This window comes from Hylobates moloch, unplaced genomic scaffold (assembly GCF_009828535.3).
Source record: "Hylobates moloch isolate HMO894 unplaced genomic scaffold, HMol_V3 SCAFFOLD_13, whole genome shotgun sequence".
Lineage (NCBI taxonomy): Eukaryota > Metazoa > Chordata > Mammalia > Primates > Hylobatidae > Hylobates > Hylobates moloch.
The window spans coordinates 65,921,924-65,994,012 of NW_026652288.1; the positions used below are offsets into that span (position 1 = coordinate 65,921,924).

A 72,089-nucleotide genomic window follows, 5' to 3' on the forward strand; every position below is an offset into this window, starting at 1 on the left:
CCCTGTGGAGTTGGCAGCGTGCCTGTTTTATGGACAAGGACGTTGAGGCCAATGAATTCACAAAGGTAGCGGTAATTAGGAGTGTCTGAATTTGAGCCTAGATATGGCTTGAAAGCCTGAGTTCTTTTATTTTTTGAGGGGAAGTCTTGCTCTGTCTCCCAGGCTGGAGTACAGTGGCATGTTCTTGGCTCACTGCAACCTCCGCCTCCTGGGTTCAAGCAATTCTCCTGCCTCAGTGTCCTGGGTAGCTGGGATTACAGGTGCCTGCCACCACGCCCAGCTAATTTTTGTATTTTTAGTAGAGACGGGGTTTCGCCATGTTGGCCAGGCTAGTCTCAAACTCCTGACCTCATGTGATCCGCCCACCTCTGCCTCCCAAAGTGTTGGGATTATAGGCGTGAACCACCGTGCCCAGCCAGCCTGAGATCTTAATCACTGAGCTAGTGTTTCCCAGTGTAGATATTGCAGGTCATCATTTGAATTTTTGTCAATTCTGTGTATTTCCTGTTTATCATTTACTTAACATTTTTCTCGAAATTGTCTTTTTTGGTACTTTAAACAAGTTTACTTGAAAAGGAAACTGTATCACTACCATAAATGGAGAGCTAGAATCACCTACTGTAAATAGAAAGTATCATAAATATAAACACAAAGGAATTCTTGGTCTCCAGCATGGCCGACTCTGAATTCTAGAGCAGAATGATTTTGAAGTAACTCCATTCCTTTTAATTGCTTCATTACCTTGAGAGGCCTCTCTCTCCTCTATCTGTCTGGGCTCTAAGATATGTAAAATTGGATTTGATCAGATTGTAGCCAGAGGTGTGCTGGTAAATGTTTAACAACTGGTGCTCCAGAAATTAAATGTTGGCTTTTTTTTTTTTTTGACACATGCAAGTGTCAGATAAATCTTACTGATACAAAGGAATTATAGCACCCAATGTACAAATAATAAGAAATTATACAGTATTCTAAACTGTAAATTCCATATAGCTTATTGATTCCCTCAGAATGTTTTCATTGCTTTTTGCTGAACCCTTGTATCTGAACCTTGTATTTTGCTGAACCCTTGGCATATATTGTATGCCAACCTGTGGTTGATATTGACAAACAAGTAGTTATGACATAAATGCTGATTGATACCAGTAAGATTAAAATGAAGAAACCTTAACTTTCAGATGTTTGTCAAAATTTCACTAGTTCATCGGTGTCATCAATGATGTGAGTGACTTCTTTGTTGATTTGGGCAATAGTTTTTGACTGCTAGAAAAATATTTCTTTAACTTTTTTTTCTATTTGCAATGTAATGGTTCCAGGTATGACATAATTGTAAGTTAAAGCTCTATTATTAACATTTTCTTCATCATTTTCTTAAGTCTAGACAACAACTAATAAATCAAGCCCCAATTTGTTGCTTTTGTCACTTTCTAAGTACTAAATACTGCTACTGTTAAATATATACTGTTAAATATAATACTGTTAAATATAACTTATTTAATTATAAATCTAGAATTTAATTTTTAATAATAGCTGTGTTTGTCAACTGGCTCTCAAGATTCCTAAACATTTGACTGCTGCAAGTTGGTATGTGCCAGCTCCTGTGTGCCACTGATTATGGCCCTTATCTTGAAACCAGGCAAGCTGCATATGTTCCCCTTGTGGAGTCACCATCCAGAATAATTTCTGCTCTTTTCAGATGTAAACACGCCTCTGTGCTCTGCTCCAATAAAATAGCAAAGTTTTTCTCTCCTCGCACTTTCTCACCTCGGCTCCTACTTTCCTTCCCCGGACTCCGCTCCCTGGATATTCCTTGAACACACGAGACATGCACACCTCAGGGCCTTTGCACTTGTTATTTCCCCTGCCTAGAATGTTTTTCCTCCAGTTAGCTGCATGTTTCATTCCCTCACCTCCGTCAAGCATTTGCTCAAATATCACTCTGTTTATAACTGCGATCCCTCCTCTCCCCTATTCCCCTACTGATCACCCCTTCTCCCTGCTTTATTTTGCTCCATAGCATTGACTATCTTCAATGTATTATACTGTATAAAATCTTCACATATATTTTGTTTATTGCCTTCTTCTCTCCATGAGAATGTAAGCAACACAAAGTCTAGAGGTTTTTTGCTTGTTTGTTTTATTTTGTTTTGAAGACAGCATCTCACTCTGTCACCCAGGCTGGAGTTGCAGTGGTGAAATCTCAGCTCATTGCAACCTCCACCTCCCGGGTTCAAGCAATTCTTGTGCCTCAGCCTCCTGAGTAGCTGGGACTACAGGCTTGCACCACCACACTCAGCTAATTTATTTTGTAGTTTTAGTTGAGACTGGGTTTCACCATGTTGGCCAGGCTGGTCTCAAACTCCCGGCTTCAAGTGACCTGCCAGCCTCGGCCTCCCAGAATGCTATGATTATAGGTATGAGCCACCACGCCCAGCCAGGGGCTAGAGTTTTTGTATGTTTTGCTGGATCCTTTGTGTATGGAACAGTACCTGGCATGGTGTAGGGAAGCAGTATGTATATATGTGTATTGGATAAATGAATGAATATATAATATGTAATATATAATAGAAACATTCTTACATTGCCTCTGATGAAATGCTTATGTCTCTTTTAATCTATAGATTCTCCTTCTATCTCTTTTGCTTTCTTGAAATTATTTATTGAAGAACCCAGGTTCCCCATAGCAGAGTTTCCTATAGTCTTATTGCAGCCCAAGAATATAATCTGCTCAGATTCAGATTTGATTTTCCTTTTTACAAGACTGCTTCAAACCAACCAGGGAACTATTGGGGAAAAAACCCTGACTGCTTCATAGTTGATGGTGGTGATGTGCACATCTACAACACAAAGGACAGTGAGTGTCTGTCTGTCATGTAAATTTATATATGTATATATACATACACACACACACACACACACACACACATGCATGAGGCAGAGATCCAACTTCATTCTTTTGCATGTGAATATCCAGTTGTCCCATTTGTTGAAACAATTATTCTTTCTCCATTGAATTATCTTAGCACTCTTGTCTAAAAAAGGGAAGATTTTAAATTAGATTTGTGTGACCAGATTTGCTTCTTTTGTAACTTATTTTGGTGGAAACATTGAGAATTCTAGTCAACATCTATTCAGCTCCAAGGTGGAAAATCCATTCAAACTGGCTCAAGTTTGAATAACGGGGGCTCCTACTGCCTAGACTGTGGTCTTGAATCATTGTTTCACACTAAAGAAATCAACGTTCCTTGAAGACATCGTTGATTACATGTTGAGGGCAGGGAAAGAACAAGATGAGCCTGGAACATCAAAGGCTATTTGTGGTCATGTCAAAAGCACTCAGGAACCAAGCTGAATATGCATTTGTCAGGCCAAGATGGAATGATATGAATATCAACAAGGATAATAATGGCAATGAATTGAAATACATAAAAAAGTTAAAATCCATGAATTCATAATGATATTCTTTTTTGAGAGAGACATATGATTTTTAGTTTTTGAGACAGAGTCTCGCTCTGTCATCCAGGCTGGAGTGCAGTGGTGTGATCTCGGCTCACTGCAACCTCTGTCTCTCAGGTTCAAATGATTCTCCTGCCTCAGCCTCCCAAGTAGCTGGGACTACAGGCATGCACCACCACACCTGGCTAATTTTTGTGTTTTTAGTGGAGACAAGGTTTCACCATTTGGGCCAGGCTGGTCTCGAACTCCTGACCTCAGATGATCTGCCCGCCTTGGCCTCCCAAAGTGCTGGGATTACAGGCGTGAGCCACCATGCCCGGCCTGCCTGATACATTTTTAAAATGTTACTTCATTGGTCTTATTTTTGGAGGATGCTAAAAAACTACCTCATTGTTTTGAAAACTGATAAAGGAAAATAATCAGGCATTTATGTTATCTTTCCCTTGTAAAATGTACCTTAGGGTAAACAAATAGTTGAAAAGAGGAAGTTTGTCACTATAGAAGTTTTCCAGTTCATAAAGAAGGAATGATAGATTTGAAAGATCATTCTGTAATTCCTAATAAGTGAATATGAGCCATCAATTGCTGATAATATCACTAAAAAAGACAAAGAGACAGAGTTAGAGGAAGAGAGCAACAGGCATTGTCCTTTGTGTTATAGACACACACATCACTACCGTCACCTATGAAGCAGTCTTCTTTTCTCCCCCGCCCCCCAACAGTTCCCTGGTTGGTTTGAAGCAGTCTTGTAAAAAGAAAAATCAAATCTGAATCTGATCAAATGATATTCTGGGGTTGCAATGAGACTGTAGGAAACTCTGCTATAGGAACCCTGGGTTCTTCAATAAATAACTTTAAGAAAGGAAAAGAGTGCCGGGCGTGGTGGCTCAAGCTTGTAATCCCAGCACTTTGGGAGGCCGAGGCGGGCGGATCACGAGGTCAGGATATCGAGACCACGGTGAAACCCCGTCTCTACTAAAAATACAAAAAAAATTAGCCGGGCGTGGTGGCGGGTGCCTGTAGTCCCAGCTACTCCGAGAGGCTGAGGCAGGAGAATGGCGTGAATGCGGGAGGCAGAGCTTGCAGTGAGCCGAGATTGCGCCACTGCACTCCAGCCTGGGCGACAGAGCGAGACTCTGTCTCAAAAAAAAAAAAAAAAGAAAGGAAAAGAGATGGAGGGAGAATCTGTAGATTAAAAGAGACATAAGCATTTTATCAGTAGCAATGTAAGGATCTTATATATGTATCCCAGTCCAAACAGAATGTATATCAACCAGAGAAATGTGACCTCTGACTGGATATTTGATTATATTAAAATTTATAATTTTTATAGATGTAAAAACAGTATTGTGAGTATGTTTCAAAGTCCTAATCTGTAGATACTCTGTACTGAAACATATATAGATGAAATGATATGATGCCTGGGATTTGATTCAAAGAAATCCACATGTGGATATAGGTGAGGGTATAGATGCAGCACAGCTGGCCAAGAGTTGATAATGGTTGAAGTTGGTGATAACACATCAAATTCATTACATTATTCTCCTTCTTTCTGAAAATTTACTTAATAAAATGTTTTTTTAAAAGTTATACATCTTGGCTGGGTGCAGTGGTTCACGCCTGTAATCTCAGCAATTTGGGAGGCTGAGGCGGGTGGATTGCTTGAAGTCAGGAGTTCAAGACCACCCTGGCCAACATGGTGAAACCCTGTATTTACTAAAAATACAAAAATTAGCTGGGCATGGTGGCAGGTGCCTGTAATTCCAGCTACTTGGAGGCTGAGGCAGGAGAATCGCTTGAACACGGGAGGCGGAGGTTGCAATGAGCTAAGATGGCACCACTGTACCCCAGCCTGGGCAACAGAGAGAGACTCCGTCTCAAAAAAAAACAAAACAAAAGGTTATACATCTTGACAGCAATAATCATAAAATTAAGCAAAATTAGAAGGAGGGAGAAACTGTGTGTGTTACTTTCTTCAATTTTGATGGTGGGAGTGAATAAATACGGTTTAAAATTGGAAAAAAAAGTGATAAGAAGAATTAATTGTGAAGGCACAGCAGGCTGTCTCCAAGATGCCTCAAAGCAGGAAATGGAGTGTTTCTGGGCTCCCTGGGGAGGGATTAGGACCTGGGAGGGTGGGCGGCAGTGGCTGCTCCCTCCACCCCTTGGGGCCTCTTGCTATCAAGGCTTTTCCTTTGCTAGTGTGCTGACTTTCCAGGGCTATGTGACTCTGGTGCACACCACTGACTGTCTTTGACTCTCTCAAGAGAATCTAACTGGTGGCTGCTCAGCCAATGAACTGCTGGCCTGGGTAAGGTCTTATCAGCTGTGGCCTGCATTACGAGTTTGTGGGTGTGTGAATTAGTGGGGGGTTTGCATGGGATGTTCCAGGAACTATGGCAGGGCAAATTCTCTAGAATAAGTAGTTTTTATTGTGGGCAGGGTTCATCCTGAAATTTAGCTAGTATGAGGATGGGTTAAAGGATAGATTAGAATTAGGGACCAGGCACGACACTGCTGAACTCTGATATTCACTCGGCACCTTCTACGTGTCTGACCTTGTGTGGGTGTCAGGAACGCGGGGACAAAGGAAGTGGGAGAGAAGAATAGCCCTGAGAAGTGGATGGGAGGTGGACAAGGCTGGACTTAGGCATTGAGTGGATTGGTCTTGATCCAGGAGAGGCTGATCTCTTGGCACATCCTCCTAACTACCTCAGCCTTGCAAAAACCTACCCAACACCCAAGGCCCAATGCACGTGCTGCTTTCTCCCGGAAGCCTTTTCCAATCCTCCTTTGAACTCCATAGCAATTTGTACGTCCTTGTCTTAACTTGCTTTGCAAACATAGTTGATGTAGTTGTGGTTGCATATTTCATGCTACTGTAAGTTGCCTCTTTGATGCTTTCAGACTTCTGCTAGACTGTAAAGTCCATATCGGAGTCACTTTTGCAGGCAGCAGGGCTGTTGGAAGGGCTACATTCCTGAGTGTAAATCCCATTTTCACTGCTTACAAGCTGTGTGACTTTGGGCAAGTTACTTAGCCTCTCTGAGCCCCCACCTTCTTCTTTGTTAATGGGAGTGATAATAGCCACCTCAAGGTGTTTTGTTTTGAAAGTTAAACCATATCAAGGATATAAAGTACAGGACCAAGCACAGGGCAGTTGATTGGTGTGTATTGAATTGAGGAGGAATAACTCGGATCTTGAGGGATGAGCAGCATTAGCATAGCGGGTGAGATAAGGGAAAGGGAACGGCATGCTCCAAGCTGTTCTCTCCAGTCCCTCCAGGGGAGGGGGCAGCACGTGGGGCCACACTCTGGACAGGGCAGCTACTCCTCACATTGTCAGCAGAAGCCACTGCAATTCTAGGACTCAGGCAGCCACACTCTTGTCCAGTGTAATGGAAACTGCCTTCTGAGCTGCATGCACCCTTACTTGATATCAATGTACCAGGGACTCGGATCTGTAACTAGAACAGCACTTACAGCTTGTCTCTCAGGGAAATGGTGTTGGATGGTCCTCAGGAATATTTCATCCAGGTTTTCATGGAACCTAGAAAACACCACAGCTTGCTGAGGTGTAAACCTCTCAGACGCCTGGGATGTTCTAGACTGAGCTGCAGCCAGTACCTTTCTCCTGTTCAGGGCTGGATATGCACAGACTCGCTCACTAGGGCCTTCTAAACATAATTTGCTTCAACCCTTGCTTGTTGGCACAATTTTTTTCCCACCTCTCTCTATTTCAATAGTGGCTGCTTCCTGACCATCTCTACTGCATAAGTAAGTAATCTGCCCTGGAAACTTGTCTTTCTGATTACTTTGCCCCTGCTGTGATTGCCTCCTTCTCCACATCATCCATTTCGCTCTCTCTTCTGGATCCTTCCCATTGGCACAGTGCCATGATCTAGTGGCTCCAATTTTTAAAACACAAAATAAAAATCTTTCATTGATCCCACTATTCTCCTGCAGCAACTGCGTCATTTCTCTTCGTCTTCTCTGCGGAACTTCTTAAAAGCCTTGTCTATAGCTCCTTGTCTATAGCTCTATAGCTATAGCTCCTGCCTCCTCTCCTCACCCATGCCCTGTTCTCTCCCTCACCTGCTCTCCTCTGGGCTTCTGTCTTCCCCACTCCATGAGACTGCCCTTGACACCTCGCCACAACCTCAATTGTCTTCTCAGCAGCTGACTCCTCTGTTGTACTTGAGCTGAATTTTTTTCCTGGGGTTCTGTGATGCCATACTCTCTAGGAGTTCCCCTCATCTTGATAGCCACTTCTTCTATCCACCCTCATTTCCAGGCTCTGGTTCCTCATGTGACCTCTAAAAGGTTGGCAGTCCCAGGAGATAGGCCTGAGTCCCACCCTCTTTTCTGTCTGTATGCACCTCCCTCCATCGCCCAAACCCCCAGGTCTTCTCACTTCCACCCCACAGCTTAAACACCATACATATAGTGATGGTGCACACATTTCGGTATTTCCATCCTGGCCTTTCCTCAGAGCTCCAAGCTCATACAAACAACTGTCTGGTTGATGTCTTCAGCCATGTGTCTCTCTAGATTTCTGCCCTATGCTGGCTCCTTCACTAGTCTCTGCCCCAATACATGGAACTTCTTACCCATTTACTCAGGATGAGAGCCTAGGAGTGATCATCCTTGATTTTCTCTTTTCCTTATTCCTATAATCATCACCCCTCTCCCACCCATCCAACTTTTTAGCAACTCCTGTTAACTCTACCTTGAAAACATAGCCCAAATCTGCCCATTTCTGTTAATCTCTACCTTTGCTCACTCTGTCCAAGCCATAATTATCTTTCACTGGGTGAAATGCAATAGCTTCCAAAATGCTTCCATTCCTGCCCTTTACAATCATTGTTTTTGTTGTTTTGTTTTGTTTTAATCGAACACCTACAACTTGTTTTAAAAACCCGAATCCCATCATCCATGCTCCTTGAAACTTTCCAGTGGCCTCCCATTGTACCTGGAAAGAAAGCCAGACCCCTAGCTGGCCTCACAGGGCAAGGCTGTAGCTCCTTACCTGCCTCACCTCAAAGCATTTTTCCTGCTGGTTCTGCCTCAGGCCTCTGCACTTGCTGTTCCTTTCTTGCTGCAATGCTTCCCTCCAGGTGGTTTTTACATTCACTTGCATTCCTCAGCCTTCCCTGGTTATTCAATCTACAGTATTGGCAGGTCACTTCACTTGTCTCAGTGGCTGTATGAGAAATACAAGAGAAAATAAGGCAGTGAGGTTGGACTGGGTCAGAGGTTCTCAACCCTGACTGTGTGCTGGTCCCTTCTGGGAAGCTTTAAAAGGCACACAGAAGCTCAGCCTTACTGCTAAGAATTCTAACTCAGGTCCTGGCATTCTTTAAAGTTCCCCACATGATTCTAAAGGACGTGTGGGGTGATAACCTTTGATCTGACCAGTGCTTCTCAGACTTGAACATGCATCCACATCATCTGCATACTATGTTAAAATGCAGATTCTGGTCAGGAGATCTGGGGTGGAGCCTGAGATGCTGCATTTCTAACAAGTTCCCAGGTGATGCTGATGCCACTGGTGCATGGACCACACTTTAACTAGTGAGGGTCTGAACGATTTCTAGGTCTCCTTCCCCTTCTAGCATGCCATGACAGTGGGGAAGGCAGTTCCAAAGCACAGGTGGTATGTTCTGTTCACCAAGCATCCTGCACCCCTCCATCTTGTTTATCTTTGTCTGTTACAAATAAGCAATATTTCTGCTGGTGGTCAAAATATGTGAAAGCCAAACAAGAATAATGATGGATCACGTGATATGGTGAAGGGGCACGGACTCCACAATGGGTTCATATTCCAATTCTGTTTCTCACCAGCTGTGTGAGTGTAGGCAAATTACTTGATCTCTCTGAGCCTTCATTTCCTCAACTCCGAAATGGGGATAATAAACACTTCTTATTTTATTGAGAGGATTAAATGGGTTAATACAGACAAAGCACTTTGCTCACGATAGGTACCTAATGGATGGCAACTGCTGTGATCTTGGTGGACTTTGCAAATTGATCTAATCTTGTAATCCAGTTGCTGCAGGTCACAGGAACCTTGATCTGTGCTTGCTGCAAGGATCATCAAACATAGAGCGGAGTCAGCCTTTGATCTGAATGTCAGGTGACTCCATGACATAAGAAATTTCAAGGCACAGAAACTTCAAACCAGCCTTAGTGACCTTGCCTGGAGGATGACAGGGGCAGAGAAACCCTTTGTTTCTTCCCTTCTCTGGATTGTTAGATTATCTCCCCATCTCTGTTCCCTGCCTACTTGCGTAATTTCCCCAGGGACTTTTGGTACAAAAACAGAAAACCTTAACTCTTAAAGTGTTGACTTCAATGCTGCTCTCACACTAGCTTGTTAGTAGTTATTTATTCATTCAGATATTAATTGGGTGCCTAGGTGCCAGGGACTTCATTGTCTCTATTACCCTGCAGGTTGTCAAGGGGAGGCAGGCACTGGACAACAACAAAAAATATATATAATCACAATTGTGGTGCCATGAAGGAAAAGAACAGGGTGCACTGCAAGATAATACTGCAGAGCTGTGATGCCAATGATTTTTGTGTCAAAAGAGCCTCTGGTTGCCTATGTGTGGAATAGATTGGAGCAGGCAGGAAGAAGGAGGACAAACAGGAGCCCTAACAGTGGTCCTGGCCCAGATGGTGGCAATGGAAATGGGGAATCAAGACTGGGAGCCACTTCCCTTAGTCATGGTAAAATGTTGGCTTGTACTTTAAGCTGTTTTGTAATTTTTTCCCTTTTACTCAGTACAGGAGACACCATGTCATCATCACAGAAAATTCTAATCAGCAGTGTGGTTTGGGGCCAGTGCGTTTCCCTCTGTAGGTCTTACTTGTTTATTCTGTAAAATGGTAGTGGTGGTGGGTGTTGGTGTCAATGGGATCAAAGTTCTTTCTGCTTGTCATTTGAAGACTCCAAGACACATTAACGGTATTCACAAATAAGAGATTTTAAGCTTCAAATTAGTAGAAGGTTTAACAATACAGGGAATTAGATTTCTCCCTTTAAGCACTCTTGCCTCCCTTTCACAGGTCAGTGAAATTATAATCATACTTTCAAGCATAGCCTGCATGAATCAGGAAGGTTCAAGGCCACAGGCCTCTCAAGCCAGAGCCACAAAGCAAAACTGGTCTCTCTACCCTGGCACCACCCCTAGCTCTAAACCATGGGAATCTGAGAGGTAGCTGGAGCATGACTCACCTGCCAACGCTGATAGACAGACACATGTTGGGCCACAGTGATACCAGAACCACCTCGTACAAAGGCTGGCAGGAATGATTTACATACCTCAACCTAACATTGAATAGCTTGACTGTCTCACAGAAATTAGTACTAAAGTAAAAACAATTAGAAAATAAACCTTCAAATGTTGCAGATTAGGAAACTTAAGACCAGAGAGGTCAACTGACCAAGTTAAGGTCACATTGCTAGCTACTTGGCAAGCCCCAAGAACCTGAATAAAGTTAGATACAAGGAGAATTTCTTGAGGAAAATTACTTTGGGTGGTATTGTAAGGGACTTGCTTGATGCTGCTAAAAGAGACACTCGGCCATTAGTTTGGATGTGTCAGTTGAGTCCGAGGTTCAGTTGGCAGAGTTCCAAGATGGTTGATGCTTAGGTGCCTCTTCTCTGAAGTATCCCATAATCCCCTGGACAGTTCCCTCTAAGAACTCCACTGTCTCAATCCTTTAAGTCTTCCAGATTCAGGGAAACCAAGACCAGTTCCTCCTTACAAGAACACTGGGAACCCCTAATCTCAAGGTTGGTTGGTTTTTTTAAAAAAATTAAAAACATAGAACAATGCAATTAATAATATAACATATACCCAGGTTCTAGGCACCCAGAATTAATGACTGTTAACATTTTCTCCCAAGGTATTTTGAGAACCCTTTTTTCTTTAGAATGACTCATGCGTCATAAGACACAGGCTTAATCTACCATCATTTAATTGCCAGATTATCAAATTAGAATATTGAACTAGGACAGGAAAGATAAAATATTCTCATTTTATTTTTTAAAATATGGTACTTAAGTGGACCACGTGATGAGTTTTGACAAATGCCTATCATTGCTTTTCTTTTTTTTTCTCACTTTTTTTTTTAAAGCAACAAGCCAAGGAACATACTCATCATGTTTTAAATTGCATTTGCAATTGGAACTGCATAAAAAGGCATTTTAATTTACATAATCTTTTTTTGCTATTTTCACTTCCTGTTAAAACAGGGAATAACCTGGGGATTTTTATTTTCTGGTAGAAAATGCACACAGTTTCAAGAAAGTCAACAGTAAAGGTTAAGTTTGCAGATTTCCAGTGACAGAGATGAAAGGGAACTACGTAACTCTGGAAAGTAAAAGTTCAGAGTTGCATTGCCTACAACTTTTTTATTTGTTAAGTTCTAGGAGCAAGTTTGAATGGGGCATCAAGAAGCCTGAATTATAGAACCAGTGCTGCCACTAATGCACTGTGTGGCTGCTGGCCCGTCACTTTACTTTTTTGGGCTAAAACTTTTTGTGCTTTTGGAATAACTTGTGTCCACTTTCTCCTTCTTTATGTCTTTTGTTCATAGGTTTGCCTTTTATGCACTGTTAACCAATCAGTCCTGATTCCTCTATCACACGTAACAAGAGGGTAAGCCGTGGACCTGAAGTGATGCTGACAAGTTTGGCTAGTGTATGCACACTCCACCTTGCGTGGGTGCCGTGAGGGCCCTGGAGGCCATATCTAGACTGGCTCTGGTCCTGAGGGTCAGAGTTCACCTGCTTCTGGATCCTAGTTTCACCTTCACAGGTCCCTCTGTATATTGACTTGAAATGTGACTTTCTTAGTGATAAGAGTTGTGGTTTTCATTCATTCACCACAAATGTTGTAAACCCCTACTCTTGTGTAGGGCACTGTTTTTCACAATTTTAGCAATTCTTTAAATGTCAGAGCCCGGTGCTGGCTAAAAACTCAACACTCTATCTCACTTATAAAACAAAATCAACTCCAAAGCCATCACCTCCATTTGGTAGTATGCTAATGAAATTGGGACACTGAGGGCCGGGTGTGGTGGCTCACGCCTTAATCCCAGCACTTTGGGAGGCTGAGGCAAGTGGATCACTTGAGGTCAGGAGTTCAAGACCAGTCTGGCCTCATCTTTACTAAAAATACAAAGATTAGCTGGGTGTGGTGGCATAGGCCTCTAGTCCCAGTTACTCGGTAGGCTGAGGCAGGAGAATTGCTTGAACCCAGAGGCAGAGATTGCAGTGAGTGCCATTGCACTCCAGCCTCTGTCTCACACACACACAAAATGAAAATAAAATAAAAAAAGAAAGAAATTGGGACACTTAGGTAAGCAGCCTTCAATCCTTGCTGAGCATTTGGCCCTAGTCCTCTGAATTCTTTTGAGAGTATAGGGTTGGGACTGAGGGAGTGGGTGACCTTGGATCAACCCCAGCACTCTGGATGTCAGCACTGGCCAAGCGTCTTCCTTCTGACTCTGTAAAGCAGGAGCAATCCTCTTCTTGCACGGGTACTGGCACTGTCAGACAGAAACGACAGCCCTGGAAGGAGACCTGCAGCACTGACAGTCAGTGGTTCAGACACATGAGCCCGGACCCCAGTGCTGTCATGGACCCGTGCCATGACCTTGGCCCAATGACTGTTTCCACAGTGGAAACAGTGAAAGTTCCAACCCCAGATGTAGTGATGAAGGTTCACTGCACTTGCACACAGTAGATGCTCAATAAATACCCATTATTCAATTAGGGAAATGAAGCACGATATCCATTTTTGGAAAATATTTATTAAAAAACTAGTGAATGTGGCAGAAAAACAAAACCAACACACAGCTTTAAATAGCAAGCATATGACACACCAGTTATAAAGCTTTTCCAACTCTACTGACCTAGTCTTTCACACCAGCTACTGTTGAGGAGGGCTTCCGAGGGAAGCCATGTGTAAACGGGTCATCTGTACTAGTGGTGAGCAAAACTAATTACATGAGAACTATCAATGGCCATATGACTTGCTTTCCTAGGCAATCCACCCAAAACATAGGTGAGTGACCAAATCTCAGGCGTGCGTTCATGTGGATCTATAGTTCTAGTTTTAATTTGAGGGTTGGGCGAAGTTAGGGGATGAAACAGTAGAAAGACAAACAAACAGTATCGGCAGAGGGCAACCTTAAAGCACCTTTAAAATCTGGACCCTTTCCCACAATTTAACCCAGTAATTCTCAAACACTACTGTTGAAAAGAATCACCTGATGAGACTGTTAAATTGGCAGGCTCCCTAAATCTGCAATTTTAAGATAAGCACTCCGGGTGATTCGGTGTCTATTAGCCAGTCATCCAATTTGAGAAACACTGTTTAAAATGCATTAAAACAATTCCTACCTCCCACAAACAAAAGTAAAGGAATCTGCTGACAGTCACTGTGCTTTTGTCAAATGTCAAGGGCCCAATATGGGAAGGCAGGCAGGAAGGGGCCTCCCATTCCTAACACACTGATCTATAGAAGCCCTGTGCAACAGCCTGTCAAGTGTTGTTTAGGGAGTAAATACAATTTAATAAGAGTTGTTTTAGATCACAGAACAGCATCCAAATTACCAACAGGCCAACCCCATTCATCCCAGGTTAATGAACTTTGTTGGGTCGAAGCCAGATGGGAAACTGCTGTTCAAACAAAACACGGGTAATTGTGGGTCCTGGCTTGTGAAGACATATGGAATAAAACATCTATAAAAACCTTTATTAAACTTAGAGCACTATGCTCAAATAATTTTGATGGTTTACGAAAGTCACATCATGGACAACATGTAGAAATAGTCACATTGATTCCAAGGTTCCCATTATCTGCAAAAAGATGTGCTATGGCTGTGTCAAAAACAAGGCAGTCGCTGTTCATGATGGCCGCAGCCACACCATCATGAATCGAACGGGGCGTGGCCTCCCAGGTCAATCTCCGCCGGTTCCCGTTCAACTCCAGTCTGTAGGCAAAGTTCTCGGCTTGCTTGCGGGTGCCAATGAGCAGGACAATGGCAAAAAACTGCTGGTGGCCTTCGTACTTCTCTTGTTTCTCCAGCACCAGCATGAAGTGATGGCCAAAACATGACTGCATCATCACCCAGTCGACAGCCCCTGGCAAGTTAATGTCTGTAGCTAGAAAGACGATGTCTTCTCCCTGAAGGGTGGTAATGCTCTTGTGGGCGTGCATGAGATGGGACATCACAGCTTCCAGGGACCCCTGCCACTTGCAGGAAGCACCAGGACAAGGGCAGGAGTAGGGACGGTATTCACAGATGTCTTCATGTTCTGGTTTCTCCGTATGGTGCAGGGTCAGGGAACAGCCCGTGGTGGCATACTGCAAAGAAAGAAATGCATTGAGTCATTGGGCCTTCTCAAAACTTCTATTGCTTCAACCCTCTATGAGCACTTAACTACTCCATTTTCCTGGGCTTAAACTGTGTTCTTAACTACTTTTGCTCAAAGCAAGTGAAATATTCAAGACTAAAAGTCTCAGTCTCTATTCATCATCAATGCTGTCATGCATAAAATCAAGGGTATTTCCTGAACCAGAAATATGCTGTTTTCCATGCCCCCTGTTCTGCTGTCAAAGGGATGAGAACTAAAGTTCTCTTACTATGCACATCTCGAAATTGTTGAGCAAGCCCTGTAAAAGCTGGTCTTCCCCATATTTTCTGTGAAGCTGTTTTTTAAAGAATTCAATTGCTTGGGGATAGGGATGGGGTTGGGCAAGGAATATTATTTTATCCCCAGATTAATTTTCACATATGGACAATATTAACAACAGTATAATTCTGTTATCCCCCTCCACTGCTTCCTGGCTCAAACTGGTGACTGGCAGGCAGGCCGTGGGGAAGGCTGCCCTTTGGTTCCTTGCTCTTTGCTGCTGGCATCACCAGGCTAGGGCAGTGGAGGCCTGGAGACCCCTTCGTACTGCTAGAAATATTATCCCACTGCATCCTTTTGACCTTCCCTCTGGGGGGCTTTGCCCATATTTTTTGGGTGGAAGGAAATCACATCCAAGAGCTACTTAACTAACTTGGAAGACTGCCAGTCAGTCTGGTTCTGGCCAGTGGAGGTTAAAATGAAAAGGGCCTAACCCTCCTCTCAAAGCTTGCTGACCCCCAACACTTCCTCAGATTCAAGAGCACATCATTTCATGGCCAGGTATGTCAGGTCCTCACAACAGGCCCGGGAGGAAGCAGAACTAGACAAGTTTGCTGACATGATCAGTCTGCCCCTCAGACACTGCCTTAATAGGGTAGGGGAACAAAACCTTTTTCTCCCTTGCACTTGGGATGACATTCCTAATGGATAAATCATACCTGCTGTGGCAAAAGACCACACCAGGAGGAAATGAACTTCTACTCCAGACTCTGACAAGGTGGCAGTGTTAATTCCTAGATACCAGATGGAGAATCAGCCCACAAGTAGACACCTGCCCTGAGTACTAAGCTGTTGTTCTATAAAGAATTAAGAAACCTGAATCACCTTTTCGGGTGAAACTAGGTTTCGGCCTTAGACTCCTGGAGCACAGAATGGCAGGGGAACTGTCTGGCTTACCACACTTGGATTCCCCTGCTCCACTGAGACATGAAGGCACCAAATAAGGGCAAGGCCAGGTCATTTTTCTAAGATGCTATGTCCAGTTGCTAAAAAAAAAAAAAACCCACCACCGCTGTTTTTGCTTCTCTCTACCCCGCTTTATGGAATAATCCCCCTTTTAAATTTGAAGTCGGTCAAATTCTAACCTTTATAGATGAATTTATCACTAGCAACAAGCAGATATATGCACTATGTGCCTTGTCCATACAAGACGCTAAGTTACAGTCACTCAGAGGATTCTGAAGCAAAGATGACAGCCTCCACTCTCAGGGGGATTAGTCTCCCCTAATCAGAAAGGAGAGTGGCTTAAAGAAAGAAATGTAGCTCATCCTCCAACCCCCACTTCCCCATACCTAAGTGGATTATAATATCCAACAGAAATTGGCAGAAATCTTTCAGTTACTTATTTGCCCATAGGAATTGTTTGTTCATCTTTTAAAACTCCGAACTAATTTCTAAAGCCTGGGTGTAAAAAAACTCACTCAGGAGAAACAAATTTATTTATCCATGTGTATTTATACTTTGTGTTCCCTACTTTGTAAGGCCTGAAAAACAAATCCCTATTAACTGTGTTTTAAATCTAGGGTGTGGCTAGGAATACAGAGCCTCCTAATGTTCTTCTGTGAGTGATGGGTGAGACATTTCTGTCCAGTTAAAAAAAAAAAAACACACAAACACAATAAAAATAGCAAGAACTAGCCCAGAGCCTGGCAGAGTCTCGAAACAAGCTCTCAATATCTGAAGATGTTTCAAAACAAACTGTTCCCCATAGCCACCCAGGAATAATCCCAGGAATGAGATGAACTTTGGCCAGTGGCACCCAGAAAGGTACCAGCTGCACCTCTGCCCAAAGCCCCAAACCACTCCTCATTCATGACGAACTCCACATTTACAGCAAATATTTATCATTTGGCAATCATTTTATAACTTTCCCCCACTCAAGTAGGAGTATTTATACTCTGAATTATTTGGTTTACCTTACAAATCACATATTCAACACTTCTTTCCACCCAAATATACAGAACAGGGAACCTCCCCAAACTGCACAAATAGAAAAGGCATTACTTTGCATTTGTGTGGACAACGATCTCATGTTTTTTCATAAGGATCCTGCTACATCCTCTATTAACTTAAATAAATAGTTTTAAAGCCTTAGGTGCTTACTCTGCTTTTACTGAACAAGCAGAACTTTCATGGCAATCTATTCCTTCTCTTTCCATCATGGGTAAGGTTCATGTCTTCATAACCACTGGTGCCACTTTTATGATGACTAAAGTCTAAACTTTAACCCCCTACACACACACACACACACACACACATTTCATACTTCAAGCGGTCTTGGCATTGTTCTGGAATGGCATGTCAGAGCACCATGGGTGTTTTGTCACTTTCATCAGGGGCTCTCATCCAGGGATCCGAGGGAGGGCTTTAGGAGTTTGTGAATTCCCCAAGACTGTATGTAAAACTGTCTAGGTGCTTCTGAGTAGCAAAGCCAAGTCTCATTGGCCCCTGGCCTTGGGCGTGTGTTTTCTTTTCTTTTCTTTCTTTCTTTTTTAGACGGAGTCTTGCTCTTATCACCCAGGCTGGAGTGCCATGGCGCAATCTCGGCTCACTACAAGCTCTGCCTCCCGCGATCATGCCATTCTCCTGCCTCAGCCTCCCGAGTAGCTGGGACTACAGGTGCCTGCCACCACGCCCGGCTAATTTTTTGTATTTTCAGTAGAGACGGGGTTTCACCATGTTAGCCAGGATGGTCTCGATCTCCTGACCTCGTGATCCGCCCGCCTCGGCCTCCCAAAGTGCTGGGATTGCAGGGCTTGGGTCACCATGCCCAGCCTGGGCTTGCGTTTTCTTGAAGAGCTCCAAGGGTTTCTAAGGGTTTCCAGGGCTGAGAACCTCTATCCTACAGCACACAGAAGGAATCAGCTGTGGATCCTGCCCTTGTGGTGTTTCCAGTTGAGAAAGACCATATAATAAATTTAACAACTGTGTAAAGGAAGACCAGGAGGGCAACAGCTGATTTCAAGGTGGGACAGGGTGAGGAGGACATGGTAAGGAAAGCCTTATTGTAGACAAGTGGATTGTGGATGGAGTTGTTCCATCTGGTTCTAGCACAGGGTGAGTGGAGGAAACAGTGGGGATAAAACCTCAAGGAGGCCAGGCGCGCTGCTCACACCTGTAATCCCAGCACTTGGGTAGGCTGAGGCAGGTGGATCACTTGAGGTCAGGAGTTCAAGACGAGCCTGACCAATATGGTGAAACCCTGTCACTACCAAAAAATATAAAAAATTAGCCAGGTGTGGTGGCATGCACCTGTAATCCCAGCTGCTAGGAAGGCTGAGGCAGGAGAATAACTTGAACCCAGGAGGCGGAGGTTGCAGTGAGCTGAGATCGTGCCACTGCATTGCAGCCTGGGTGACAGACTGAGACTCCGTCTCAAAAAACAAACAAACAAACAACCTAAAGGAGAAGGCAGGTCAGGGACTTTCCTGACAATGGAGTTTATTTTGAGTTTCTCGACAGTGGTGCTATTGACATTTTGGATCTGATAATTGGTTGTTGTGGGGGCTGTGCTGTGCACCGTAGGATGTTTAGCAGCATCCCTGGTCTCTATTCATTAGATGGCAATAGCAACCACCCCCTGCCCCTCAGTTGTGACAACCAGAAATGTCTCCAAGTCTCCAGGCATGGCCAAATGTCACCTAGGGGGCAAAATGGCCCCAGTTGAGAACCACTGACTCTGATGAGACCCACTCATTCCAATTCTCAAGAATGACAAAACCTGGCTTCCAGGCAGCCACAATCACAGTTGCAAGGAGCGGCCCATGCCAGCAAGCAGGTCCGGTGGGTCACTGCCCCACCCAATGAGCACTACCAGGGCAACTCAGGAATGCCAGCCCTGCCGCACAATCAGAACATGATCGCTAGCCAAGCATGGAGTTAGACCAGGGAGTCCATTCTACCCGTTTTATTCACTAGAAGCTGGATGCTCCCAGAGTGTGGCTGACTGGTCAGGGCCCTGTGGTCATTCGTGGCTTCACAAGGAGCAGAGCCCTGCATTCACAGGCTGCCCCTCCAGGGTTCTTTCATAGCACACAACAGCTCAGGAGTCAAAGAATATTTTGGGAAAAATAAACAAATAATTTACGTCTGCCTTCACCCCTGGCCACCAACCCAACACACATAAAACCCAGAGTCCACAGATACACTGCTTTTGGAAGCAGGTTCTAATATTAACTTCTTTGGTTTGCAAGGAGAGAAAAACAGCCCTGAAAGTGCCACTCCCTGAGGAATAAGGCAGCAGCCATCTCAAATCAGTAATCAGCCATTAGGCCCTCCCAGCCTTCTCTGGGATCTGGCAAGAAAGTCCTGAGGTTTCACTTCATACTCCAGCTAGGGCTTGCCTCACAAAATGTGAAAAGGTCAAGGACTTGTGTGTTTAAGCTGAGGAGGGCTTTCCTTTAGATGTCTGGTTCTTAGCTGTACCCTTTTGTTACTGAGAGAAGGCACCTGGCCTGGTTCGCAGAGGGCTGCCACTGTGTCTCCTGGGACAAGTCCACAGCTATAAATGAGATTTCTCTTTAGGGAAATATCTGCTCATTTTCCCCAGGGGGAATTAGTTTTAAGTAATCCTCTCTAAAGAAAACCACACACACACACACACACACACACACACACACACACACACACACTCTCTCTCTCTCTCTCTGAAAACTAAAGAAGAAAATAGGGAGGCAGGACCCGGTGTGATGGCTCACTTCTGTAATCCCAGCACTTTGGGAGGTTGAGTTGGGTGGATCACCTGAGGTCAGGAGTTCGAGACCAGCCTGGCCAACATGGTGAAACCCCGTCTCTACTAAAAATACAAACAAAAACAAAAACAAAATTAGCCGGGTGTGGTGGTGGGCACCTGTAGTCCCAGCTACTCGGGAGGCTAAGGCAGGAGGCAGAGGTTGCAGTGAGCCGTGGTTGTGCCACTGCACTCCAGCCTGGGCAACAAGAGTGAAACGCCATCTCAAAAAAAAAAAAAAAAAAAAAAAAAATAGGGAGGTAGATGACGGCCCAGCAGAATGAGAAACAAAGAGATGTTGAAATCCCATTTCTAACTTCTCTTTACAAACTTTTCATGTTGCGGTGACTCAAAAGTCTTGTGCAAATGTGTTCTGCCATTGAGATATGATATGTAATCCAGACCCTCATTCTTAGGTCTTTGCAGAAAGCAGCGAATAGTTCCCATTCTTTTCCTGGGTGTGGGGTCTGAAGGTTGTATTTAAGTTGAAATTTAGGCAGGGTTTTTCCCTTTTCAGCATAGAAACCCCTTCATACACAAATACATACAACAAGATACATCAACACACAGTCAAACACAAGACACCTGTTATTTACCTAATAAACACAGTCACATTATGTTTACTTATGAAACCAGTATGCAAGCAAAGTACGCCTTCTTAGCCTTGGTGCTAGTGAAGGTCATGGATGCTGTCGCTGGTTTAGAACAAGTCACTTAACCTATTTAATTAAATCTGATTCCATGCAATTCAAGAATGATTTACTGAACCCAACAATCAACAATCTACTCAATGGGAGGAGCATGTGCTCCACAGCAGAAGCATGGCTCTTTCGGGAACTGTGATGTAACCACACTGCCTAGACCGGCTTATGTCCTAGGAAACAGCTGAAATTTATAGCAAAATACCTGCTAGCGCCTCAAATGAGAATGTCTCAAGAAAAACAAACCACAATCGATATTTTGTTGTTGATGCTCATAAACTTTTGAATTAAATCTAAATAATGACCTTGTCTTGGAGTTAAAAAAAAGCAAATGGCACTTTCTTTCAACCTAAATAAGTTGTAATGATCACAGAATGCATACTGACGGCTAAAAGCGATGCATAACTCTAGAATGAGAAACCAAAATTCCTATAAAGGACATTACTGGGGCAAAAGCTGTAATTTGAATATGGACTGTGGATTAGATAATAGGATCTGCTGTGTGTCAAATTTCCTGATTTTGAAAACTGTGCTATGATTATATAAGAAAATGATTTTAGATGAAACACAATAAGGTATTTAGGGGTAAAGGGACAAGATGCCTGCAATTTACATTCAAATGGTTAAAAAAAAAGTATGAGCAGAGACAGCACAAATGATAAAGCAACTGGAGCAAAAAGGAAATAACTGGTGAATCTGGATAAAGGCTATAAGGGAATTTTTTAATGCCATTATTACAACTGCTGTGTAAGTTTGAAATCATATCAAAATAAAAACATGGTCAGGCAAGGTGGCTCAAGCCTGTAATCCAAGCACTCTGGGAGGCCGAGATGAAGGGATTGCTTGAGCCCAGGAGTTCAAGACTAGCCTGGGCAACATAGGGAGACCCCTGTCTCTATAAAAAGTTAAAAAAAAAAAATAGCCAGGCCTTGTGGTGCACACATGTAGCCCCGGCTACTAGGAGGGCAAAGGTGAGAGGATTGCTTGAGCCTGGGAGGTCAAGGCTCAGTGAGCCGTGATTGTACCACTGCCCTCTAGCCTGGGCAACAGAATGACAGACACCCTGTCTCAAAAATACATACATAAAAACATACTAAAGAATCCAGGGACCGAGTTAGCATATTTATCCTTTATAGGACAGAAATGGTTTATGCAGAATTGGTTGAATGAAGTTTTATCATAATAGTGTTTGCTTTAAAAGAATCTGTACCTTTAACTACATAACTACATGTAAATACAACTGAAGTTGGTAGTTTTTCTTTTACTAGAGGCTATTTGAGACTGTAGTGAACCAATACAATTTTGCAATGAGAAATGAATTGTCATAATAACCAACACTTCTTTGGCCCCTATAGAAGACAATGCATTCTCCATTGTCCTCTGATCCTTCTAAAGGTTTGCAGGTCCCTGACAAGGACCTACATGGCCTTGGCATGTGGTTTCATTATTCACCACTCTCAGTGGTCCAAGGTAAACTCCACTTTGTTCTAGACCCATTTGAAAGATGAGCTCCAGGAATAAAATTTACTCAAGCCCCCTTTTTCTTTTGGGAGGTGAACCTGGAAGTGGGAAGAAGAGATATATGAGCTCAACTGGGAGGATGAATTTCTGACAGTATAATTTATTATGTATGATTAGCAGATAATTAGGACTTGTGCAAATAGGAGTTGGCAGCTAAACCTAGTATAGATCCACATCATGGTAAAAGTTACATTTTAACCATCAGTCAAACTTTTAAAAGGACTTCTAGCAATTCAAGCTAGCTGTTTTGTGATTTAAAATGTTTACCTGCCCCACAAAGACCACTGAATGATCACAGGTTATTTTCCAGTTAATTTATGGGTTTGTTAATTTTGCTTATTGGTTCACTGATTCATTGCTTGCGTCTTGCCCACCTAATATTTGTTGATAAATGAATAAATGTTAGATGTATCTGCCAAAGATGGAATGTTTTCCACCATGTTAATTTTACTTTAATTAGAAGTTTTACTGTGGGACTTAGAATTTAAAAAAAAAAAATCAATAGATTTTGAGATCATGTAAGATGAAATGTTTGTTTTAGATTTCAGGCACTATGGTTTTGTCATTTTTGATGAAAGTGTTTCACATATTTTATTTACATAACTATTTGGAGTGAGAAGGTTTTTTAAATTTTTTTTTTATTGAAATGACGGGGTCTCACTTTATTAGCCAGGGTAGTCATGAATTCCTGGCGTCAAGCAATCCTGCCACCTCAGTCTCCCAAAATGCTGGGATTATAGATGTGAGCCACCATGCCTGGCAGTGAGAAGGTTTATAGCCTTTCTGAGATCTTACCTAGACTGGAAAACATCAGCACAGTTGTTCTTTTGATGGCTGTATGTTCCTCTTGCTTAAAATATGTTTACAACAATGGTAGAGTAGCTGTGATTGGAACTCAAGTACCCAGTGTCCTGTGTGACCTGCAGCCTACCGAGTCACCTATGAGTGGGTCTATAAAACTGTCTATGACTCACTCCTTGACTGTTATTAACAGTGGAAGAGTTCTAGACTCTTCAAGTTAATCATGTTAAGGCTTGGGAAACAGGAGAAAGTGAAATCTGTTCTTGGGACTTATTTATAATATTCAACCTGCATCTGTCTAGCATCCTTCCTCTAAGAACCTTAGCGTATTTTCACTTAACTCGAATGGTAAATTCCTGAACTCTGCTGTGAGGCAGTGTGAAGAGATAATCAGGCCTGGCACGGTGGCTCATTCCTGTAATCCTAGCACTTTGGGAGGCTGAGGCAGGCGGATTGCCTGAGCTCAGGAGTTCGAGACCAGCCTGGGCAACATGGTGAAACCCCATCTCTACTACAATACAAAAGAAATTAGCCGGGCGTGGCAGCATGTGCCTGTAGTCAGGAGGCTGAGGCAGGAGAATTGCTTGAACCTGGGAGGTGGAGGTTGCAGTGAGCTGAGATCACACCACTGAACTCCAGCCTGGGCGACAGAGAGAGACTCTGTCTCTTAAAAAAAAAAAAAAAGAAAGAGAGAGATATCATCGACCAATAGTGCAATAATGGTTTTACAGACAATGATATAAGAAGACACTATTACTCAGCACTAGAACTATCAAGTCAAACAGTGTCACCAAACAGTGGTGAGAGTAAGGAAACACTGTTAACTTTACTAAATTTCTTCTGGGGAAGACAATTCTAATTAAAATCTTGGGCCCAAAAATCTGTCCTTTTTGCCTAAGAGAAAGTCAACAAACCACCTTTTAGCTTTCTTACTAAGGTGTCTTTGGAAGACTTTGGCATAAATTTATTTTCTTTCTTTTTAAAAAGAGACAGGGTCCTGCTGTGTTGCCCAGGCTGATCTCAAACTCCTAGCCTCAAGTGATCCTCCCATGTCAGCCTCTCAAAGTGCTGGGATTACAGGCATGAGCCACCACAACTGGCCTGGCATAATTATTACTGCAGAAATCGGAGAACACCCTGCTATCGAGGGAGGGTGTGTTTAGCCTTAGAGAGACTCTCAGGGCTGGCAGGGGCTTATTTTTAATCTTAGAAACTTTAAACAAAGGTTGACTTTTGACGATGTATGTTTCTCATCTGTCCATAGCCAGAGTTAGCAGGTAACCACACATTGTCATGGAGAACCAGTTTTGTGAGGTCCTTTCAAAGTGCATGCTCAAGCAAATAAAGCACTTAAAAGCTGAGTTAAAGGCTCTATGCCGTGTGACCAGTACCACACCCACCCTTTCAGTATGCCCTCACTCTTCCATGCCAGGTTCCCACCTGCACAACCACGTAACTGCCCTGACAGTTCTTCAAACAGCTCTATTCCCCTCAGCAGTCTTTATTTCTCAACGAAAGCAACTGAATTCACCAAAAGACTTAAGTGGTAGGGTTGTAAGATTATTAAATAGGCCAGGTGCAGTGGCTCACGCCTGTAATCCTAGCATTTTGGGAGGCCAAGGCAGGCGGATCACCTGAGGTCAGGAGTTCGAGAACAGTCTGGCCAACATGGCGAAATCCTGTCTCTACTGAAAATACAAAAATTATCCGGGCGTGGTGGCATGAGCCTGAAGTGCCAGCTAATCGGGAGGCTGAGTCATGAGAATCACTTGAACCCGGGTGGCAGAGGTTGCAGTGAGCCAAGATCGCACCACTGCACTCCAGCCTGGGTGACAGAGCGAGACTCCATCTCAATATTAAAAAAAAGATTATCAAATAAAAATACAAGATGTCTCTCAGGCAATATTTGGAATATACTTATTATTCCTCTCTGGCCCCACAAATTATTTGTTGTTTATCTGAAATTCAAATTTAACTGGGCATGCTGTATTTACCTGGCAACCCTAATAAGAGGGCCCTTTGGTACCACTGCCATCCCTGCAAAAGCCACTACTTGGGTCTCGAATGGGAAGAGGGATCACTGTTCCTCAGAAGGGTAGAGTGGGCACAGAAAAGGCAAGAGGTTGTAGTGAAAAAGACACTGTATATGTAATTAGTCCAGACTGGAGTTTCTGTCCCCAAACTTAAAAACTGCATGAACATGGGTGCCTAGCTCGGGCCATCTATAAGCAAGGTAGGCAACGTCCTTCACAAGCAACTCTGCTGGCCTCCCACACAGCCTCCTTATGAGCTTCCATCCCTTCTTTCTTCATGGGCAAACCACTGCACATCCTTCAACATGCAGCTGGTGCCACCATGGCAGCAAGGTCTTCAGACTCCTTTTGGCTCCTAGTACTTCAGAAGGGCTCTGCCCTATTGACACATCTCTCTCCATCACTAGACTTGGGGGGGAGTTTCAGAAAGACAAGAGGGGTGAGCAGAGGCAAGAACTGGCTAGGCAGATGGGTTGTGGGAAGGAGAGGGCCTGGAACTGCAGGAGATTCCAAGGCAAGAGTGAATATGATGTAAAGTTGGTGGATAGGTCAGCAGCGGCCAACTCTGGCCTGACACTGCACCAGGGAGAAAAAGCAGGCTGTGGCATTAAGAAAACCAAAAGGTAACACCCAATGTTGGTGCTGCTGGGAAGAAATGGACATTCAACTGTAAACCATTCTAAGGGAGAAAACAATTTTGTTCTACTATCAAAAAGCTTCAATTTCTCAGGCTGGGTGTGGTGGCTCATGCCTGTAATCCTGCCACTTCAGGTGGCTGAGGCCGAATCACTTGAGCTCAGGTGTTCAAGACCAGCCTGGACAACATGGTGAAACCCTGTTCCTACAAAAAATACAAAAATTAGCCAACCATGATGGTGTGTGCCTGTAATCCCAGCTACTCAAGAGGCTAAGGTGGGAGGATCCTCTGAGCCCAGGAGGCTGAGGCTGCAGTGAGCTGTGATTATGCCACTGCACTCTAGCTTGGCTGACAGAACTAGAACCTGTCTCAAAAAAAAACCCAAAAAAAATAAAAATAAAAAAAAACTTAGATTTCTGCATATACCCTTGGGCTCTACCATCCAACTTCAAGGAATTTATCTTTGGGAAATAACTATTTTTTTGTGTACAAAGATTTGGTTATAGCAGTGCTTTAAAAAAAAATCTCGTTAAGAAAACAAAATTTAAATGACCACAAATAGGAGCCTGATTAAATAACTCTGGTACTGTTATAGAACTGTAATATGTGGCCATTAAATATGATCCTAAAGAATATTTATCACTGTAGAAAAGCAGTCACGATGTGTTAAATAAACAATGTGTTAGATAAAGAAGCAGATTACGAAACAGTGTGGACAATAGGATTCCCCACCTGTATTGTTCCATTCTCAAATTGCTACGAATAAATACTTGAGACTGAGTAATTTATAAAGAAAAGAAGTTTAATTGGCTCACGGTTCTGCAAGCTGTACAGGAAGCATAGCGGCTTCTGCTTCCGGGGAGGCCTCAGAAAGCTTCCAATCATGGTGGAAGGCAAAGGGGGAGTGAAGCATCTCACATGGCAAGAGCAGGAGAAAGGGTGGGAGAGGTGCTTCACACTTTTTAAATAACCAGATCTCATAAGACTCACTATCACAAGAACAGCACCAAGAGGATAGTGCTAAGTCATTCATGAGAAATCCACCCCCAAGATCCAACCACCTCCCACCAGGCCCCACCTCCAACATTGGGGATTACAGTTGAACATGAGACTTGATGTGGACACAGATCCAAACCATATCACCATCTCACCTGTTTTTGTTTTTAAAGAAAAACTCCACTGACGTAGAAATAAGTTTGCAAGGATGTATGCAAAATGGTATAGTGGTTATCTTTAGGTGAGGGAGATTATAGGAGATTTTAATTTTATGCTATTTTCTATATGTTCTACATTTAAAAATAATCATAACTTTAGAAAACATAATATGTAAAAATACACAAAATATAATACATATAATTTAAAATGCTGCTTAATCTAACCAGTTTTCCCTCTCAAAAGATTTAAAGAAATGAAAAAAAGGCCTCATCACTGAAAAACCAATACAAGGGCCAACTTACACGGCTCTATGAAAATACTATATGATTAAGAGTAGGGAAGGGAAGCTCATCGGGAAAATCTATGGGAAAAAATAGGAATGATTCCTTTTTATCTTTTTCAAGTTTATGCATGAACCTGACCTCAGACATCGGCCATCTAGTTTCTGTCAGCTTCTAACTGAGCACATTTATTTAGTGCCTGGGCTGTGTTAGGCACTTTGCATGAATTATTAGTGTGTTTGGTCCTCACGGCAACCTTGAGGCTTGGAGAGGTCACCAGCCAGTCACAGTGGGGCTGGAGTTGGGGTTTGGACCAGGCCAGACGAGGGGCTGCCCTCAAAACCGCCAGAGTAAGAGGGATCCTGGGGGTAAAAGGGACCCAAAGATACTATCTTTGCTGATTCAAAATTTTAAAGCAGTGCATAGGCCGGCACATTAGCAAAAGAATATTTTTCTTTTTCTTTTCTTTTCTTTTTTTTTTTTTTCTCTGAGACAGGGTCTCACTCTGTCATCCAGACTGGAGGGTACTGGCAAGATCTCAGCTCACTGCAGCCTGGACCTCCTGGGCTCAAGCAATCCTCCCACCTCAGCCCTCTGAGTAGCTGGGAGTATAGACACAAGCCACCACGCCCAGCTAATTTTTGTGTGTATGTATGTATGTATGTATGTATATATTTATTTTTTGAGATGGAGTTTCGCTCTTGTTGCCCAGGCTGGAGTGCAATGGTGCGATCTCAGCTCACCACAACCTCCGCCTCCCGGGTTCAAGGGATTCTCCTGCTTCAGCCTCCCAAGTAGCTGGGATTACAGGCATGCGCCACCATGCCTGGCTAATTTTTTATTTTTAATAGAGACGGGGTTTCTCCATGTTGGTCAGGCTGGTCTCGAACTCCCAATCTCAGGTGATCTGCCTGCCTCGGCCTCCCAAAATGCTGGGATTACAGGTGTGAGCCACTGTGCCTGGCACAATTTTTGTATTTTTAGTAGAGACGGGGTTTCACTATGGTGGTCAGGCTGGTCTTGAACTCCTGACCTCATGATCTGCCCTCCTTGGCCTCCCAAAATGCTGGGATTACAGGCATGAACCACCACACCTGACCAGGAATATTTTTCATCCATCTGTATATCACCTGTGGGTAAAAACTGAGAACAGGATAACCCTTTTATCCCATAGATGCTACAGTCTAAAAATCATTACATAAAATCTTTACCAAACTGGAAATGAGGAAAACAACAGTTTTGCAATCTAGGGCGAAGTTGATGAAATTCTGTAGAGCATTTCAGTATCCTTCATAAGCCTTAAAAGGATACTTCAAAGCTTAAAATAAAGATACATTTGATCAGGGAGACTTTATTTTCCTTTTCAGGATGTCCAGAGTGGAACCACATTCAAATACCCTGTGTATGATCATGTCCTGAAAAACTCGCCAGCAACACAGTGGCTCCAAATGCTGGCACTGGTACACAGCTTAGCAAATGTGTATCTGCTACGTGCCCCTTTCAAGGAGTGAGGACTTTAAGGGTTTGAATAAGAACGGCCATGTCTCACAAATTTTGTCAGAAGCAAAATCTGATGCTTAAGACATTTTACAGTGAAGCCTCACTATATTCATGTATATAGCACTTTTTAATGGGGCTTCAGAAAACAGCTGTACCACAGAACGGGAGAGTCTAACCCAATCTTGGGCTGGTATTTTATAGGCCAGACCTGCTGTAACTTTTGGTAAGCCTCTGTTCTGGTTATACTAAGGCTCAACTTTCACTGATAACTATTTACTCCAGTTCCAGGTCGTGGTGACCTGTGAAAAATCTTTGGCCAATTATGTGTGGAATCACCATTAAGCTTCAGTACTGCCATATAGTATTCTAATGCTTCTGCTTTATACAAAAAGTAAACTATGACGAAAGGTGTACTATCAATTTTGTTCTTTAAAATCTTGAGCCCCAGAGTTAATGTATGTGGACTCTGGTCCTTGCCAGTTCACTCTGTGCTTTTATGAGCCAGTCTTGCCCATGTCAGGCAGTAGTGAGGACTTCAGGGACAACTTCCAAAGTAAATAGTTTTGTCTTAGGAGAATTCTGGGGGTTAGGAAGAAATTTTTGAAAGTATTTTTGGCTAATCGGCTTGTGCTTCCTGCTTCCAGGTGATCCCCCATCGCAACCTTCCAACCACCCTAATACCCCCCATATTCCATTCCATATGGTGAAGCAAAAGCCCTCAACAGCACTTCTAATCTGATTTCCGAGCACCCACTAGCTAGGCGTTATCTCCGTTCTTTCTAATGGATGAACAAACAGGGTCAGGGAAGTATGTGACTGGACCACAGTCACACAAAGCCAGGATGAGAACCCAGGTCTTCTGTTTCCTGGCTCACGTTCTTTTCACTGGGACCGCTTACTATATTTTAAAATTTTAGGGTAAGAAAGAACCTTGGGATAATCATTTAGTCCAATCCCTTCTCTTAGAGACCCTCGGGTGAAAAAAGAAACTGACCTGTATAGTCAAACATGTAGTCACAAGGCCATCATCTGAGGGTTCCTGATGGCCAGAAAATAATATTCTCTTGGCAAAATAAAGATGAAAAGAAAACAAGCTACAAAATCACCAACAGTTAGGGCCTAACAGAGTTCCAAAGTTCATGTATGGCAAGAGTTAAATGAGAACTTCTGGGCTCAAGGAATGCTTCTACAAGAGAATCAGATCACAGGCTGCATGCTGGCAGCTGGAACTTGGCCTGGAGACACATGGTTGGCTTGGTCTGCAAGTGGTGACTATACATGTGAAGCCAGCCAATGCTAGAAAAAAAATTGAGATATTTAACATAAAAAACAAATCCAGGCTAGGCACGGTGGCTCACACTTGTAATCCCAGCACTTTGGGGGGCTGAGATAGGAGGATTGCTTGAGCTCAGGAGTTCAAGACCAGCCTGGGCAACATAGTGAGATGCCATCTCTTAAAGGAAAAAAAAATCCAGATTTCTGGCTTTTCTTGAAAAAATCTAAAGGTCTGATATGCCTGCACCCACATCCCCAACCCCACCAATCAGCCAGAACTAAGTAAAGGCTGCCTCTTGGGAGGTGGCACCTGTTCTCTGGCTCTCCACCATCTCCACTGCTCCTCCAGGTCTCCCTGACCCGGAGGCCATGAGTGTGTCAAATACTTCTCTCCTCTGCATTACATGGCCCTCCTCCCATTTAGAAAGTTTGTCTCCGCTGAACTAGATGAAGCCAAGGGCTTTTAAACTTTCAACTGTTTTGTCTAACCTTACTTGGTTTTATGTTATTTTTTATTTTTTTAAGGAACACAGACATTGTCACAATTCAACCACAGAGAAGACTTGTCTGGCTGAGGCTTTCAAATTCAATAATTATTTGGAGATATGCTACTAGAAACTTTCAGAGAGGACAAGGAAAATGTATCATCACAGTGTAAGAAGACTGGAGTGGATTAGCATTGCTCACAGTTGTAGAGAGAAATACTTGGCTATCAAAATACACCATTGGATGGTAAAGTAGACTATGTTGTTGATATGAATGTGTTAACCTTCACTTCTCCTCCTAAACCCACACACTGAAGGGGTGAGTTTAGGTCTGGGCACAGGATGTCAAAAGTTCTCAGGCATGGAACAAGCCACAGAATGGATTAAAAAATACCCTAAGTGGAAGAAAGCCATACACTATTAGACATTTCATTTTTTTTTTTTTTTTTTTTTTTGAGACGGAGTCTTGCTCTGTCACCCAGGCTGGAGTGCAGTGGCACAATCTCAGCTCACTGCAACCTCCACCTCCTGGGTTCAAGCAATTCTCCTGCCTCAGCCTCCTGAGTAGCTGGGATTACAGGTGCCTGCCACCACACCCGGCTAATTTTTTTTTTTTTTTTTTTAATGAGACCGAGTTTCACTCTTGTTGCCCAGGCTGGAGTACAATGACGCGATCTTGGCTCACTGCAACCTCTGCCTCCCGGGTTCAAGTGATTCTCCTGCCTCAGTCTCTTGAGTAGCTGACATTACAGGCATGTGCCACCATGCCCAGCTAACTTTTTTGTATTTTTAGTAGAAACGGGGTTTCTCCATGTTGGTCAGGCTAGTCTCAAACTTCTGACCTCAGGTGATCCGTCTGCCTCAGCCTCCCAAAGTGCTGAAATTACAGGTGGGAGCCACTGTGCCTGGCCCTAATTTTTGTATTTTTAGTAGAGACAGGGTTTCGCTATGTTGTCCAGGCTGGTCTCGAACTCCTGACCTCAGGTGATCTGCTCGCCTCTGCCTCCCAAAGTGCTGGGATTACAGGCATGAGCCACCACACCCAAAGATCTGGGCTAATAATGCACCTGGTTCCCCAAATCAAAGGTGCTGGCAACATTCTAGCCTTTAATTAATTACCCTACACCTAAGTAGGATAGTTATTTGGCAATACATCCATTTTTTGGCCAACTGAAGCAGTCCAGAGCTGTGATGATATCCCACAAAATACTAGGTTTGTAGGTTTCCCTCACCCCCTCATCTTCCTACCCTACATGCCCTACAAAATTCCTGCCAATGAATTTCATAGTGAGTATGTATGTTGTCATTTTGGGATGGTCCCATAAGAGGCCCATCTGGTGAACTCATCCAACCAGATGGTTTTGTTACTGGTGTCAACCTTGAGTTATGATTCAGAATCTTGAGTATACACTCAGATTCGAAATCCCTACGTAGTAAGGTGTGGGACAAAGCATCTGTGCCTTTGAGATGCAGGTGCTTGGACTGGTCCTCTTACTAGCTGTGTGATTTGACAAGTCACTTCACATTTAACCACTCTGTAGGCATGAGTTTCCTCATCTGAAAAAAAAAAAGGCAAACTAGTAAAAGCTGACCCCTGCAAAGTAGCTGGCAGATAGAGGGCATCCAATAACATTCCAGATAGCCTCCCTTCTTTTCATGCAATGCTAGAAGCTACAGGTCCTCAGAAGTCAAGCGGACTCATCTCTCATTTATATAGATGAGGAAATCAAGGCCCTGGGAGGTGGTCTTTCAGGCAAACAGTGGCAGTGCCAGGCAGCTCTTGAGATGTGGGCTCTGGTACTTTATTCAACGTTGGTTTGTTTCACATAAGCCAGCCCATGAGAGATTCTGAGAGCAGGTGGGGACAGTAAAAAGGCAGTCCCATAATTTCTAGAAGCCTCAAACTGTAGGCCAAAGGGCTAGGTAAACAGACCTACCTTGTTTTCAGTTTGATACAGGCCTTACGACTCCCTGTTGTTTCTCATTCTCTACAACTAACACATCTTGCTTGGTCGCTGGGCCTATGTATACATTCAAGTTTGGTTTATCCAGACTAACTGGCTGAGCTGCCCTGCCAATAGTTTGGATTATTGATCAACCAAAGGTGAGGCACGCACACCCCAGCTTTATACAACTCACACACATGCACACACAAAAGCATCCCCAAGGTCACATTCGAAGCTTGGTTCTTGGTCTGTAGGGGAATAATTGGCCCTTTTAAATTTCAGCTTGCAAAGTAATAGCTTTACCCAACTGCATTCTTATAGAATAGAGACTCAGAAAACCACTGCCATGTACAGAAAGGCTGAGAACCCCTGATTCCCAGAACTACTCTTCCAGGTTGATTTCACTAGCCTGTTTCACGTTAGGAAAGAACATATGCTTTCACAGGAACCAGAGTTCTAGATCCTGAAAGTGAAACTTCATGCTCCATATAGCATAACTGTTTCCTTCCCTTTCTCTTGGGAACAACACAATTCTATTTTGAGGTTACATTTTAAAAACAAATTATGGATTACTGACTAATATCAAATGCTCATTTGTGAACTAAAACTCACTTAAAAGCCATTTCTTTTGTTAGCCACTGCGGGTTTAAGGGAAAGTAAAGGGGTGAGAAAATGGCTCCCCAGAAATCTTGTGGGGCATCCCCCACCCCTGCAATATATCTCAAGCATCAAATAACCACTCTATGTTAACTACCACCAAACCTTTTCCAAACACTAGGTTGTCACCTTTTTCACAACCCTAAGACAACTATGCAAATATTTTATCTAAATTTTGAGAAACTGGGCTGAGTGAATTAGTAAGCATTATATGAGGAGGGGTTAAAAGCAATTTATTAAGGTTGCCTGAAACACCCTAGTCCAAACACCGATTCAAACTCTTATTTAAATATGCTATTTTAAACCTGATTTGCAGCAGGGCAGCAGACCAAATTAAAGCACTCATTTTACTGACCTGAGTCCCAAGCCTGAATTCTCTGGTGGATTATTTTTAATTTAAAAATGAGCTCTTGTCCTATAAAATAAGCAGCACCAAGGAGAAATGCAAGACAGCCTAAATGGCCCAAGAGGCAGCACAAGTTACTTTTACAAAAAAAACTGGAAAGTACTAATGACATTATTTCCACTTCTAATTTCAGAAAATGACTTTACAGTATAGTTCTAGGTTATAATGAAGTAATGTAGACAAGTATGTCTGTGAAACTGCTCTGAAGGTTTCCACGTAATAGCTGCAGGTAAACAAATGTTATAATATGACCACACAATGCAATACTATGCAGCCATTTAAAATACAATGAAGTCGACTAGGTTTCAGGCATAGAGAAATATGTGTGATAATATGAATTTAAGAACAGCAAGTTGCAGATGCCATTTTTGGAGAAAAACTTACATCTATGTGTGGGTATTAAAAAACCTCCCTGACATACACTGACATCTATGATTCTATATTTAGCTGCGAGGGTGTATGTATATATAGTTTAAAAAGATACACACTAAACCTAACAATGGTGGGAAAGGAGGGGAGAGATCTTGGTCTTTCATTTTACTTCTTGTCTTAGTGGCTTGCATTTTTCGCAAAGGCATTGAAAACTTTTTACATTAAATAAAAAATGAAGTGATGAGCTTTAAACAACAGCTCTTGATGCCCTTGTTAATTTCTTGATTGACTGTTTTCACCCCACTTAGTACAAAAACGCAGCCACAACTCCTCAGTCCTTCCCAGTCTTGGGAAGGCTAGGAGAGAAAAAGGCGTGGCTTGCAGGGTTTTCTTCTAGCTAGAGGAAAACAGGCTGTAGGCGCCCTTTTTTTAGCTACACTCCCGAGAGCTCCCACGTGTCAGGGGTGCGCAGACGGCAGGCGCGGGGTGCAGGACTCCAGTTATCAATTCAGCCAAGCCTAGCGCTGGTAAAGGGTGCGTTTAGCTCGCCCGTTTCCTCCCTCCTCAATCCCCACATAGTTTCTCGGTCCAAGTTTTACTGGTGCGGCCCAGCCCTACCCAGAGTACCCGAATACATGTCTGCAGAGGACGCGGGCATTGGGCCGGGTGAGCTACGATGTTCTAACGATCAGCAAATGCCAATTAATCTGTTAATTGTCTATTAACCATTATTCGGTAAATGTCAACCCAGAACTACTCCCAAAGTGGGCTTGAGGGAGGGTGGACGAAGTGTAAACATTTTTTCTTTCTTTTTTTTTTTTTAAATGAGAGATGCCGCCCGCCTCTCCGGGCCTGCGAGTAGGCTGGAGGATACCGGAGTCCCTGAGGTCACCGGCAGAGGTACGCGGGCTGTCCCTGGGCTTACCTTACAGGGAAACAGGACTGCCGAGGCCACCTTCTCCATAGCCAGGTTCCTGATGCTGGGCGTCAGGGCGCCCCTGCACGTCGGGCAGCAGCTCAACTTCTGGCGGCATTGATTACACACCAGGTGCCCGGCCTGGCACTGCAGAATAGGAGGCAGGACATAGTCAAAGCAGACCGGACACTCGAAGAGCGAGGTCAGCTCGTGGTGCTGCGGGGACACCGGGCCGGCCCCGCCGCCGCCGCCGGGGCCCGAGATCACCGCCGCCGCGGCGGGCACCGCGGACGAGCCGGGGCCCGCAGCCGAGATGGTGGCGGCGGCCGGGGGCGCAGCCGGGGACGGAGTGTGCTGGGGCTGCGGCGGCGGCTGCTTGCTGCAGGGTTTATTAGCGCTGGGGCCGGTGGAGGACGGGCGGCTCATCGCGCTCCGAACCAACCATGGAACTGCGGGCGCCTGCCTGCCGCGGGGCCGCCCGGGTCAAGGCGGTGCGCGCCCCGCGGGCAGCGAGCTCCGAGGCAACGCCACGGCGCCCAGCAGAGGTCCGGGCGGCGGAGACGCTCGGCGCCCGGCAGGCGGAGGGCTGGACCGCGCTAATGCACTTCGCAGCCCCCGGCGTTCCAAGCACGCCTCCGCGTCTGACCCCGCGCGATGCCCTCCTCCAGGCGGCGTCCCGGGCCCCGAACCCCAGCGGTGCGCAAAGAGCCCTGGCCCACCCGCTTCTGGAACGGCCGCTGACGCAAGCCCCGGGGGCGCGCGCGGACGTGACGCCTGGACACGTGTGCGGCCGCCCAGGCGCGCGGGGACTGGCAGAGCCACCCTGCGCCGGGGCGCTGGCTCCGCCCGGCTCCAGCTGGCAGCGCAGGGGGCCGCCTAGCGCCGGCGCTTCCTGCTCGGGCTGCGGGCCGGGCCTGCGCCAGTGAGCATGCCTGGTTCGCCGCAGCCCCGCGGGGTTGTCTTTTCTGGGTTGAGGAGGGGGGGCCACTCTCGCGGAAGGCGTCGCCGAAGTCCTCTGGCCACACCCCGGGGTGCCTGGCCGACGCGTCCCTCAGCTCAAACGAGAAGGGCAACTTCAGGCGGGGCGGGAGCGTGGACGGTGGGTGGGACCGGACGCGGGTGGGCAGGGGCGGGGCGCGGGCCCCCCTGCACTGGTCGGAAAAAACCGAGAGGTTTCTCTTCTCAGGGTTGAGTCACCAGCGCGCAGGAGAGAAGGGCGACGCGGCCACCCAGGTTCTGTGTTCGGAGTCAGGACGAGAAGCATTGGGTGGGAGCAGGGCGAGGGGCTCGAGTTGGGTCTGCAGCGGGCACAGGACCTAGTTTTGTACAGTTAACGGTGGGGTTGAGTAAAGAGGGGGGCGGTGGGGAGGATGTAAGCTCCCTTTATTCCCTTCCCAGCGGACCAGGAGGAAGCTTCGTTGAATTGAGCGCCCCTGGCTTGTATAGCAGGCCAGGAGGGAGCTCATGGACAGCGTTGGCTAAGAGTTTGAGATCATCTAGGAATGCCAGAAACGTGGGTTGGGTCGTGAGGTCTCTGAAGATAGTGCGTGAGCCTCCAGTGTAAGGCGCTGCGTCCGCTTGGTAGAGAGCCGGCCAAAGTCCGAGTCTTTGTTGCGAGGCGTAGGGCCACCCTGCGCGCCCAGCAGAAGCACTAGAGGGCACGGTTGCCCGGAGTGAACCGCATGTCCAAATGTAACTGTGTGCTCCGAGTTAAATTGTTTTTCTGCAAACTTTGCTTGAGCCAACGATTCCGGAATTGGGGAAAGGGTTAACTTAGGTAGAAATCGGATATTTATAGGAGACACAGAGGTAAGGACCAACTGTTAGGACTGAGTGAAAAATGGTTCCCTCCAACTGTAAAAGTGGAATAAAAACAATATCTATCTTATAGGTGGGGCAGTGAGGAGTAAATGAGTTTAATGCATTTCAAGCTTTTAAAACAACCTCGCCCATCATAACCACTGTTTAAACATTAACTGTTATCTTTTAAAAATATTAGTGGATGTTAAAAATGAATGAATACAATTTGTCCAAGAAATATGGCGTTAGAGCCCAGAAGAAATAAAGTTTAATCTTACAAAGGGCTTCTGTAGAAAGAATACATGCATGGAATTGATGGAATTTGGTATAAATCTTGAAAAAACTTAATAGATGTATTCAATCGTTCAGTAAATGTTTCCTGAGCATTTGTCACGTGTCAGCTACTGTTGGAGCTCTGAGAATGGTTCTCGTGCAGTTTACATTCTAGTAAGAGAGCAAGGCCCAATAACCAAGCACTTGTGGGAGAAGAAGGATTTCAGATACCATGGGGTGGGAAGGCATTATAGCAGGAGCTAAAAAGCACAGAGTGAAAGAATGTATTCTGGGATTGCATTGGGACTTGGAGGGGATATAACGGGAGTGTAGGGGTGTGGTGTTAGCACAAGGGGAGCCTCAGCTGGCTTAATAAGACATTTACCTCAATGATAGGGGTAAACCACTGTAGGGTTTTGTTTGTTTTTTTAAGAACACACAAGTAACAACACTAGGTTTTGTAGGTTTTGGGAAGCTCTTTAGTAACATGGCTGAACTTGAGTTTCTGGATAGGTAGGGAGCATAAAATAAAAACTAATGTTAGTTGAGTGCCCACTGTATGTTGGGCATGGATAGTTTTAAGTATTTATCATAACTCTGTATGATGAATACTACTGTTATCTCCATTTTACAGTTGAGGAAACCGAGACATAGGTTACTTTGCTCAAGATCACACAGCTGAGAATGTGACAACACGCTCGGAGCCCTTCTTAACTACTAGTCTGTATGCCTCTAAATTATGCCTGATTCCTACTTATAGTCTTGTTAAAGAGTTAAGATTAGCACACTCAACAGAGTCAGAAAACAGTTGTTCAGCCTATAATAAAGCACTGAATTTTGTGGGCAAACTTTACATAAACTCTTTCCTTAGCTGGTCTAGAGAGAAAAATTAAATCATGTTCTATTTATTTCATTTTCACCTTTTTATGACACAAAACATAAGTGATGACACAAAAATCACCTACTGTTTTACTGTTATTGGAGAAAATGTAATATTTTTCATTCTTAATTTAAAATCAAAGCGTTTGGAATTTATTACTGGAACGCATTTTCTTTCCTTCCACTTCCAGCCTCTCCGTGTGATGACCTCCATTCCCACGGCTTCTTCCTAGCTCTCATTAGGAGACTGGAGTCCTCACCCTTGCCCCGTTGACATGAGCTTTAAGTGTTCCAGCTAGATATGCCCTGGTCATTCAGAAAACAATTTGGTTTGGGAGGTGTTGAAACAAAGAACAGGAAAAGCAATTCTCTGCAGAGAGAATTTGGTTTATTTTTCTAAAAATACAGCGAACCCATCCATTCTTACCCTGGCAGATGCCTCCCCTGGTATAGAGAAATTTTTTCTTTCTTCCTCCTTCACATCATTGCACACCTGATTAAGTCAACCAGGGCAATTAAAATACAAAAGCAAAACAAAAAAACTCTGGGCCGTTGCTGAAGGTAGGCAGGGGGAGAGTGGATAGGTCTGCTGTGTGAGCCACATCAATGACCAGGCTGGTCTTCCCAGTCGCCTTTCTTCTTCCTCCTTCCTTGGTGACTTTTGAAACAAAGAAAGGTGACCTTTGCACACTGGGCACTATGAGCTAGAGCCTCCTCTTCCAGAGGGCAGTCAGTTCAGAGGTCGCATTTAGCGTGTACTCAAAATGTGTGCTGAGTTGAGTTGTCGCGAGGTTTATTTACCCTTGGGAGTGTCGCTGCTGCTTCTTGGCCTGTTTAGTGAGTGACTTTGTGGTCTGGGGGAGCAGGGTCCAGCCTTTTGTTATCTCCTGATTCATGACTCATTTACCACATCTGCTGTGTGAGAGGTTGGCCTCATTTGCCCACCTACTGAGTCCCAGATTGCATATGTCAAGCAGGACACCTCTCCTTAACCCATTTGCTCTATGCTAAGCTTGAAAGACTGGGGGTGTACTGAGTAGCCTTTTCTTTCCTTAAAATAGCAGGGTGAGTCTTAAAAAAAACACCTCACAGGTGAGTTCCTAATTTCACTAAACTGCTGAGCACAGTGAGAAATGCTCCAGCTAGGCAGACAAGCTCTTGCCCGTTTTTCTGTAACTTACAAATTGTGTGGTTTTGCAAATCAGGCAACTTCTGCAATCAGGCAAATGGTGTGCATTTGCAGAGCAAATTGTGGTTGGCTTTTTAGAGATGACTCAGGTATGCATTGGAGCTTGCTGCATGGAAATTCCTCATCAGGGGAAGCTTGTGGGAAATCTGGAGGTGATGTAAGGCCCCCTGGTAATTATAGTAGGAACTTTTAACTTCATCTGTTTCTGGGGTAATTTCCAAATGCTCAAACTTCTTTTGAATAATTGTAGGTCTCTTAATTCAAGTCTTTTTTTTTTTTTTTTTTTTGAGACACGGTCTCACTCTGTCGTCTAGGCTTAATGCAGTGGCTGGATCATGGCTGACTGCAGCCTCGACCTCCCAGGCTCAAAGGATCCTCCTGAGTAGCTGGGACTACAGGCACGTGCCATCATGCCCTGCTAGTTTTTTAATTTTTGTAGAGAAGAGGTCTCACTGTGTTGCCGAGGCTGGCCTCAAACTCCTATACTCAAGTACTCCTAATTCAAGCAGTTTTTGAACAACCATCATGGACTTAGCACTGTGTACTAAGAGCAGTTCTATGTATTTGCATTATTTTTGTATCCACACTTAGCTAATTAGTGCTCACCCTGTACCAGGGAGTGTTCCAAGTACTTCACATATTTTAATTCTTTTAATTCTCACAATGTCTTTTATAGGGTAGATCTTTATAGATGACAAAACTGAGGTACAGAGAGGCCAAGAGAGTTGTAGGAAGTCATCATTAAGAAGGCTCCCGGGGATCCCTCCTCCTGGTGTTGCCCAATATGTAACACCTTTCCTGTGAATGAGGGCTGATCCTGCTTTAAGTGAACAGAATATGGTCAAAGTGATAGAATGTCACTTCCGAGATGAGGTTAAAAAAGACTATGAATTCTGTCTTACTGTCCCTCCATTCCTCTCGCTCACTGTCTTAGCTTGAGCTGCTATAATAAAATATCATAAACTGAGTGGTTTAAATAACAAACATTTATTTCTCACAGTTGTGGAGGACGGGGAGACCAAGGTCAAGGCGCCACAGGTGTCTAGCGATGGCTTGCTTCCTAGTTCGTAGACGGCAGCCTTCTCACTGTGTCCTTACATAGCAGAGATAGGAAGGAAGCTCCCTCAGGACTCTTCTAAGGATACCAACCCTCTCCATGAGAGCTCCACCCTTAGCACCTCCTCTAATCCTGATTACCTCCCAAAGACCCTGCCTGCTAATATCACATTAGGGGGTACAGTTTCAATATGTGAATTTTGAGGGGACACAAGTATTCAGTCTGTAATACTCTCTGAGCCCTCTCTGTGGATGAATCCAGCTGTTGGGAGTAGCTCTGCAAAAAGGTCCACATGGCAAGGAACTGATGTCTCTGGCCAACAGCTAGTGAGAACCCCGGGCTTGCCAACAGTGAGTGAGTTTGGAAGTGGATTCTCTCAGCCGAGCCTTGTGATGATTGCAACCCTGGCTCACAAGTGATTGTGCCTGTGACACCTTGAACTAGAGGACTCAGCTGAGTTGACACACAGAAACTGTGAGATGATGAATATGTGCTGTTTTTATTTTTATCTTTATTTTTAGAGACAGGGTCTTACTATGTTGCCCAGGCTGGAGTGCAGTGGCCATTCTCAGACACAGTCATGGTGCATTACAACCTGGAACTCCCAGGCTGAAGCAATCCTCCTGCCTCAGCCTCCCAAGTTGCTGGGACTACAGGTGTGTGCCACTGCACCTGGCTTTGGTGTTTGTTGTTTTAAGCCATGAAGTTTTGGGATCATTTGTTACTCAGCAATATATAACTAATACACCTGTCCCAGGTCACAAGGCTTATATGTAAAATGATTTTTAATTATAATGCTATTTAAATATATGGAAACAAATATAGGAATATTATTTTTATTATCTACAGCTATAGAAACAAAAAAATTGAACACCAACAAAACCAGAATTAATGTTATTTCTTATTTTTATGTAAATCCATATTTTTCAGATGATAATTTGATGTGATAAAAGATGTGCTAAAATGAAATCATCATTTAGTTTGGAAACAACCTCAGTGTCCATCAATAAGAAAAAGAACTATGGAAAGCCATCCTATAAAACCCTCTGCAATTTAGAAAAGTTCTCCAAGACAATTTGTTACATGAAAAAAGCACACTGTGGCCGGGCATGGTGGCTCACGCCTGAAATCCCAGCACTTAGCGAGGCTGAAGTGGGCAGATCGCTTGAGGTCAGGAGTTTGAGACCAACCTGGCCAACATGGTGAAACCCTGTCTCTACTAAAATTACAAAAATTAGCTGGGCCTGGTGGCGGGCACCTGTAGTCCCAGCTACTTGGGAGGCTGAGGCAAGGAGAATCACTTGAAGCCAGGAGGCAGAAGTTGCAGTGAGCCTAGGTTGTGCCACAGCACTCCAGCCTGGGTGACAGAGCGAGAGTCCATCTCAAAAAACAAACAAACAAAAAACACTGAAGCCAAAAAACCCAAAATGATTCCATTTCTGTAAAAAATACCGTGCAAGGCAAAATGACTATATGCTTACAAGGGCATAGAAAGGTCTGGAAGACAGTGAACTGATGGCAGCAGCTGCCTCCAGGGAGGGGGAATGTGAATGGATATGGAGCATGGAAAATATACATACTTCCTATCTTTCTGGAGTTTATTTCTTTTTTCTTCTCTTGTTCTTTTTTGTTTGTACAATGAGAATTTATTCATGTGTTTCGTGTGTTATTTTTTAAAAAGTGTGTTGTCCTTGCCTTTCTGGGGGTTATTTTAGTGAAGGATTTATTTAGCTGCAGGGTTGGTGCCAAATTGGGTGATAAAGACTAGCCAGCCAGAAAAGGTGGGTATTATACTGCTGGGAAAGGAACTAGGAGCTTCAATCAGGTCTTGGGTCTGAGAGGTGACTTGCTGAAATTAATATTTTAAGAAGAGTAACCCAAAGGCAGTGTGTGAGTATAATTTGGAGATCCCAGAAAGAAGGAAATAGGTTGGAGGATCTAGTGCTCCAAGAGGGGCTTCCTGGGTCAAGTAGAGATGAAGGCTATGAGCCAGGTTGTGGCCACTGGTCAGCTGGCTAAGTGCAAAGATTTATTCAGTCAATAGTGTCACATTTGGAGGCCATGGATAATATCAAGCCCAGGCTTGATTTTTGGAGAGATAGTAGCCCGGTAGGAGAATAACATTAATTATAAAACCCTTACACAATGCTCACTGGATATCAGACACTCTTTTTTTTTTTTTTCTTTTTGAGATGGAGTTTCACTCTTGTTGCCCAGGCTGGAGTGCAATGGCGTGATCTAGGCTCACCACAACCTCCACCTCTCAAGTTCAAGCGATTCTCCTGCCTCAGCCTACTGAGTAGCTGGGATTACAGGCGTGAGCCACCATACCCAGCTAATTTTTTATCTTTAGTAGAGACGGGGTTTCTCCATGTTGATCAGGCTGGTCTCAAACTCCTAACATCAGGTGATCCGACCACCTCGGCCTCCCAAAGTGCTGGGATTACAGGCGTGAGCCACCGTGCCCAGCCCCCAGACACTCTTTTAAGCACATTGCATTTAATCCTTATTAGAACCCTCTAAGGCATGTAGTCTATTAATCCCCTTTTAGAGATGAACAAACGTCCAAGAGGAGGTTTAATCCCTTGTCCTAGGTCATATGCTGGTGAGTGACAGGAACATGATTTGGATCCAGGCTGTTTTAACTCCAGTGACTGTGCTCTTAACCATTTGGCTGTCCTGCCAGACATCATTTGGAAAATCTAATACAGTGTGATACGTGTATTATGGAGATGGGAAAGGAGAGGAGGGCGAAATTCAGCACTTCCTGGGCAAGTGTGAGGAAGACGTCAAGAAAAAGCAAGAGTAGGAATGTGACAACCAAAGAAGAGGGTAAAGACTGCAGTCCAGAGAGAGAGGAGCGTATACCCGAAGGTACATAGCTCCTGAAACTTTCCTACCTTGGGGAGTCTTCTGTCCTCTCTCCTCTAGGAACCATCCTTGGATCCCTGCTGGCCTCCTTTCTGAATCCGCTGTTGAGGCAGAGTTGCATATACAGCATTTCTCCCAGGACTGTTCGTTCTTAGATCTCTATCCCTTAGTGAGAAGTGAAGAAAGGCAGAGGGGAGAGAGTCCAGAATAATCTCCTTATTCTCCATCCCCACATCCCTAAGTCTGATTTGAGATTCCCCCAAAGAGCCTCATCCATGCTAGCCTAACCCAACAGAGTGTGGATCACTGAGAACCAGCAAAATTGACATAACCTTGAGGCCTCAAATAATACATTCCTTTCCTTTGACATCAATTTTGTCAGATTAAAAATCCAATAACAGACTGTCATTGAGTCCAAGAAAAGAGATGGTAATAAAAGGGAGAATCTGACTCCATAATGGAAAGCAGGTGATTTTTAAAATTGGTTCCTCCAGCTGTCTATGCTACAGAAATTCCAAGAAAAAGTAGAAAAGCTGCTCCTTCCCCTTCTGTCTTCTCCGACTTGGTGAGTGGCCCCGTTACTGCCCTTTGTCTGGCTTCGACTCCAGGAGGTGTCCTCATGTCTCCCTCCCTCCAGCTTAGCCAAATTCTGCGCGTCCTGCACACCTGGCCCACCATGCCATCCCTGCTGTCCCTGCCTTCACCAAGGGCCTACACAAGTCACCTAGGGACTCTGCCTTCCACTACCTCACCAGCCTCTCCCTCCTCCAGCCCCTGTTTCACTGTCTCCACAGCATAAACAAATAATTCTGGCAAATGAATAGCTGATCTACCGTGTAATGAGTGCTATAGCATTGAGTAATAAGATGCAAACCATTTACCTTATTGGTGCATTCATCAAGTGTGAAAATATTTACTGTATGCCCAGCCTTGGGCTAGGTCCATTGTAAATTCCTTCGAATAAGATGAAACTTATTTCAGACTACTTCAGGGGGTCTCATGGAAAACAAGGGTGGGCAGTGTCCACAGGCCTGAGACCCCTAGAATCAGGAGCTGCAAACCTCCAGTAAACAGGCAACTTGTGCTCTCCAATTATTTGTCATAGAATCTATTTAACCCTTCCCCTTTCTGCAAACTGGCTCTTACTGCTTTCCAGAGCCCAAGGTCAAAGGTAGCCAGCCTGCAGATTTTGAGTTTATCATCCTGTGTTCCAGCTGCCTCTCCTGAGGGATGAGGCACTGCCAGATCTCAGATTTAAGCCAAATCTCAGGAGAGAGAATCTGATTGGACAGCTTAGGTCACGTGACCATTCCCAGTCCATTGAGCTAAGGCCGCACAGACAGGCTCACTGGGTAGAAACATGGCTGCCACTCATCTACCCTTGTGGGTGAGTGGGAGGAATTCTGACAAGAGCAGTTTAGGGCTGGCCAGATACTCCAAAAGTTGTCTATTATGTGTGGTTGGTTGGTTTGTTTTTTGAGACCGGGTTTCACTCAGTTGCCCAGGCTGGAGTGCAGTGGCATGATACATAGCTCACTGTAACTCGAACTCCTGGACTTAAGTGATTCTCCGGCCTCTCTCTCTAGAGTAGCTGGTGCCACAGGCACCTGCCACCACACTAGGCTAATTTTTTATTTTTTATAGAGACAAGGTCTGGCTATGTTGCCCACATTAGTGTCGAACTCCTGGGCTCAAGTGATCCTCCTGCTTCAGCCTCCCAAACTGCTGGGATTACATGGCATAAGCCATGGCACCCAGCCTATTATGTATTTTAAGGAAAGACATGACCTCTGGCTTCTCAGCACTTAAGCCCCATTGGGGAAATTAAATGGTAAGTTGAGGTTACTTCAAACGAATGCAAAATCTTTGATTTTGTGGAAAGAATTTAGAGTTTATGATGGACGTATTGATCTTGACTTTAAGGGATCATACGCCTTTGAGTTTTAGAGAGAATGCTTATTTCAAATAAGAATAGAAGGATCATAGGTTCCTAAAAGGAATGCATGAGGGCAGGAGATGGTCCTCAAGGTGGATTCCATTTTGAATGCTGAGAGGTGAGATTAGGTGGAAAAGTGGGAACATTCATCAAAAGGATTTGAACAACAAAGACCTAAGTTTAGACTTGGCCTTAACAACAGGGAATTTGGATGGCTAAAATGGAAAATGGGTGTGTTCAGGAGTCACCCAAACTTGGTGATTATTATTTTTGAGACAGGATCTTGTTCTGTTTCTCAGGCTGGAGTGCAGTGGCCCAATCAGGGCTCACTGTTGCCTTGATATCCTGAGCTCAAGCGATCCTCCTGCTTCAGCCTCCCAAGTAGCTGGGACTATAGCCACGCACCACCCCACCTGGCTAATTTACAGACTTGGGTTTGAGTCTGTCCCTTTCTGTAGCTTATGGGACTGGGCAATTTTCTTAACTGCAGAATCTCAGTATCTTCATCTGGAAAATGGCAATAATCATACTGGTGGGTAATGGGCATCTGTGGTTTTGTCTTTCCAGCATTCACATCCATTCGCTCTCTTTTTTTTTTTTTGAATACAGAGTCTTGCTCTTTCGCCTAGGCTGGAGTACCATGGCATGATCTTGGCTCACCGTAACCTCTGCCTTCCAGGTTCAAGTGATTCTCATGCCTCAGCCACCCAAGTAGCTGGGACTACAGGCGCATGCCACCACACCCGGCTAATTTTTGTAGTTTTGGGAGAGATGGGGCTTCACTATGTTGGCCAGGCTGGTCTTAACTCCTGGCCTCAAGTGATCTGCCCACTTTGGCCTCCCAAAGTGCTGGGATTACAGGCATGAGCCACTGTGCCTGGCCCATTCCCACTCTTGATAAGCAGTCCTTGGTGTTACTTTGGGGAACTACATTGTGTAGTTTGGGTAGGATTGACTTCACCTCACAGCTAGAAAATGGACACATGACAGTGGCCAGGGCCACCCATGCAGCACCTTCCTCAGGACCCTTTACCTTCATCCGTTGGAAATTGTTTTATTTCATATACAGATTTATGACATATATGGTGTGAATGGTGCCTCTTTACATGTGGTGCTATGCATATTACACAACCTGTCCAATGTACAAAGCTGCTCTGACCCTGGCTAACTAGAGCAGTCTACCCTTGGCCACAGATCAGGGAAAGGGAAGTGACCCAGGCCAATGGGAGATAATTGCTTGCTAGAAAAGTGATGGATTTCCTAAGCTCATGTTCTTTGGTTGCAATGTAAATGTAACCATGTGCAAAGTATCCATCTGAGCCATACTGTGTCACCCTGGAAGGACATGGCGTCTCAGGATCCTTGGGCTGTCACTTTGCCAGCTGGAAACCTCTGTGTGCGGCAGTGCCTCCTGCCTGAGTATTGCTCATGCCCTCTGGGCTCATTCTGCCCACTTGGCCTGGCAGGCTGTGCTCAGCTTGCGCTACCAGCCCAGATCCCATACCTGCCAAGGGCAAGCCAGACACAGAGCAGTGATGGGTGTGTGGGTGAGTGAGTGTGGGTTCAAGCTACTACGTGCAGCTAGGCATGCTGGCTATCGCGGTGGGGCGGGCACTTCCAGGCACCAGCAGAGGTGCCAGCTCCGTGCGAGGCTGCTGCTGGACCAGATGTACCACATACAGCTTCGGCTGCAGGCACCTGCGTCTGGATGAGGGGAACTTGGTGCCCAGTAGCTTGGAGATGCCAGGAACCACAGAGCCCCTAAAGAAGGTGTCAAAGCCCTGGCTCAGGGAAGCCCTAAATCTGGATTCCCTGAAGGGCTACTGCTCTTTTCTCCTTCTCGTCGCCCACAGTGTGGCGAGCAGGGGGTCGTGTTTCAGCCCTGTTTTTGTTATGGCACTTTCAGTCCTGCCATTTGGCAGGTCCTGAGTTCTTGTCCCATGTCCAGGGAGAATGAGGTACCAGAAAACTGGAGGGTGAGCAAGGTGGAGAGGAGCTTCACTGAGCAACAGAACAGCTCTCAGGAGACCTGCAATGGGTAGCTCCTTTCCGCAGCTGGTAGTCCTGATGTCTGTGTGAGTCTGGCTTTTTATGGGCTCCAATGGGAGAAAGTGCATGCTGATTGGTCCATGGGCTGCCATGGGCAGCCCAGAAAAACCACAAGTTCTCACTCTGGGCCTCAGACTCCACCTGGAAGTGGCAGCCCAGCCCCCAGGCTTCAGGCTGTCCCTGGCTTGAAGATGGGGTTTCACCAGGGATCCGTCCCTTTCCTGCCCAGTAACCTGTCTGCCTCCTGCCATTAACATGCCATCCATGGTGCCCAGGATGTTTGTGCCAAGGAGTATCTGCAGGCCCACGCGGAGCTGCCCTTAGCACCCCCCAGTCTCCCTCCCTGAGCTCGTGCATGTCCAAAGTTTCAGAGGGAGCCAAGGTGATGGGAGGGGAGGGGGATGCTGTCATGTCAGCGCTGCCTCCAGCGTATGCACACCCAGGTGGGTCACAACAGAGCCTGGGCTCAGCTTCAACTTTGTTCCACAATTGGAGCAGGCACCAGGAGCAGGGAGAGGTCAGGGAGAAGAAGCAAGCCCTTCCAAGCTGGCAGGTGCAGAGGGGCTTCCTGGGCCCCTGAGAGCACAGGGATGCATGGGTCCACAGCCGCGGCTGGGCGGCTGCAGCTGTGCCCAGGAATGTGGGGTTCCTGCCCTACCAACTCAGTAGGAGATGGGGCTCCCACCTGTTCCCAGCTCCTGCTGGTCTCACAGAGCACAGAACCTCGGCTGTGCCTCCCCTGCCACAGGCAGCGTCTTCCCAGGGGCCACTCCGGACAGTCTAATGCTGCCATCAGTGGGTTCAAGGGAATCAGTGTAAATATGTTAATGCTCCTCATGTTACACCATCATTGTTGTACCATGAGTAACACAGTTCTTTGTATCTGATTCAGAAGTTTTGTGTCCTCTGGCAGCATCTACGAAATAGTTACAGGCTAACTTATTAGCTCATAAGACCAGACCTGATAAAAATCCTCCATTTTGGTTTCTCAGGCCAGAAAGAATTGGGATCTGTCACTTACATACGTTGTAACAGATTATCTTCCTCATTAATTGAAATAATACATGTGAAAACTTCTTATCCATACTGGGTTCCCAAGTATGTGTGGTCCTATAATAGATTGTTTTATTAAACAGCTTTATTCAGGTTTAATTGACATACAAGTGACACATAAAGTGTACTGTTTGATAGGTTTTGAGATATGTATACACCAGTGAAACTTTACCACAATTAAGAGAATAAACAAAAAGATGGATTGTTTTTCCTCTTATCACATTTGTTTTTAAGCTTTTTATTACAGAAATATTCAAACAAACACAATAGTAAGGAAAAAACTATCATATACTCCCGGGTACCCATCACCTATCAATTGTCAACATTCTCCCATTTTTGTTTTACCTTTCTCCTTCCTACTTTTTTTTTTTGCTGAAATATTTTAAAGCAAATTTCAGATATGATTTTCTTACATATAAATATTTCAGCATATATCTTTAACAGATAAGGATTTTTTGCTTTAATATAACTACAACAACATTATCACATCCAACAATACAACAATAACTTTTTAAAATCATCTAAAGACAGTCTCTGGTATCCAGTTTCTCCAACTGACTATAAAAATATCTTTTTACAGTTTGTGTTTTCAAATCAAGATTCAAACAGGGTCCACAGATTGCATTTGGTTAATATGACCCTTAAGAACCTTTTAATCTATAAAAGTTTCTTCTTCCTTTTATTCTCCCTTATTTATTTGTTGAAGAAACTAAGTCCTTCATGTAGAACTTCACAAATTTTAGATTAAGCTAATTGTATCCTTTGATGGACATATGCGTTCCTCTCCCTCTCATATTTCTACTAAGCTGAGAGTTAGGTGTAGATCTGTACTATTTATATGGTAGCCACTAGTCACATGTGGCCACTGAGCATTTTAAATGTGAGTTAGTATGAATTGAAATGTGCTGTAAGTGTAAAATGCACACCCAGAATTCAGACTTATTATGAAAAGAATAGAATGTTGTAATAATATTTTTATATTGATTATATATTAAAATATTTTGGATGTATTACCTAAAATATATTTAAAAATTAATTTCACCTCTTCATTTTTACTTTTTTTTTTTTTGAGACAGTCTCACCCTGTTACCCAGGCTGGAGGGCAGTGTTGCGATCTCAGCTCACTGCAACCTCTGCCTCCCAGGTTCAAGTGATTCTCCTGCCTCAGTCTCCCGAGTAGCTGAGATTACAGGTGCGTGCCACCACGCCTGGCTAATTTTTTGTATCTTTAGTAGAGACGAGGTTTCACCATGTTGGCCAGGCTGGTCTTGAGCTCCTGACCTCGTGATCCTCCCTCCTCGGCCTCCCAAAGTGCTGGGATTACAGGCATGAACCACCGCACCCAGCCCATTTTTACTTTTTAAATGTGCTTACTGGAAAATTTTAAATTACATATGTAGCTTATATTTTTGTTGGACAGTGCTGAAGTTTTCATTAGATTCAGATGGAATTTTTTTCTTTTTTAACAAGGGTACTTCCATGGTGATGTGGCATACTTCTCCTTGCAACCCATCTGGGGGTGCATAATATCCAGTTGCCTTACTGGTAGGGATGTTAAGATTGCTCCGTGGTGAGAAAGAGAAAAGCTGGCCTGGAACTCACAGCTAAAACCTTGGTGTTCTCCTGTTGAACATTACCAACTTCACAGAATACCAGCATAATGCAGGACCAATCTGTGACTCTAATGGAGCAAGATAAAACAAGACAACACCATAATCATATCTGAGCACATATAAAAAGAAGTACATTGTCCAAACAACAAAACACCTCTCTTTCTTGGCTAATATAAATGGCTGTTGCTTCTTTACCATTTACAGCTTTAGCTTTACTTTGTTCCTTCTGCCTTTTAGATGAGAATTACTAAAATATCCAATAATAGACTCACCCCTGCTTCCTGGCAGCATCCAATTAAGAGCAAAGCTCTATTTCCTTAAATTTCCCCCAAATCATCCCCACAAGCCCAGACCTTATAAATCCTTTCTACCACCTTGTTGAGGCCGCATGGCTCCCTTTGGCATACATTTTCTTTTGTTGCAATGAGGCAATGAACACAAAATTTGACTAAAGATGTGTTTGGGGCATTGACAGTGGGGTCAGGTAGTGTTGGCCTCATCCTTCCATTCTAAAGTATGTTGGATAGATTTTTAAGCACAGGTACAACTTTATGCAATTAAATGTTTTGGGAATTACACAGTTGGTACCTATTTGTGACTGTTGTGATACTGGACATATCAGTTCAAACAATTATTGAAGCTATTTTACAAACAGACCTCAGCCCATTTGGTTATTATATTAGTTTGCTAGGGATACCGTAAAAAAGTACCACAAAATGGGTGACTTAAAACAGCAGTGCCAGGCCTGGTGCGGCGGCTCACGCCTGTAATCCCAGCACTTTGGGCGGCCGACGTGGGTGGATCACGAGGTCAGGAGTTCAAGACCAGCTTGGCCAACCTGGTGAAAACCCGTCTCTACTAAAAATACAAAAATTAGCTGGGCATGGTGGCATGTGCCTGTAATCCCAGCTACTCAGGAGGCTGAGGCAGGGGAATTGCTTGAACAGGGACCCAGGAGGTGGAGGTTGCCGTGAGCCGAGATTGCACCACTGCACTCCAGCCTGGGCTACAGAGCGAGACTCCGTCTCAAACAAAAACAAAAACAAAAAACAGCCATGCCACAGTTGTCTCGCAGTTCTGGATGCTGGAAGTCCAGGTCATGTGTTGGCATGGGCTGGTTCTTTTTGAGGGCTGTGAGAGATAATCTGTTCCCTGCCTCTCATCTTGCTCCTGATGGGTTGCCAGCAATCTTTGTGTTCCTTGGCTTGTAAACACATCACCCCGCTTGTGCTTTCATGTTCACGTGGTGTTCTTCCTGTGTCACTGTCTCTAAAAACCTCATTTTAACTTGATTATCTCTGCAAAGATTCTGTTTGCAAATAGGATCACATTCTGAGGTACTGGGAGTTAGGACCTCAACATGCAAATTTTTCAGGGACATAGTTAAACTCATACTAGTAATTCACAATTATTAGAATCTTTCTGGTAGATGCCAATAGCCACCAATCTCAGAGGTAAGTGACAGTGAACACTTCTTGACAATCTCACCATAAGTAGCTTATATTAAAAGTGAATTGTAAACCAAATTCTACATACATATAGACATTTATTAAATAAGCATGTATTCATAAGTGGGCTCAGGAACACTTCATAAAACCTGTTCTATAATCGTGGGAAGTCCCAGACCTCTTTTCTTTAGGGGCTCTAACCATACCACATACAAAGGATTCATCTGAAACAGATACCCCAACTAGAGGCAAGATTCTGCTAACCCTATAGTTGTACCGGCCAACCAAAATCCTCTGAAATAGGGGTGTAGAATCACTTGTTATTCTAGCCTTGGGTGTCATCCTTACAGGCAAAGGTGAAGGATTCACCCTAGTTGTGATAAGATGGGGAGTAGCTCTAAAAACATTTTATCTTGAACTGTACCAGTTTCACCAATGGCAATCCATTTGTAGTATCCATTATGCTGATTAATAAATCTCTAATTTCACCAATAAAAGCCTATTAATAGCATTTATTATAATAAGCAGAGCCTCTGGTGTTGATTGAAGGTAGCCGAGCCTTGCGATAGTCCTCTCTGGTGTGTGGCATTTTGATTAAATGCTAGCTATGAATTCTTGATTAAAGCAACGAACTGTCCCTAGAGTATAGATTGAGACTAAAAAACACACACATTTATGTCACACCGTCTGAGCTAAAGTATTTAAAAGTAACTTACAGACATCATAACCAGGCTGCTCCATTTTCAGAGTGTATTTGGGAGGATCCATAATAAACAGATGCACATTGGAGTGTAAAGTCCATGGAATAGGGTCAGGTTTGCCCTTTCTCAGCTGTCTTTGTGACCTTGGGCAATCACTTAAGTTTTCTGGGTTTCAGTTTCTTCATCCATAAAATGAAAGGCTTGGATTAAATGATTCTTTAAGTTCCCTTTAGCACTATGTTCCACAATTCAATTCCAAGAGCTAATACATCCACATGTATAAAATAACACAATGCAGACTGAATACATGACTGCTCAGAAGAAATGGCATAAGGGTGAGATTGGATTAGTCAAGAAAGACTTTGGAAAATGAGAGAAAACCAGTCATTAGTGAATTATTTCATTTGACAACATTTGTGTGTGTGTGTGTGTATACATATGTGTGTCTCTGTGTGTGTATATATATATTTTTTCTCTTACTTTTTTGCCTGTAAGCCAAAAACACACATTTTGTGTAGATCAAAATGATCCTTGGCACTTTAAGACTCAGCCTTGAGATATTAGATATTATTTGAAGTGACTTTTTTAGCTTTTAGAATCTGTGATTGGTGAAGGGACAGGATATTGGTTTTGCTGGCTCGAGGTCGACAAATGCTACTGTGGCAGATTTCTGACTTGGCTTCAAGTTCAAAAAAGTAATGTGTGCTACCAGTTTAGTTCTGTGCCTCCTTCAGTCAGGCTTGTAGTAAAATGGCCATTTGTAAGACTAAAGCCTGAATAAAGTTGCACATTCCTTTATGTTCAGAAAGCAAAGGGAAAAACATACTGATTTCAAATACCTTGATTAATGTAGCATTCAAATCCTAAACATTGCTGCAGGCACACAATTCAAACAAACCCCACGGGCAAATTTTCTGTACTTCATTTGACAGTATATGCTTCATAGCAGTTCCCAGACATTCTGCCCAGGGATGCTAAAAGATAATGCAATAGCTTCCCCTTGTCTAGGATGAAAACATATGCTGGACAGAGGCAGGGATGGGACAAACTGAAATGTCCACAAGGGCTAAGGAATTAAAGTCAGGAATGAAGCCGGCTGATGTGTCAGTAGGATGTGATAGGGCAAGCCTGGCCCCATTGAAGGGAGAAAGCCACTACCCAGCTTCTGTGGATTTGCCAATGGGAACTCCACATCCAAGACTGCCAGATATTCCAGCATTTACAGAGTTGCCAGAGAACTCAATATTTTATTTTCCCCCAAAGCTGGAAATCCAGATTTTTTATGTGACAATTCTTGACAATTGAATATTTGTAATGAATTTAAACTTTCTAAACAGTTTTCTAGGGTGAAAAAATCAACTTGTACAATGCAGACATTTAGGTCATTGGTTTATGTTGGAAAAAGCAAGGGCTTTAGACACACCTGGGAATAAAGTCCTGTAAAATCACTTGTTGGCTATGTAACATGGGGTAGTGTACTAGTCTGTTCTCACACTGCTAATAAAGACATATTCGAGACTGGGTAATTTATAAAGGAAAGAGGTTTAGTTGACTCACAGTTCCACAGGACTGGGGGGCCTCAGAAAACTTATAATCATGGCAGAAGGGGAAGCAAACACATCCTTCTTCACATGGCAGCAGCAAGGAGAAGTGCAGAGTGAAGTGGGGGGAAAGACCCTTATAAAACCGTAAGATCTCATGAGAACTCACTCACTGTCATGAGAACAGCATGGAGGTAACTGCCCCCATGAGTCAATTACCTCCCACCGGATCCCTCCCATGACATGTGGGGATTATGGGAACTACAATTCAAGATGAGATTTGGGTGGAGACACAGCCAAACCATATCAGGTAGGTATTTAAGATATCTGAACCTTATTTTTCTTATAAGTGAAAAATTAGGATATTTAAACCCATTTGGTGGGGCTACTATGAACATTGAATGAGGAAAAGTGTTTGACAAGGCAAGCAAATACACCTGGAGTTTAGTTGAGTAAATGCAGTATTTGTGTTTGTTCTTTCCAGATACCTTTTTGGACCAATGGTTATAAACCGGGTGCCCACAGGTCAAATCCAGCCCACAATTCCTTTTTATTGGCAGCTTCCAATTGTTTGAGGAGTGGAGTATTGGCTTCCTCCCTTAAAATAAGGCATGAGCTCTTCATTCGGTTACTGATCCCACCAATCTGCTATTTTCAGTTTTGCTACATGCCTGATCCTTTACCGATCTGAGTTTATGACCCCAGCACATAGGCCCCTGGCCTTGAACTCCATATATTATATTTCCAATCTTTGTTCGGTGATAAGAAGCTTGATAATCCTGACTGTGGAGGGTCATCAGAGACATTACATGCACAAAGACTGGCTGGCACAATCAGGATAATAGTAAGTTCAATGGGAATGTCATGTCTCAGGCGTCTGTGGCTGGTGCGTTCCATGATGCTTAAATAACCTAGTGGATTTATATTGCCTCAGTCTTCCATGGTATCAACACATAAATTCTCATTTTCCCAGCATACCCTGTGCTAAAAGCATGAAATGAAAATCCAGCAAACCATGTTTCCTCTATCAAATAATAATAATTCTTTTCTTCCCTCTCTCTGTTTTTTTTTTTTTTTTTTTTTTTTTTTTGACACGGAGTCTCACTCTGTTGCCCAGGCTGGAGTGCAGTGGTGCAATCTCGGCTCACTGCAACCTCCGCCTCCTGGGTTCAAGCGATTCTTCTGCCTCAGCCCCCAAGTAGCTGGAACTACAGGTGCACACCACCACACCTGGCTAATTTTTGTGTTTTTAGTAGAAATGGGGTTTTGCCATGTTTTCCAGGCTGGTCTCGAATTCCTGACCTCAAGTTATCCACCTGCCTCAGCCTCCCAAAGTGCTGGGATTACAGGTGTGAGCTACCATGTCCAGCCTCTTTTCTTTTCTTTTTTTTGAGACAGGGTCTCATTATGTTCCCCAGGCTGGTTACGAACTCCTGGGCTTGAGCAATCCTCCTGCTTCAGCCTCCCAAACTGTTGGAATTGCAGACATGAGACACCGCACCCTGCCTATCAAATAATCATTAAAAAGTTATATCTCAGGGCTCAGAAATAACATGACTTCCCCAGGAAATGGCTGTGAAAAGACTTCCCACTGTGGCCTGATGGTAGGTGGTATGGAAATGAATGCAGCAGCAGTGAAAACATGTGCAAATCCTAGATCCTGAGACTCAAAGAAATATAATGGGTGCCTGGTGGATCTTAACATTTTCAAGCCTGGAAAATTGTCATTTGGGGAATTGTAAGCAGTTTATGCTTTCTAGGATAGAACATTCAACTTGTCTTTGGGGCTATATCAATTAGAGTCATTTGGTGCAAGCAACAGAAACAGATTTTGGCTGATGTTAGCAAAAGGGGTTTTACTGGGTGGATATCAGATATCTCAAAGAACAGTAATAAAAGTGAATGAACTGCGGACTATGACAGAACTAGGAATCAGGTGGCAAGAACTACCAGACAGCCTCTCTGAGGCTGCTTTTAGAGTGAATGATCATTCATTTTCAGCCTCAAAGTCACTTAGCTCAAGGTTCAGATTGGAGGAAAGATTGTCTGATTTTTCATCCTGGGTCTCTTGTTCATACATGGGAGGAAGTGCACTTTGCTGAACAGTTTCACCCTGACTACCTACCATGGGGTTGCTTAGTCAAAATTGAATTCTGATGCTGGTTCCAGAAGATGGAGACACAGTGCCAAGAAAGCATCTGCCCCAGGGCAGACCTTCTCTGCTCCAGGAGGGACTACTTCCCTAGACCTATTGGTTAAGCAACTCTAAGGCAAGTATCTACTGTTCGAGGGGACAGGATTGACTTGTACCTGTGTCAAATTCCCATAAAAGAGCCTCCAATTGCTAAGATTGGGTCAGGCATCCCTTCCTGGCCCAGGATGACTGCTTTAAGCAGCTTGTTACCTAAAGAGGTAAACTTTGTGATTTAACAAAACTATTAGCAAGGTATTGTAAATGGTAATAAACTGAGAGGGTTTTCAGTACAGATAGGGACCCTAATTCACTTTTCTAGAGGGGAAGGAAAAGGAATTCTGATTGTTGAGATTGAGAAAGAGAGCGGAGCATGCATGGTTTAGCTTCCTCTCCTCTTTGGAAGACAGTTGATAGGCAGGAAGTTGAACTGGATCATACAAAGGTTTATTTTCATTTTTATTTTATTTTATTATTATTATACTTTAACTTTTAGGGTACATGTGCACAATGTTCAGGTTTGTTACATATGTATACGTGTGCCATGTTGGTGTGCTGCACCCATTAACTCGTCATTTAGCATTAGGTATATCTCCTAATGCTATCCCTCCCCACTCCCCCCACCCCACAACAGTCCCTGGAGTGTGATGTTCCCCTTCCTGTGTCCATGTGTTCTCATTGTTCAATTCCCACCTATGAGTGAGAACATGTGGTGTTTGGCTTTTTGTCCTTGCAATAGTTTGCTGAGAATGATGGTTTCCAGTTTCATCCATGTCCCTACAAAGGACACGAACTCATCATTTTTATGGCTGCATAGTATTCCATGGTGTATATGTGCAACATTTTCTTAATCCAGTCTATCGTTGTTGGACATTTGGGTTGGTTCCAACTCTTTGCTATTGTGAATAGTGCCGCAATAAACATACGTGTGCATGTGTCTTTATAGCAGCATGATTTATAATCCTTTGGGTATATACCCAGTAATGGGATGGCTGGGTCAAATGGTATTTCTAGTTCGAGATCCCTGAGGAATCGCCACACTGACTTCCACAATGGTTGAACTAGTTTACAGTCCCACCAACAGTGTAAAAGTGTTCCTATTTCTCCACATCCTCTCCAGCACCTGTTGTTTCCTGACTTTTTAATGATGGCCATTCTAACTGGTGTGAGATGGTATCTCATTGTGGTTTTGATTTGCATTTCTCTGATGGCCAGTGATGATGAGCATTTTTTTGTGTTTTTTGGCTGCATAAATGTCTTCTTCCGAGAAGTGTCTGCTCATATCTTTCACTCACTTTTTGATGGGGTTGTTTGTTTTTTTCTTGTAAATTTGTTTGAGTTCATTGTAGATTCTGGATATTAGCCCTTTGTAAGATGAGTAGGTTGCGAAAATTTTCTCCCATTTTGTAGGTTGCCTGTTCACTCTGATGGTAACTTCTTTTCCTGTGCAGAAGTTCTTTAGTTTAATTAGATCCCATTTGTCAATTTTGGCTTTTGTTGCCATTGCTTTTGGTGTTTTAGACATGAAGTCCTTGCCCATGCCTATGTCCTGAATGGTAATGCCTAGGTTTTCTTCTAGGGTTTTCATGGTTTTAGGTCTAACATGTAAGTCTTTAATCCATCTTGAATTAATTTTTGTATAAGGTGTAAGGAAGGGATCCAGTTTTAGCTTTCTACATATGGCTAACTAGTTTTCCCAGCACTATTTATTAAATAGGGAATCCTTTCCCCATGTCTTGTTTTTGTCAGGTTTGTCAAAGATCAGATGGTTGTAGATATGCGGCATTATTTCTGAGGGCTCTGTTCTGTTCCATTGATCTATATCTCTGTTTTGGTACTGGTATCATGCTGTTTTGGTTACTGTAGCCTTGTAGTATAGTTTGAAGTCGGGTAGCGTGATGCCTCCAGCTTTGTTCTTTTGGCTTAGTATTGACTTGGCAATGCAGGCTCTTTTTTGGTTCCATATGAACTTTAAAGTAGTTTTTTCCAATTCTGAGAAGAAAGTCATTGGTAGCTTGATGGGGATGGCATTGAATCTATAAATTACCTTGGGCAGTATGGCCATTTTTACCATATTGATTATTCCAACCCATGAGCATGGAATGTTCTTCCATTTGTTTGTATCCTCTTTGATTTCATTGAGCAGTGGTTTGTAGTTCTCCTTGAAGAGGTCCTTCACATCCCTTGTAAGTTGGATTCCTAGGTATTTTATTCTCTTTGAAGCAATTGTGAATGGGAGTTCACTCATGATTTGGCTCTCTGTTTGTCTGTTATTGGTGTATAAGCTGAAGTTGCTTATCAGCTTAAGGAGATTTTGGGCTGAAACAATGGGGTTTTCTAGATATACAATCATGTCATCTGCAAACAGGGACAATTTGACTTCCTCTTTTCCTAATTGAATACCCTTTATTTCCTTCTCCTGCCTGATTGTCCTGGCCAGAACATCCAACACTAGGTTGAATAGGATTGGTGAGAGAGGGCATCCCTGTCTTGTGCCAGTTTTCAAAGGGAATGCTTCCAGTTTTTGGCCATTCAGTATGATATTAGCTGTGGGTTTGTCATAGATAGCTCTTATTATTTTGAGATACGTCCCATCAATACCTAATTTATTGAGAGTTTTTAGCATGAAGGGTTGTTGAATTTTGTGAAAGGCCTTTTCTGCATCTATTGAGATAATCATGTGGTTTTTGTCTTTGGTTCTGTTTATATGCTGGATTACATTTATTGATTTGCATATGTTGAACCAGCCTTGCATCCCAGGGATGAAGCCCACTTGATCATGGTGGATAAGCTTTTTGATGTGCTGCTGGATTTGGTTTGCCAGTATTTTATTGAGGATTTTTGCATCAATGTTCATCAAGGATATTGGTCTAAAATTCTCTTTTTTGGTTGTGTCTCTGCCCGGCTTTGGTATCAGGATAATGCTGGCCTCATAAAATGAGTTAGGGAGGATTCCCTCTTTTTCTATTGATTGGAATAGTTTCAGAAGGAATCGTAACAGTTCCTCCTTATACCTCTGGTAGAATTAGGCTGTGAGTCCATCTGGTCCTGGGCTTTTTTTGGTTGGTAAGCTATTGATGATTGCCACAATTTCAGAGCCTGTTATTGGTCTTTTCAGAGATTCAACTTCTTCCTGGTTTAGTCTTGGGAGGGTGTATGTGTTGAGGAATTTATCCATTTCTTCTAGATTTTCTAGTTTATTTGCGTAGAGGTGTTTGTAGTATTCTCTGATGGTAGTTTGTATTTCTGTGGGATCAGTGGTGATATCCCCTTTATCATTTTTTATTGCATCTATTTGATTCTTCTCTCTTTTCTTCTTTATTAGTCTGGCTAGCGGTCTATCAATTTTGTTGATCTTTTCAAAAAACCAGCTCCTGGATTCATTAATTTTTTGAAGGGTTTTTTGTGTCTCTGTTTTCTTCAGTTCTGCTCTGATTTTAGTTATTTCTTGCCTTCTGCTAGCTTTTGCATGTGTTTGCTCTTGCTTTTCTAGTTCTTTTAATTGTGATGTTAGGGTGTCAATTTTGGATCTTTCCTGCTTTCTCTTGTGGGCATTTAGTGCTATAAATTTCCCTCTACACACTGCTTTGAATGTGTCCCAGAGATTCTGGTATGTTGTGTCTTTGTTCTTGTTGGTTTCAAAGGACATCTTTATTTCTGCCTTCATTTCGTTATGTACCCAGTAGTCACTCAGGAGCAGATTGTTCAGTTTCCATGTAGTTGAGCGGTTTTGAGTGAATTTCTTAATCCTGAGTTCTAGTTTGAGTGCACTGTGGTCTGAGAGACAGTTTGTTATAATTTCCGTTCTTTTACATTTGCTGAGGAGTGCTTTATTTCCAACTATGTGGTCAATTTTGGAATAGGTGTGGTGTGGTGCTGAAAAAAATGTATATTCTGTTGATTTGGGGTGGAGAGTTCTGTAGATGTCTATTAGGTACACTTGGTGTAGAGCTGAGTTCAATTCCTGGGTATCCTTGTTAACTTTCTGTCTCATTGATCTGTCTAATGTTGACAGTGGTGTGTTAAAGTCTCCTATTATTATTGTGTGGGAGTCTAAGTCTCTTTGTAGGTACCTAAGGACTTGCTTTATGAATCTGGGTGCTCCTATATTGGGTGCATATATATTTATGATAGTTAGCTCTTCTTGTTGAATTGATCTCTTTACCATTATATAATGGCCTTCTTTGTCTCTTTTGATCTTTGTTGGTTTAAAGTCTGTTTTATTAGAGACTAGGACTGCAAACCCTGCCTTTTTTTGTTTTCCATTTGCTTGGTAGATCTTCCTCCATCCCTTTATTTTGAGCCTATGTGTGCCTCTGCACATGAGATGGGTTTCCTGAATACAGCACACTGATGGGTGTTGACTCTTTATCCAATTTGCCAGTGTGTGTCTTATAATTGGAGCATTTAGCCCATTTACATTTAAAGTTAATATTATTATGTGTGAATTTGGTCCTGTCATTATGATGTTAGCTGGTTATTTTGCTCATTAGTTGATGCAGTTTCTTCCTAGCCTTGATGGTCTTTACATTTTGGCATGTTTTTTGCAGTGGCTGGTACCAGCTGTTCCTTTCCATGTTTAGTGCTTCCTTCAGGAGCTCTTTTAGGGCAGGCCTGGTGGTGACAAAATCACTCAGCATTTGCTTGTCTGTAAAGTATTTTATTTCTCCTTCACTTATGAAGCTTGGTTTGGCTGGATATGAAATTCTGGGTTGAAAATTCTTTTCTTTAAGAATGTTGAATATCGGCCCCCACTCTCTTCTGGCTTGTAGAGTTTCTGCCGAGAGATCAGCTGTTAGTCTGATGGGCTTCCCTTTGTGGGTAACCCGACCTTTCTCTCTGGCTGCCCTTAACATTTTTTCCTTCATTTCAACTTTGATGAATCTGACAATTATGTGTCTTGGAGTTGCTCGTCTCAAGGAGTATCTTTGTGGCGTTCTCTGTATTTCCTGAATCTGAATGTTGGCCTGCCTTGCTAGATTGGGGAAGTCTCCTGGATAATATCCTGTAGAGTGTTTTCCAACTTGGTTCTATTCTCCCCGTCACTTTCAGGTACACCAATCAGACGTAGATTTGGTCTTTTCACATAGTCCCATATTTCTTGGAGGCTTTGTTCATTTTTTTAAATTCCTTTTTCTCTAAACTTCCCTTCTCACTTCATTTCATTCATTTCGTCTTCCATCACTGATACCCTTTCTTCCAGTTGATCGCATCGGCTCCTGAGGCTTCTGCATTCTTCACGTAGTTCTTGAGCCTTGGCTTTTGGCTCCATCAGCTCCTTTAAGGACTTCTCTGCATTGGTTATTCTAGTTATCCATTTGTCTAATTTTTTTCAAAGTTTTTAACTTCTTTGCCTTTGGTTTGAATTTCCTCCTGTAGCTCAGAGTTGTTTGATTGTCTGAAGCCTTCTTCTCTCAACTCGTCAAAGTCATTCTCTGTCCAGCTTTGTTCCGTTGCTGGTGAGGAGCTGCAATCCTTTGGAGGAGGAGAGGCACTCTGCTTTTTAGAGTTTCCGGTTTTTCTGCTCTGTTTTTTCCCCATCTTTGTGGTTTTGTCTACTTTTGGTCTTTGATGATAGTGATGTACGGATGGGTTTTTGGTGTGGATGTCCTTTCTGTTTGTTAGTTTTCCTTCTACCAGACAGGACCCTCAGCTGCAGGTCTGTTGGAGTTTGCTAGAGGTCCACTCCAGACCCTGTTTGCCTGGGTATCAGCAGCGGTGGCTGTAGAACAGTGGATATTGGTGACCTGCAAATGCTGCTGCCTGATCGTTCCTCTGGAAGTTTTGTCTCAGAGGAGTACCCGGCCGAGTGAGGTGTCAGTCTGTCCCTACTGGGGGGTGCTTCCCAGTTAGGCTGCTCAGGGGTCTGGGACCCACTTGGGGAGGCAGTCTGCCCGTTCTCAAATCTCCAGCTGTGTGCTGGGAGAACCACTACTCTCTTCAAAGCTGTCAGACAGGGACATTTAAGTCTGCAGAGGTTACTGCTGTCTTTTTGTTTGTCTGTGCCCTGCCCCCAGAGGTGGAGCCTAAAGAGGCAGGCAGGCCTCCTTGAGCTGTGGTGGGCTCCACCCAGTTCGAGCTTCCCAGCTGCTTTGTTTACCTAATCAAGCCTGGGCAATGGCAGGCACCCCTCCCCTAACCTCACTGCCGCCTTGCAGTTTGATCTCAGACTGCTGTGCTAGCAATCAGTGAGACTCCGTGGGCATAGGACCCTCCGAGCCAGGTGCAGGATATAATCTCCTGGTGTGCTGTTTTTTAAGCCTGTTGTAAAAGCGCAGTATTGGGGGGGAGTGACCTGATTTTCCAGGTGCCGTCTGTCACCCCTTTCTTTGACTAGGAAAGGGAACTCCCTGACCCCTTGGGCTTCCCGAGTGAGGCAATGCCTCACCCTGCTTCAGCTCGTGCACGGTGCGCTGCACCCACTGTCCTGCACCCACTGTCTGGCACTGTCTTGTGAGATGAACCCGGTACCTCAGATGGAAATGCAGAAATCACCCATCTTCTGAGTCGCTCACGCTGGGAGCTGTAGACCAGAGCTGTTCCTATTCGGCCATCTTGGCTCCACTTTTTTTTTTTTTTTTTTGAGACAGAGTCTTACTCTGTCACCCAGGCTGGAGTGCAATGGTGTGGTCTTAGCTCACTGCAACCTCTGCCTCCCAGGTTCAAGTGATTCTCCTGCTTCAGCCTCCCAAGTAGCTGGGACTACAGGCACATGCCACCACACCCAGCTAATTATTGTGTTTTTAGTAGAGATGGGGTTCCACTATGTTGGGCAGGCTGGACTCGAACTCCTGACCTCATGATCTGTCTGCTTCAGCCTCCCAAAGTGCTGGGATTACAGGCCTGAGCCACTGTGCCCATCCCAAAGGTTCTTAAAGTGTTCTTAAAAGTACTGAGACTACTGGGGGGGTCCCCAAGACCCTTTCACCTCTTTTCTGCAAGGTCAAAAGAATTTTTATAATAATGCTAACATGGTAAATTTGCCTTTTTCATTGTGTTTACATTTGCATTGATGGTACAAAAACAAAGATAGGTAAAACAAAAGGAGCTAGTCATTGTTTTCTTTACTGCCATACACTCAGGAAAAAAGCAAAAAACCAGAGTTTTATTGAGGAATATCCTGGATGAACACTTAATTTTATTTCACCGCTGAATGTCTTTCTTCTGCATTATGAAAGATAGTGATTGTTCAGAGGAAAAACGCACTAGTGCCGTTGTTTAACTTGTGAACTGAACTAGATTTTCTCTCCAGAATACCATTTTACTTGAAAGAATGATTGACCAACAAACCATGATTATTCAAACTTGGGCATTTGGCTGACATTGTCTTTAACAAAGTGACTGTCACTTCAAGGTAAACAACTGACAGTATCTGTTACTAATGATAAAATTTGTGCTTACAAGCAAAAATTAGAATTTTATAAAACTTGTATCCACCACCATAGGCTTGACAGCTTTCCAATCCTTAAAGATGTTCCTGATGATATTCGTGGTGATATTAATGAATGCAGTTTTTGAATACTGTATAATGAAATATGGTAACATTGGAAGATCTGCTTGAGTCAGTGAACCAAAACTTTCCAGATATTCAATGCATGATGTTACAAAGAGCTGTTCAGTTTGCAAGATAGATTAGAGGATTTAAATGTAACCATTGACATGGTTTCATATCAATATTGCAATTAACCTTTAAGAAACTGTCACTTGTTGAGTTTTGGTGTGGTATTAAACCATAATATCCATAATTACCTGAAAGTTTTAAAACATTCCTCCCTTTTCCAACAATATATTTGTGTGAGGCTGGATTTGCTTCATGTACTTCAATCAAAACAGTATTTTGCAAAACAAAATGAATGTGGAAGCAGCTATGAAAATCTGTTTCGATTAAGCCAGACATTAAAGTTGTAAAAATGTAAGACAACTGTGCTCTTTTTTCAATTTTGGAAAATATATTTATTTTTATAAAAATATGTTAATATTTAATGGATTTCTTATTTTAAAATGAATTAACAAATAAATACTTAAAATTTTTCCGTTTTAACTTCTAATGTGGTAAATAGCCATAGATAAAACCCAGATAAACAGAAGCTTTTTTGGGATCATCAATAATGTTTAAGAGTTTAGGTCCTGATATCAAAAAGTTTGATAACTACTGTTCTAGTGGAACTCCATTTATGGGAAAGAAAACATTCAAGGTAGGGGAAAGATTTTCCTCCTTAACAAATAAGAAGCCTATCTTGGGAGTGGTTTTGGAAGACAGTGTTCATTGGACATCCAGTCAAAATTGAGAGTCATTCACATTCCACTGTAGAGGTTGAAAAGCCAAATATTTACTTTCCCAACATTGTTGTACCCAGAGGCAGCCACCTGACCTAGTTTTGGACCATGAGATTATAAAAGTTGCTGTTCGTGTCCTGTTTGGCTCTTCTTTACTGGGATGGTATGCTTATCCCTCAGCTGCTATGAATTGCCCTCAGTGGAGGGAGTCTCCTTGCTTGGAAATGACTAGGAGGCTATGCAACACACCTACACAGCCTGCAGCCAAGGGCTGATTGGCATGGGGATTTGCCAGAACCCATTGCCTCAATATAGGATAGCTCTGCCGTGGGATCAGGCTGAGCTAAGAGTTTGGCTGAACCCACATCTTTGCCTGGCTTCTATCCTCTGTCCTGCACTTCTCTCTTTACTCCCTTAAAAGTTTTACAGAAAGCATCCCTCAATAAGTCACTTGCACAAGAATTCCCATTTTAGCCTCTAGAGAACTCCGTTTAAGAGAAACATAAGCAGAAATCAGTGGAAGTGCCTTTCTGGGAGAGCATTTGCTTTCTTCATTAAAAAAAGAGAAGGGAGAACATGTGCAGTGGTACAGCCCCTTCCCCTTTTCCTTGCCTTACATGACTGTGATGTCTGGAGCTAGCACTCCTATCTTGTGACTAAGAGGCAACAGACATAAGGAAAAGGCCAAAAGAGTTCCAGAGCCAATGCTAGCAGCTCCTACCTCCAGATTTTTAAATTTTATTTATTTATTTATTTTTTTGAGACATGGTCTCACTCTGTTGCCCAGGTTGGAGTGCAGTGGCATAATCACGGCTTGTTGCCACTTTGATCTTCTGGATTCAAGCGATCCTCCTGCCTCAGCCTTTCGAGTAGCTGGGACTATAGGCGCATGCCACCACGCCCAGCTAATTTTTGTATTTTTTGTTAGAGACGGGGTTTTGCCATGTTGGCCTGACTAGACTCAAACTCCTGACCTCAGGTGATCCACCCACCTTGGCCTTTCAAAGTGCTGGGATTACGGGTGTGAGCCACCATGTCCGGGCAGACTCTTTTTTTTATATGTGAGAAAAATAAGTTCTTTTTTTGCAAGTCACTTCAAGTCAGTGTTTCCATTATTTGTAGCTGAACACATTACTGTCTGATACAGGTGTTGTGAGAAAGTAATGAGATAATAAAGGGCCTACCATATAATAGTCACTCAAGAAATAGTAATTTCTTTCCCTCATCTCTTCCCAAATTACTTTTCCTGGCTGGAGTTTATGGAGGGCCACATGAAATTACACAATACCTGTGTTTCTTATACATCTGGGTTAGCTCCTTCTGAGCTGCTTATATTCTTGAACCAATGCCTTGATTAAGAGAGGGATAACTAAATGATAGGAAGAAGTGGTGGCTTTTGTCTCTCCGTCCTTGTATTTCAACAGTGGATGGACTTGTGTGTTGGGAGCATTGGCCTGGCTCATTGCTTTAATATCACCTAAAGACTCGAGAATCTTTACATTATATAAAAATGTGCCATTGTTTTAGTCTCATGTTGGCCAACCCCTCAGGTTCATAATAACAGCGCCCATATCTGCACCAAAGTAGAAGGGTGTGGTTGAGTGGCTTGGGTGTCAGAAACAGTAGGGTCTTTGTTTGGACTGTGACCCCATGTAGGTATTACAGCATCTCTTTGTTTTTTGGGCCACCATTCTTGCTCTGTGCATATGCATCTTATTATTTATAGAAATAAAGCTGGTCTTTGGGGTAGTGAGACTGCTGGTAACAGGGGCATATTGTTTGAAACATACTGAATGCATCAGGTTTCCATGCTGTTTAATAATGCAATTCAACCAGATTTAGCAAATGTTTATTGAATGCCCACTGTGTGCTAGGCACTGGGGCCTGGGGTGATGAATCAGTCATGTCTTTGCTTGCTGGAACCAAGATCAAGATCTGTGTGGTGGCTGACAGATATACAGACAACTTTGATTCAGGGTTGGTGCTACCAATGATGATGATGGTACCAAAGTTCTATGGGACTTTTGAGGAAAGGAGAAAAGGATTAATTTCACCTTGGGGAGTCAAATAAAGGCATTAAAATGGCAGTGAGAAAAGCATTCTCTTGTACTTGTTATTTACTTTCACCTAATTATGGCTTATAATTGCTAAAGTATAAAATCCTTTCATATAGAACTCCAATGGATCCTAGCAACACCACCATGGGGTGGACATACTATGTCAATTTATACATATAGGGCTCAACTGAGACTCAGCAAAGTTTTAAGTACTCATATGGCTTTAAGTGATGAAGAACTCAGGTATTCTAACTCCAGATTTAGTTCTTTCTCTGTAGATAGATACATGATTTTTACAGTCTACAGCAGTGGTTCTAAAACTAGGCTGCACATTAGAATCTCTTGGAAGGTTTTAAAAATCCCCATACGCACACTGCACTGAGGCCAATTAAATCAGACTCTCTTGGGAGTGGGACCCGGGTATCAGAGTGTGTTTGGATGTGTGTGTATGTGTGTGTGTTTAATTATTTATTTAAAAAGTTAAGATTTTATATTTAAAAAATATATAGAACATAAAATTTACCATCTTAACAATTTTTAAGTAGCATTAATCACATTGACATTGTGATGCTACCATCACCATCCTTCTCCAGAATGCTTTTCATCTTACAGAACTGAAACTCTGTACCTATTAAACAATAACTCCCCATTTTCCCCCATCCCAAGCCTTGGTAATCACTATTCTACTTTATGTCTCCATAACTATTCTGACTACTCTAAGTACCTCATATAAGTGGAATCACACAGTATTTTTGTTGTTTTGACTATTTCACTTAGCATAATGACCTCAAAGTTCATTTGCATTGTAGCATGTGCTAGAATTTGTTTTCTTTTTAAGGCTGATCAATATTCCATTGTATGCATATACCACATTGTTTATCCCTTCATCCATTGATGGCTACTTGGGATGCTCTCACCTTTTGGTTATTGTAAATAGTGCTGTAGGAGCATGGGTGTACAAATATCTCTTTGAGACCGTGCTTTCAATTCTTTTGGGTATGAATCCAGAATTGGAATTGCTAGATCATGTGATAATTCTCTCTCTCTTTATTTTTTTTTGAGGAACCACCATATTGTTTTCCATAGTAGTTACATCATTTTATATTCTCACCAACAGCACATCAGTGTTTTGTTTTTTGTTTTTTGAGATGGAGTTTCACTCTTGTTGCCCAGGCTGGAGTGCAATGGTGCAATCTTGGCTCACTGCAACCTCCACCTCCCAGGTTTAAGCAATTCTCCTGCCTCAGCCTTCCGAGTAGCTGGGATTACAGGTGCGTGCCACCACACCCAGCTAAGTTTTATATTTTTAGTAGAGACGGGGTTATGCCATGTTGGCCAGTCTGGTGTTGAACTCCTGACTGCAGGTGATTCACTCGCCTCGGCCTCCCAAAGTGCTAGGATTACAGGAGTGAGCCACCGCTCCCAGCCCAGTGTTTTTATTTTTTAGCTCCTCAGTGACTCTAGAGGGTAGCCAAGGTTGAACACAGACCTCCTGAAGAGAGTGCAGTAGACTGAGCTCCTGAAGAGCAGACTGTTTATTCACCTTTTTATCCACAGCACTGCACCATACCTGGCAAACTGCACAATGGCACTTGTGTTGAGTGGAACTCCTCCATGTTGTCTTCATTTTCTTTCTACATAACTTTTGCAAATCTGTAGCTAAGCCAGCTTTACCTATAAGGCAAATGCACTGGCAGACCACTGAAGTTTTCCTCACTTATAAACATATAGTTCTGCCCTCGTCATATTTATTCTTTGGTGTTACAGGCACCGAGCATACAAATGAAACATATGAAAGAGTTGCTTCTTCTAAACTAAATGGAGGAGGAGAAACAAAGTGAGAGAAAGGTGGACTGCCCAGTTTTCTTCAGGTGTGTAGCACATGGACCTCCTATTTTTGGTGACTGACAAAGATCTAGATGCGACTTTTTTTTTTTTTTTAATGTGTCAACTGTTTAACAGGGGCCTGTGTGCCTAAAACCTCTTTTGTGAAGCCATTACTGCCAGGGTTCTTTCTGTCCTCACAAAATTGTGACCTATGATCCTGGCCCCAGCACATCCTAAACCTAAACCCAGAATTCAGACTGCCCAGAAGCCACACACCGATGGCAGCTGTATTAGTCAGGGTTATCTAGAGGGACAGAACTAACGGAATAGATGTATACATAAAGGGGAGTTTATTAAGGAGTATTGATTCACATGATCACAAGATGAAGTCCCACTGTAGGCCGTCTGCAAGCTGAGGGGCAAGGAAGCCAGTCCAAGTCCCAAAACCTCAAAAATAGGGAAGCCAACAGTGCAGCCTTCAGTCCGTGGTCGAAGGTCCAAGAGTACAAAAGCTGAAGAACTTGGAGTCTGATATTCGAGGGCAGGAAGCATCCAGCACAAGAGAAAGATGCAGGCCCATTTAGCGGAACTTCCACGTTCCTCTGCCTGCTTTATCCTAGCCGCACTGGCAGCCAATTAGATGGTGCCCACCCAGATTGAGGCTGGGTTTGCCTCTCCTAATCCACTGACTCAAATGTTAATCTTTGACAACACCCTCACAGACACATCCAGGAACAATACTTTGCATCCTTCAATCTAATCAAGTTGACACTCAATATTAACCATCACAGCGGCTAAAGAAACCAGACTCATCAGAAGGCTGTCCCCAAACCAGCAAACAGCATGCTTTCTAAGGGGAAAGCATTGCAAAAAAAAAAAAAAAAAAAAAAAAGCCTTACAAGAAACACCCTTACAAAGAGAGGAGTAAAATCAAAGTGTCGCATATGCTTAAAGCAGTAAGTAAAAATACAGCATTAAAAAAAAGAAACTTAAAATTTAGAGTAAAAACTTCAAGATGCTTTCATATCATGGGCCATGGGGGTCTCCCCGCTCGGTCTTTGGGGACCCATGTGGCTGAGGGGTGAGCATCCACTATGCCCGCCCACCATGCTGCCTGGGCTAAAATGTAACAGTACACGGTGCTTGAGGGCTCACTCCCCGCAGGGACTCATGGCAAGTGGCCACTCAATGGCCTGCTCCCTTCATGAACTTTGGCCAGTAACACCCGTGGGTGGTTGGAGGCAAGGACACCCCTCTCTTCTGGGGCCCTCGAACACGGCGTCAGGGTGTGGCTTGCCCGCAGGAAGCTGGAGGGATACACCTGGAATGCACTGGCCAAGGCTTTTGGTCTCGCCTGTCAAGTCCCCGGCTCCCTGACGCCCCCAGTTCAAACCAGAAGCAGCTCTCCTAGAATCCAGCTTCCCTGTCCCACACCCGGAACGCGGGGCCAGGCCGCATCTGTCCTCCAAGAGCCAGGCCCAGGGCTAGGTGTGACGCGTGGGCGGCTCCTCCGCGCAGGCCTGGTCAGACTAGGGGGCAGCAGTGGCTGCCCCTCTCGCGGCCTGTAGGCCAGGTGGCCGTGACTGCGCTTGGCCTCCGTCACGCAGAGCTCCAGGAGGACCTTAGCGGGCTGTTTGTCCACCTTCTCCCTGGGCACACCGCGCCTCAGCAGCCGGCCCTTGAGGTCCCTGCGCGTCGGGTTGGGCCCCAGCGTGAGCTTGGCGTGGCCCCGCTTGCCCTGGCGCCCTAGCAGGCCGCCGTCGGGGAGGCCTGGATCTCCACAATGGCCTCCATCACTGTTACGCCCTTCACCAGCAGGCTGGCCAGCAGGAGACGCAGCTCCGAAGGCGCCGCCGTCGGCGTCGGCAGGCGCCTGTGCAGGCTCTGGGTGAAGAGCATGTCCTCGGGCGGCACTGGCTCAGGAGCAGAGGACGAGGAGAAAGAGGGCGCTGGAGGGGCCGAGGGTGGCTGGCAGGAGCTCCAGTTGAGCATGCCCAGCTCGCACGCCAGCTGGATGCCCACCTCCATGGTGGTCCAGGGCCGGAAGGGCAGCTCGGTGGCCTTGAAGGGAAAGGAAGACACTCAGTTCTGGCGCAGGCCGTCAGCAGCCCGGCCAGCATCGTCAGGCAGCCGTTGCCCAGGAGGGCCTTGCAGTGGTTGTTGAAGACGGCGTCGTGGGTCAGGTTGCCCAGCAGCACCAGTTCTCCAGAGTTCAGGGACAGGGCAGGGTCCCCCTGGTGGAACACCCACAGGATTCAGGAGAACATGAGCTCTATCGGGTTCTGCTTGAAGCACCGAGAGGTGGCCAGGAGCTGGGTGTACATGTAGTACGAGCAGAACCGATTCCCCGACCCTTGTGGGTGGTCGCTGGTACTTTCTTAGCCATGAGCATGGCCACTCCTAGGCAGGGAACAGCAGAGAGCCCGGAGGGACGCGAGAGCAATGGCCGGGCCCTTCAGCACCTGGAGGAACCACCTTTGGAAGGCATGAATTGTCCTTGCCCCATACAACTGCAGAGGATTTGGGCTATCTGCTCTGTGTCTGCTTTATAGACAAAGCAACTGAGGTGCAGAAGAACAATCGCTTGATAAACATCTCCAAGCCCATGAACAGCAGAGCTGGGATTTGGACACAGGCCTGTCTGACTAGTTTTCCACAGCTACGAGATGGGTTTTGTATGTAAATCCTGAGTGCCATTGTTGGCACATAAATTAATTCCCAGAGGTATCTAATACGAAGCCAACCTAGACAGTGAGATATTTTAGACTTGGATTTGTCAGGGAGTGGAAGCAAGGTTCTTACCACGATGGGGGTGGTGGGTGGCCCTCAGCTTGAAGCTGCACCCAGTTCTTACTCTCTCCAAGGCCTAGATGTGGCTTCTCAATTAAATTTCGTCACCAGTCTCTCCCTATCCTGGTTCTTGCAAACCAGGGAGGAGTTTGAAAGAAAGACCATTGAGCACATATCCAGAAGGCAGCCATCTGCAAGCCAAGGAGAGAGGCCTCAGAAGAAACCAAACCTGTCAACACCTTGATCTTGGATTTCTAGCCTCTGAAATGTGAGAAAATAAATTTCTGTTACATAAACCACCCAGACTCTGGTATTGTGTTATGATAGCCCTAGCAAACTAATATAATGCCTCAGACAAATTAATAGCTTGCCTATTAATTTAACTAATTCTAACTAATTCTCCTTAAGTGGAGATACTCATATACAGTAGGATACAGGGGTCTGCGGGAGGGCCTGAAGTTAGAACTTTGACATCCTTGGTGTATAGACATAATTGAGAGAGGATGGGATCATCTACAGTGCCTGGGTAGAAAAGAAAGGAGAGCCTAGGACTGAATTCTGAGAGGGGCCATCATTTCAGGGCCAGTCAGAGAGGTAGGGGGAAATCCAGATCCCCCAGGCCACGGGAACCCAGGGAAGGGAGTAATTAAGGGTGTCAGAGGCTGAGATGCCAGGGAGAGCAAGGCCAGTGCTATGAACTGATTGTTTATGCCACCCCCCAACCTCCACTAAATTTATATGTCGAAGCCCTAACCCCCAATGTGATCATATTTGGAGGTGGGGCTTTTGGGAGATAATTCGGTTTAGATAAGGTCATGAGGGCAGAGTCCCCATGATGGGATTAGTGTCCTTATAAGAAGAGAAAGAGAGGCCAGAGTTCTCTCTCTGCCATGTTGAGGACACAGGGAGAAGGCAGCTGTCTGCAAGCCAGGAAGAGAGACCTCACCAGACACTGAATAGGCCAACACCTTGACCTTGGACTTTCCGGCCTCCAGAATTGTGAAAAATTAATGTCTGTTATTTAAGTCTATGGTATTTTGTTACAGTAGCCCAAGCAGACTAAGACAGCAGTCACCTTGGAGAGCACTTTCAGGGGAGTAGTAGTTTGGAAGTCAGACTGCTGGGGTTGAAGGACAGGAGGTGAAAAATTGGCAATGGTGGGATAGACATGGCTTACACGAAGTTTAGCTAGGTAGAAAGATTGATATACAGAGCAGAAGCCAGAGAGGGGCTGAGGAAGAATTTTATTTTATTTTTTTTTAACATGAGACCCTTGGGCAAGCCTATAGTCTGATGGGCAAGGGGCAGATTCACTGTTTCACTGGGAGGGGATAATCAGTGGATCCCCATTCCTGAGAAGGTCAGAGTTGAGGGCCCCATAGCACTGATCAAGAGAGATGGGCCTTGTCCAGAAGGAGGGCGTGTGGAAGACCAGGTACACGTGCAGGGAGGCTGGTTAATGTGACAACAGGGGCTGGTGGAGCTGCCTTCTGGCTGCTTCCTTTCTCTCTCAGAATAAGGAGAGGTCTGCAGAGAGTAGGAGGGTGCTGGTCAGCAGGGACATCTTGCTACAGATTTGAGGAATATGCTGTCAATCTCCTTGAGTAATGCAAGCTATGGAGGGAATGCACATCCAACTATCAGCCAGACCATTGCAATTGCTTAACAAACACAATAGAAAAGAATCTGATGAATAAAATTATTTTTATTTTTACAGATGGGAAATTTGGGAACCCAGATGTCAAGATTCTACTGAAAGTTAAATAATTTGTAAGTACCCCAGGCTGGATTTAAGCCCAGGATCCTTAAAGCCTTAGCACTTTGCCCTCAACACAGTGCCCTCCCTGGCCTGGAATGGATCTAACTAGTGGATGCCTCTGGCAGGTGAATAATTTGTCTATCCTTCAAAGCTATGTGTGTTTGAAATTTATTTTGGGTTTATTTGGAGGAAGCGTT

General features: G+C 44.0%; 1 protein-coding gene and 1 long non-coding RNA gene across 4 annotated transcripts; both read right to left on the reverse strand.

Moving 5' to 3' along the window:
- Positions 1-6,549: 6,549 nt before the first annotated feature.
- Positions 6,550-11,069, reverse strand: LOC116480129 (uncharacterized). 3 transcript variants are annotated; one of them, XR_009209357.1, is made up of 4 exons: positions 10,694-11,069; positions 9,439-9,537; positions 8,483-8,656; positions 6,550-7,003 (listed from the first exon to the last, which is right to left on the reverse strand). It is a non-coding gene; the product is annotated as an uncharacterized LOC116480129 (long non-coding RNA). The 3 variants fall into 3 exon arrangements; XR_009209356.1 differs by lacking the exon at positions 10,694-11,069 and having other exon boundaries at positions 8,492-8,656; positions 9,439-9,570; XR_009209355.1 differs by lacking the exon at positions 10,694-11,069 and having other exon boundaries at positions 9,439-9,570.
- A 2,191-nt stretch (positions 11,070-13,260) lies between these two features.
- On the reverse strand, positions 13,261-35,329 carry SIAH2 (siah E3 ubiquitin protein ligase 2). Its single transcript, XM_032173845.2, has 2 exons — positions 34,591-35,329; positions 13,261-14,837 (listed from the first exon to the last, which is right to left on the reverse strand). Exons 1-2 carry the CDS (start codon positions 35,005-35,007, stop codon positions 14,280-14,282), a joined length of 975 nt encoding a protein of 324 aa, XP_032029736.1. The 5' UTR covers positions 35,008-35,329; the 3' UTR covers positions 13,261-14,279.
- Positions 35,330-72,089: the final 36,760 nt, after the last annotated feature.

Coding starts and splice junctions, on each gene's coding strand:
- SIAH2 (XM_032173845.2), bottom strand. CDS start 35,007: ATGAGCCGCCCGTCCTCCACCGGCCCCAGCGCTAATAAACCCTGCAGC. Junction 14,838..34,590: donor CAGTCCTGTTTCCCTGTAAG/GTAAGCCCAGGG, acceptor CTTTCTTTGCAG/TATGCCACCACGGGCTGTTC.